We start from the raw sequence: 60,948 nt of genomic DNA on the forward strand, positions 1-60,948 counted from the left end.
ACAAATAAAGTTTACCATTGGAATTGCTTTGGGCATTATTCCGTGAACAATGTTTGGCATTGAAATCACCAATTACGAAGAATTTTGATTTGTTGCGATTCAGAATTTGAAGATCAGCTTTCAACAAATTCTTTTGCTGCCCATTGCATTGAAAAGGCAAGTAGGCTGCAATGAAGGAAAATTGACCAAAATTTGTTTCAACAGAAACTCCCAAGGTTTCAAAAACTTTGGTTTCGAACGAAGAAAATAATTTATGTTTGATACGTCTATTGATGACAATGGCGACCCCACCACAGGCGCTGTCAAGACGATCATTTCTGTAGATAAAATAATTTGGATCTCTTTTAATGAAGAGAGTCCTGGTTTTAAATAAGTTTCTGTTATAATGGCAATATGCACATTATGAACTGTTAGGAAGTTGAATAATTCATCTTCCTTACCCTTTAGAGAGCGGGCATTCCAATTTAGAACTTTCACACAATTATTTGGATCCATTGAAATGGAGTCCGATAACAATTTTTTGTGTGTACTTTATACCAACCTGAACAGCTTCAGGAATGGTATTTGCTTTGAACATTGCATCAATCATGTGATGCAATTGTTCAGTTAAAAAATCAAAATCGGAAGCAGTCATGCTACCTGAATCGGCAACATGACCGTTATTTTCCGTTGGGACATGGGTATAAACCTCATTTTAAGAAGAGACATTTTGTCTACCAGCAGCGATGTTTGCATACGTGGGTACATTCGAAAAATTGGAATTAACTGAAGTGCTTGCTACCCGTTGACGAGCGGCAAAATTTGTTTGTGAATTGTGGTGGGTATGAATTGCTCGACCGGTAACCGGTTTCGAAATTTGAGCGTTTGAAAAATTTCTACCCGTTGAATCTGGGATCCGATTGGAATTTCCCGTCATCAATTTTGCACGGGAATTCAAAACTTTTTTGCGTGAAGGGCATTCCCAGAAATTGGATTTATGATTGCCCCCACAATTTGCGCACTTAAATTTATTGGAATCTTCTCTCACAAGACATGCGTCCTTGGCGTGAGAGGTTCCACCACAAATCATGCATTTAGCATCCATGTGACAATGTTTGGTTCCATGACCCCACTTTTGGCACTTACGGCACTGGGTGGGGTTTTGGAAATTTCCCCCAGGCCTGCGGAAATGTTCCCATGTAACACGGACATGGGACATAATACAGGCCTTTTCCAAACTTTTCATATTATTTAGTTCACTTTTGTTAAAATGAACTAAATAAAATTCTTGAGAAATGCCCCTCGGGGAAGTACCAGGGTGGGATTTCTTTTTCATCTTAATTACTTGGACTGGTGAAAATCCAAGTAATTGAGAAATTTCTATTTTAATCTCATCCAGTGATTTATCATCACTGGGGAGACCTTTCAAGACGACTTTGAACAATCGCTCAGTTTTGTCGTCGTATGTGAAGAATTTATGGCGCTTCTCAGTTAAATACTGAAGAAGACGTTTGCGATCGTCAAAGGATCCCGGCAAAACGCGGCAGTCACCCTTCCTAGCAATCTGAAATGAAACCTTGATCCCCTGAAGGTTACTCAAGATTTCATTCCGGAAGCCAGAAAACTCGGCAACAGATACCACAATTGGCGGAATCCTTTGCTTTTTCGCATGAATCGAATCACCTGGGCTAGAGGTAGATTCGATTTGCTCAATTTCATCATTAACCTTAGTAAGATGTTGGGGTCAATATGACCCAAAACGAAACTTCAAAGTAGAATAACTTTTTACCTGATAATCCGATCGTTCTGAAATTTCTTGACTTTTAATATTTTGTGGAAATGAAGCATCTGACATGAAAAAAGTATTTTAAGGTGCAACAGGAACGACCCCACAAAAAAAGTTACGAATAAGATGTTGGGGTCATATTGACCCAGAAATGTAAATGCTTATAAAACAGTCAAATTATAACCGAATTGCAAAGTTTATATACCGTTCTGAACGTAAACTCATCAATTTTGTGGCTATGTGGTGATATGCTGGTTCTGGAGACAATGGCCACCGGGAAACGACTTCCACGGGGACCTTGTCGGTCATATAAGGGGAGCATAAAAATCGCTTCATATATGCCATTCGATCGCAAATTCTTCATATATTCTTTTAAAACGGTAATGTATGGTCCATGAGAGGGCTTCCGACGAAAGTGGCCACTCCTGGTACATGCAAGGTGCCCCCGGGGAACCCGCAGGAGGGGACATTTCCGTTTTAGCACCAAAATATGCCGTGCGGCGGCTCTGTCGTCATGGTTTTCCACAAAATAGATGATAATGCGCTTGAAATCGATAAAAGACCACATTGGCCACTCCTGGTACATGCAAGGTGCCCCCGAGGAACCCGCAGGAGGGGACATTTCCGCTTTAGCACCATTGTCATGATTCTCCACCAAATAGATGATATTGCGCTTGAAATCGATAAATGACCACATTGGCCACTCCTGGTGCATGCAAGGCGCCCCGGGGAACCCGCAGGAGGAACTATTTCCGTTTTAGCACCAAAATATGCCGTGCGGCGGCTCTTTTGTCATGATTTTCCACCAAACAGATGGTTATGCGCTTGAAATCGATAAATGACCACATTGGCCACTCCTGGTACATGCAAGGTGCCCCCGGGGAACCCGCAGGAGGGGACATTCCCGTTTTAGCACCAAAATATGCCGTGCAGCGGCTCTTTTGTCATGATTCTCCACCAAATAGATGATATTGCGCTTGAAATCGATAAAAGACCACATTGGCCACTCCTGGTACATGCAAGGTGCCCCCGGGGAACCCGCAGGAGGGGACATTTCCGTTTTAGAACCAAAATATGCCGTGCGGCGGCTCTTTTGTCATGATTTTCCACCAAACAGATGGTTTGGTTATGCGCTTGAAATCGATAAATGACCACATTGGCCACTTCTGGTACAAGCAAGGTGCCCCCGGGTATTCCGTATGAGAGGACATTTCCGTTTTAGCACCAAAATATGCCGTACGGCGTCTTTTTCGTCATGATTTTCCACAAAATAGATGATTATGCGCTTGAAATCGATAAGTGACCACATTTGCAACGCCTGGAACCTATGAGGGGGCCCCAGGGTTCCCGTAGAAGGGGACATTTCCATTTTTACACCAATATAAGCCGTGCGGCGGCTCTTTTGGTGTTTTCCCATCGAACAGATGGACGTGCGCTCGAAATCGATAAGTGACCACATTGGCTACATTTGAAATCTATGAGGCTCCCTCGGAGAACACGTAAAAGATGGCATTTCCATTTTTACACCAACATATGTCATGCGGCGGCTCTTTCGTCGTGATTTTCCTCCAAATAGGTGCCCTCGAAATCGATTATTGACATATTGTCCACCCTTAGAACCTATGAGGTGCCCCCGGGAGCCCGTAGAAGAGTACATTTCCATTTTAACACCAAAATATGCCGTGCGGTGGCTCTTTCTTTGTTATTTTCTACCAAACAGATGGTCATGTGCTTGGAGTTGATTAGTGATATTGTCTGCTCTTGGAACCTTTGAGATGCCCTGCGAACCCGTAGGAGAGGACATTTTCAGGGTTATATCAAATGTACTGTGCCGCTTGCGGCAGCTCTATCGTTGTCTACCCTGGCCACAAGTCTTCAAAAAGTTGCTTATGCGCTTGAAATTGTTCTTCATTTGAAATTGAGTATACTGAGTCAAATTAAAAAATAGTTTCTGGGCTACTGTGATGATTCCTTCGAACAGCTCTCCAAGGATTTTCTATTTCGCATCTCGGTCCCTTCAATATCGACTCATAGAAGTTTGAGGTTTTCACTGATCGCCGTGGACAATGATAAGAAAACGCAACATTTTGATAAAAAAATCTCTTTTTCTGTGAGAATCCTGCGGGTACCTTGTAGGTTGTAGATATTAAGTTCAGAATGAATGACCTATTTGATAGAAAAAAAACAAGATTAATCTACCTAGTGGTGATGGTGCCTTTATCGTTCGTTCAAAAGGGTTGAGAAATATATAAGAAAAGTCTAATATAACACTAATAGGTAGATAGCTCTTATTTTTCATATTTGTTTATTTGCATTCTAAAACTTTCTGCTGAACGCAACTTATTGCAAGCCAATCGGATGAGCATAAGTGCCAGAAAAGTGATTTTCCCATGTAGCTGCTGAAATTAGTATTTTGGCCATAAATTCGAAGCCCATAGTCCGATCTGGCCAATTTTCAATAGGAAACAATAGGGCAGGATTTTCGTCGAATGCTATTTACTGCGAGCAATTTTGTTGAGGAAAAGTTCCTCAAAAGTGAGTTAGATTTTGTGTGCACAGACACTTTCAATGAATTCTTCAAGGCACACCACAATTACCGAAATTGGGCCTGAGGTTCCCCCGGGTTGATATTAGATTTCAAGAGCATTACCAACTATTTGATGGAAAATTATAGTGAAAGAGCCGCTGCACGGCATGTCTTCAAGGGCCGATGTCCACGTAAAGTTTTTTCACGCTGCTTGCACGCCGCGTTCACGCAAGGTACCCAGCATCAAATGGAGTAATGCACACGTAAACGTGTGCACGACTACATTTGATGCCGGATACCTTGCGTGGACGCGGCGTGCACGCAGCTTGAAAAAACACGCTACGTGGGCATCGGCCCTAAGTAAGAGTAAGAGTAAGAACGGAAATGTCCTCTCCTATGAGCTCCACGGCGGTACTTATTAGGTTCCAAAATGGAAAATGTGGTCACTTATTCATTTCGGTATAAAAACGGAAATGTCACCATCTACGGGTTCCCCGTGGGCATCTAATTGGTTCCAAGAGTGGCCAATGTGGTCACTTATCGATTTCAAGCGCATAATCATCTATTTTGTGGAAAATCATGACGAAAGAGCCGCCGCACGACATATTTCGGTGTTAAACGGAAATGTCATCTTTTACGTGTTCTCCGAGGGAGCCTCATAGGTTTCAAATGTAGCCAATGTGGTTCATGAGTGGCCAATGTGATCACTTTTTGATTTCGAGCGAATAACCATCTCTTTGGTGGGAAAACACACCGAAAGAGTCGCCGCTCGGCATATTTCGGGTTCCCTGGGGGCCCCCGGTAGACTCCAAGAGCGGCCAATGTGGTCAATTATCGATTTCAAGCGCATAATCATCTATTTTGTGGAAAATCATGACGAAAGAGCTGCCGCACGGCATATTTTGGTGTTAAAACGGAAATGTCCTCTTTTACGGATTCCCCGAGGGCACCTCATAGGCTTATCGATTTCGAGCGCATAATCATCTATTTTGTGGAAAATCATGATGAAAGAGCCGCAGCACCACACATTTTGGTGCCAGAACGGAAATGTCCTCTCCTACGGGTTCCCCGGGGGCACCTTGCATATACAAGGAGTGGCCAATGTGATCATTTATCGATTTCAAGCGCATGACCATCTGTTTGGTGGAAAATCATGATAAAAGAGCCGCCACACGATATATTTTGGTGCTAAAACGGAAATGTCCCCTTTTACGGGTTCCACGGGGGCACCTCATAAACTCCAAGAGTGGCCAATGTGGTCACTTAGCGATTTCAAGCGCATTATCATATATTTTGTGGAAAATCATGACGACAGAGCCGCCGCACGGTATATTTTGGTGCTAAAACGGAAATGTCCCTTCCTGCGGGTTCCCCGGGGGAACCTTGCATGTACCAGGAGTGGCCAATGTGGTCACTTATCGATTTCAAGTGCATAACCATCTGTTTGGTGGAAAATCATGACGAAAGAGCCGCCGTTCGGCATATTTTGGTGCTAAAACGGAAATGTCCCCTCCTGTGGGTTCCCCGGGGGCACCTTGCATGTACCAGGAGTGGCCACTTTCATCGGAAGCCCTCTCATGGACCATACATTACCGTTTTAAGAGAATCTATTAAAAATTAGCGATCGAATGGCATATATGGAGCGATTTTTATGTTCCCCTTATATGACCGACAAGGTCCCCGTGGAAGTCGTTTTCCGGTGGCCATTGTCTTCAGAACCAGCATATCACCACATAGCCACAAAATTGATGAGTTTATCTTTCGAACGATATATAAACTTTGCAATTCGGTTATAATTTGACTGTTTTATAAGCATTTACATTTCTGGGTCAATATGACCCCAACATCTTATTCGTAAGTTTTTTCTAATATCCGAAGAAGGTTAATCAAATCGAACTGATTGCTCAGTTCGATAGGAGAAGAAACAATGTCTACATTAGATTTAGAAGGAATATCCTTCTACTTTTTCCGCGCTTGGGCAGGACGGTCTTGAAACCTTGTTTCTTTGAAGGAAGTGGAGAATTCAGAGACTCCCCCTTCCTCTTGTTTTTGTTAATACTCATTGCTGAGCGTGGAGACGTGACCTTCTATGAGGTTTTTTCCCAGAACGGTGTCCCTGCAGGATTACCACCGCTTGTCGGAATTTTACTTCCGCAAACGGGTCCAACGTAAAACGAAGGCACGGGTCCTTGCAAAGATCGTAACGGGATCTTCTTCTTCTTCTTCTTATTGGCATTTCATCCCTACACTGGGACAGAGCCGCCTCGCAGCTTAGTGTTCATTAAGCACTTCCACAGTTATTAACTGCGAGGTTTCTAAGCCAGGTTACCATTTTTGCATTCGTATATCATGAGGCTAACACGATGATACTTTTATGCCCAGGGAAGTCGAGACAATTTCCAATCCGAAAATTGCCTAGACCGGCACCGGGAATCGAACCCAGCCACCCTCAGCATGGTCTTGCTTTGTAGTCGCGCGTCTTACCACACGGCTAAGGAGGGCCCCTATCGTAACGGGATCAGTGGGTACAAATAGCGCTGAGAAGCACTGTTGAAATTAAATAGCTTCGGGTAGTATTAAAAACTTCCTTCCGCAAAGAGAGAAAGAACCGCACAGCACGAAAGCACGATGCGGTCTGGAAACTGTGGACCGATCATATCTGGTAAAACAAACGCATCTAGTTTCGCGTTTTCCCAGGTATCATCACCGTGCACACCGTAACAGATCACGCTTGTTCCTCTCGGACTAACGATCTGCGCCGCGGTGGGTTGATGTGTTAAGGCCAATGAAACATTAAACTTAATAATTATGTTGGCGCCCAGGTCCGATTCGGATACCTTCATGGGTCTTCACCATTGAGCCGAACGAGGCTGAAACACGAATGATACTGAGAAACTTGGAATGCTAAGGGAATTTACCAAATTTACAGGCAGTAATTTTTCAAGATAAAATCTCTATTGTTTTTATTTGTTTGAAATTTTTAAAGTAATTTGCATATTTTGGAGCTGGCACGCATTGTCCAAAACGATATGAAGCTTTTCAATTTTTATATTTCATACTGATTACAATAATAGGGTTGATGCCATTCAACTTCATCTAATAGCACCTATGTTCACCCCATTGAAAACAAATCAGTGAAAACGAATTTGATTATTTGTTTCTTATTTTTGTGACTTTTTTCAGCAATGGGCACGCATGTTTGCCAAACGTAGAGTGCGTCGCTTTTCGCGAATAAATTTTATCAAATTTTCTATCCACCTTAATTTTTGCAACTTCTTAAATTCCACCTATTTTTTTGCTGATTTATTCGAGGGCCAACACAAGGTTTGAATAATTACAAATGCAAGAAATAGCCAAGAACAAACCGTGTAATAAGCCACCCCAATGTATTTCTTTCTTTCACAAAATGAGATAAATATATGTGCATTGAGATGGAAACGGAAGCGGTTCCCCTATATAGAATAAAAGAGGTCCAGTAATAGATCACAAAACTTTCCCACAAGATAAGGGTCTCGCTCCTAAGATACTGTTTTCAACAACATCGATCATAAATAATATCTAAATTACAGTTGAAGCCGTTTTTCGTGATGAAATCATAGCAAGGGTTAATGATTTGTTTGTTTTCGCGTAATTGTTTTCTTCATACCTTTATTGGGACGGGTGGATCAGTTCATTGCAAGATGAGACCCCGATTATCACATTGAAAGTCTTGTGAATACTTTGGAAAGGGTACAACTTCAGTTGGTTTTCTAGAATGGATCATTTTGATTCTCACGTACGAAAAAGCCATTTTAAAAGATAACAAGTTAATGCAGCAGACGTTGTCGTGCATAGTAGGCGGAAAAGTATGTCGCGAACGGACTTCATACTCAATTATTTCCAATAACGATACGATTCTTTTATATAAATGCATGTAAAGTAGGGTACTTTACGTCATCGGGCAAAATGCGTCGGACTAACTTACGATGAAGGATGTGCTTTTTCCATTTGCATTACAATATATTTTGGATGTGTGACTCCTGTAGGCATATAATCGAAAACGGACGATTAAAACAGCATTCAAGTGAACCAACTAATAATCAATTGGCAACACAAGATCAGGTCGTTCAATTGAAGACGGCAGTGGAACGCATAAGTGGAATGATGGAATCCTTGATGTCGAATTCATCGAACACTGCAAGATTAGACAACCCCAAGCCTTCGTCTTCATGCTTTGTCCGCCATTGCATGAGTATGTACCTTGTGTGGCAAGTACAATGGAAACATCATGCCCAGGTAGTCGAGAATGTTTCCCACCCGAAAACATCCTAGGCCGGACCGAGAATCGAACTCGCCATTTCTGGATTGGCAACCCTACGCCTTTGCTTGCAAGACGACTGGATACTGCATTTTCCGTTTCTAGTGATCAGGAATGGAGGGCTTCCAAACCGTTTTGGCATACAATTTCCAGCCATTAGACACCAATTCTAACCTCGTACACCTACCCTGCTATTAGGTCAACCACCGTTCCCAGCGATTGCTTACTGGTCCGTGGTTCAACTTCGTCCAGTGGATCGTCTGTTCAAGCGTATCTATTACCAGAATGTGCGTGGGTTCCGTACTAAAGTGGACTCTTTTTTTCTGGCTGCTATCGAATGCGACTGCGACGTTATCGTTTTAACAGAGACTTGGCAAGGCGAACGAATCTTTAGTTTACAGTAATTGGGCTCCAAGTTTGCTGTTTATCGTACAGATCGTAATTCAATCAGCAGTACCAAATCTCGAAGGAGAGGTGTTTTGATAGCAGTGTCATCACGTTCCAACATTAACGAGTTTGTACGTAAGCCCTCAGTCCGCTCTGTCTGCCAGTAGCCCCGTATTGGTCGATGGTTTCTTCACAGACAGTCTGTGGTTTCTTGTTAAATGGGTAAACTCAGCTTAATGGAATTTCTAACAAAAATGATCGATTTCTAGATCTCGTCCTCGCCAACGATGCAGCTAAATCAACTTGCACTGTCAGGGTGTCGACTCAAGTTTGAGAATAAAATTCCATGACTTTCCAGACGATTTCTCTAAAATTTACTGGTATGAAACATGTGTTTTCAATTCCTAGAAGCAGATGAAAATTCCTACCAGTTTGAATCCTTCAAGTATTATCGTGGACGTTAAGAAACCTTCATTGGTTCTCAAGTGAATTCTTATTCACACTCTGTGGGGTTTGTGGGCTTCCAAAAATAGTCACGGACTGCTAGCAATCCTCCAGATATTCAAGAATTCAATCCCTACAAGCTCCCATAAATCCATTTAGCACTTGTTACGGTTTATTTCATCTTTCTTGTAAGTGACAAATGTTTGAGTGGATTTGTGTATGTTCCATTCCTGAATGTTCTGTGTTTGGCCCTGAAGATAGGCAATTAAAATTATAAATAGAGAAATTCCCAGACACAGACTTTATATTGCTGGTTCCACATGGCACCAATTAATTCGAGGTGCCCAAATAGGATCTGAATCCTACACCAAATCAAGCTATGAATACAGCAACTAAATTGCTGTAGACAAAAAGCAATGCACTAATCAAACACATATGACGACATGTGACAATGACGTTTCCCGTGAAGTGAAAATACGTATTGCTGTTGCGAATAGGGCCTTTTACTTATTACGTAACCAGCTTAGGTCCCGCAACATTCAGACGAAAGCGAAATTTGTTCTATACAAAACTCTGATTCGGGGTTTTCGAGCGAAAAGTGCTGCGTAAAATACTCGGAGGGATACTAGAAAATGGTGTGTGGCGCAGACGCATGAATCATGGGCTGTATCAAGTATACAAAGAAGAAAATATTGTGTATCGTATAAAATACGGCAGACTTCAGTGGGCTGGTTACTTAGTGCAAATGTCGGAAGAAAGAATAGCGAAAAGAATATTTAACAGAGAACCAGATAGGGGCCGGCGACTTCGTAGAAGGCCACGAGCACGCTGGCTACACGCGGTGGAATCGGACCTGGGACCCTGAACGTTCGGGGAAACTGGAGGAACATCGCCCAAAACCGACGATTATGGAGATCTACAATACGCCAGGCATAGGTGTATCGACGCTGTAGCCAACTAGGTATACAGGTAGGTAATACAAACGCAGCTGATCCCAAGACGAAACGATTAGTGAAAAAATTTTGCAAATCGGTCCATCCGTTCGTGAGTTATATTGCCTCAAAGCAAATGCAAACTCATTTTTATATAGAAATAGAAAAGAAGAAGAAGAAGGTGGGGATAACAAAGTGATATAAAATTTAAAAAATGAAGGATTTCATAGATTTTCCAAACATTAAAGATTCATCATGGAATGCGGGACGTTTTCCGGGACGCCTAACAATGCGGGACAAGTAGGCTGAATCTGGGACTGTCCCGCATAATTCGGGACGTCTGGTCACTTTAATCTATCAGCTAGCCAGTTTGTGCCGAATTATTTAATCTTTTATCGTTTATGCAGCTTTCATATAGTCATAAAACAGCTCTGCCTGAATTAGCAACCTAGCTTATTAGTTGGCAACTCCCCATATTACGGTGAGTAACATTCACATTGAAAACGTATTCGCTCTTGTTATAGCACTAACAATAGAGCGTAATGGCGCTCTAAATGAACTAACGAAGCTTTTAGGGAACATCTGTATCTTTGAAGATTGCACAACGTTAAACCTTATACTGCTTCTTTAAATAGCTTATCAGTACGGAAACTCAAAACCGCAATGTTTACATTTGATTTTTGTTGCAGGAGCTGTGTATGAGCTATTGATTTCTGTTATGCAGCTTCGAAGGTATTCACCTGCTCTTATAGCAACTGACAAAGCGCTGTCATTGATGCTACCAGATAGTGTAAGAAAACAAGCCAATTAGAAGCAATTTTTCTGCTGGCGGTTACTGTTAACGATTAGCAGCGGATGCTACTTTATGCAGGTCGAGAAAATGTTGCCTAAAAACAATTTCAGCGATTGATGATGGATAAAAGTTAGCCAACAGAACATGCTGATAGATGTTTGAATAATAGTTGAAATAATGCTGAAAGTATAATATTTAAGCTTATGTGCAGGGTTTGCAGAAATTGCTCTCAATAGATAACGAACAACGTATTTTATCGGCAAAACCAAAAACAAGCCATGAAAACAGAACTATCGCACTAGTATTCAAGTTGTAAAAAAAACTGATTCGGGCGCCCACCGAGGGGGTTTGATAAAACGCTTTGTTCTCGCTCATTTTATGTTGGGGCCATATTTGTTTCGCACAGCTGTGTAAAACAAATTGAAATACATCATCAGACCCGGTGCCCCCGCAATTGGAGCTTATTAAAAGAAATTTATCATAGGTTGTAGCCCCCCATTGTAGGGACCCTCCTTAGCCATGCGGCAAGACCATGCTGAGGGTGGCTGGGTTCGATTCCCGGTGCCGGTCTAGACGGTTTCGGTTTGGAAATTTTCTCGACTTCCGTGGGCATAAAGTATCATTATGTTAGCCTCATGGTATACGAATGCAAAAATGGTAACTTGGCTTAGAAACCTCGCAGTTAATAACTGTGGAAGTGCTTAAGGTTCAAATGTCATACAGCAAATCGACTTCTTTTTCTTGCTGTTCGCTTCTTTTTTTTGCGGAGAGCCTACTCATTCGCTCAGATCTGATTTTGAACAAAGTACACAAACATTTCATAAGGTATCAAACTCTATATATTTCCACAAAATATTAACGTCCTTTCCAATACCTGTACAGCACATAGATTATGGCGATATGCATAAACAACCTCAAAAATGCATCTGAGATTGATTTGATGTGCATCCTTCTCCTAATTACACAATTTTCTACATGCATTTTACATGAATGTAAAATTATGATGCAGTTGACTACCTTCTCAAATGTTCGTCAAGATTCAATGGATTGTTTACATGACCATATGATCGGTCTTCTCTCTGTGTACATGAAAAGTGATGCCGTTTTAGCAGAACTACATTATCAACAATTGAATTATGAAAAAATAAATAACCTGCGTTGCTTATGAATGCTTGCGTTTTCACAGTTCTAGCTCACATCCAATATTTAGTGTCAATATATAGCATGAAAAGCAACATTTTCATAGATTATTGCTTGATGTTTACGTAAATCTTCCAGAAAACAAGCATAATATATAGAACAAATCAACACGCAACACTGAACGATGATTTTCGAGTATCTGCAAAGTATAAGAGAGCGTGAGAGTAAATCGACGGTTTCCCCTCCTGGAAAAATATTTTTTCAACACTGCAATATTTTCTGCAAAATGCAGTTTTTTCAAATAATATTACGAAATTCATTCAAATGAAGCATCCCACGGATGTATTGAAGTCACCACTATGTGTTGATGTAGTTTTAACACGAGAATGCTTCCCCGATTCAGCTGGGGAATGCATTTTCTCCTCGGTGGGCGGATTTTTTCCTGGGGGTGGTACAAGCACGTGGCTGGTTTTCTTGTCAATGACTGGATTACGGTAATTTGGGCCTTAATGAACACTAAGCTGCGAGGCGGCTCTGTCCCAGTGTGGGGATGTAATGCCAATAAGAAGAAGAAGAAGAAGAAGTCCCCCGAATCAGTTCATTATCGTAACAGCTACCCGAAAACGTCTCTCACGAAATGCTACCTATCGAGAGTGTATACAGACATGATAAGTGAGAGATTTTCTCATTCTCCTTTGGATTCAAACCCTGCTTATGTGCTAAAAGCAGCATGTAGGACTCTTTCTAACATTTATACAGCACGAAACTGAAAATAGCCTTATGCTACGTTTTGACAGGGCAAGTGAATTGAACAACTCAGTTGAATTCAATTGACTTGCCAAAAGTTGAACATGTTCAACTTTCTTTTCGTTCAAGTGAATTGAATTAAGGTGTTTACACGTTCAGTTCGCGTTCGGTTCAAGCGACTTGCTCAATTCACTTGCCTTGTCTAAACGTAGCATTAGTAAAACAATATATGGGGTGATGCACATCCATAATTTTCTTTGTTGTTCACATATGTCAAAGTGACGGTGATAACAGAGCAGCAGCCAGTGAAACAGGAGATCAGAACTTTAAATCTAGGTAGCAACAAAATTGGTATTTCAGTTTTCCAAAAAAAAACATTAAATAAACTCCGAAATTACTCTTCTCTCAAATAATATTTAATCAAATTACATTCTGTGGCTGTATAAAACTTATTTACCAGATTCAAAAAATCTGAATAAGCGCCATTGAAGCGAATTTATATTACTGAATGGTTTAGTAAAGATTGAGAAAAAATGTGTAACATGCTGTAAAGTAGTTGTGTAGGCACGTCAAAAATAGTTGGTGGTGGCCAGATTTGCTGGTGAAAGAAATTTTTCAGCTGTTGTGATTGCCAGAAACAGATTCTTAAGCTTCAAGACGTATGAGTGAGGCAAGAGATGTCGATAAAATGCGTATGATGTTCCTTCTCATTTCAACACACAGTCTCAAGGTCTGTATCATTTCGAGAACTAAATTTAAAACCCAACTTAAATCACAAAAGATATTTTAGTTACTAGATAAAGATTGTCGCTACTGTTCCCTTTGTTCTGCTGTCCGAAACATGTGTGGTACATACCTGTCAAATCGTATGGATTTTCCTTCTTTGACATTTAGCTCCCCTATCCTCGCCAGCAAAAGATGTTCCGGACAGCGACGACAGCGACAATCTTTATCTAGTAACTAAAATATCTTTTTAAATCACCGAATAGTGATACTGCCTTTCTCGCATTTAGCCAAGACACCAACCTTATATGGTGCTTATATGGTTCGATGTACCATTTTCTTTATAACTTCTAAACGCAACGGCCGATCGTTATCAAATTCAATAGTGATCAACTTTGCCCCCTGTCGAATAAAACTTGTTGCTAGAAAATCGGACATTTGCTCAGCTCGCTAAGCTGAGTCGATTGGTATATAACACTGTGGGTCTCCGAGGCTTCTATAAAAAGTTCGTTTTCGTAGTGAAATGATCCTTTCGGTACAACTTTGTTGTATGAGAAAGGCAAAAATGGTCGTGGTTCAGCCAAACCGCACCAAACGGCTTTTTGACTGACTTGTGATATTTTGTTCGCAAATGGAAAATGGAAAGTAGGTATTCCATGTCAATTCATGCATTCATTTTTGGAGGATATCCTTAGTTATGGCGTTGAACGATGTCCGATGCGGATTGTGATTAAACAAATCTGTTACACGAAAACTTTGCAAAAAATTGGAAAAATATTCATTGGCTCTTGGTGTGATTTGGCAGTTTGGTAGTTTGGTAGTTTGCTAATCTAGTTTAATGTGACCAGATATATTTTGTGCCAGCGCGGGACAAAATTTTGTAAATCCTTGTTTTTATTCAAAAATGTGCTTAAGTCAAAACTTAAAAAAAACCCCTCTTGGACTCGCTTGGCCCTGGATCAATCATACAATCCCACCTCTGTTGCGAATGAATCTGTTCAACGTTTTACAACGGTGCGAGTTCCTGATAGTTAAACTTATTTGTATTGTTTGCATGATTCATTTAGCTAACATTCAAAGTGATCGTATTATTCGTTTTATGCAATTAGGCAGAGTGCTCAAATTTGCTTAAAATCACTTCATCTTACTCAGGTTTTTTATTATTCCCCGCAAACTGACAGACGATTTATCATAAATTTTTCCATAAGCTTGAAACAAAAAAAAGATCCGAGCTACATAAAATTCGTCGAACTTGCTCAGATTTCAAGTGAAGTTTTTCACTGAAACAATAACAATATACGAACACGATGTGAGTTGAAATTGTTGAGCTAGGGATCCTACATTCAGAGATCTTGAGCCACTCGAGCATTGAGTACTGTCAGAATCTGTGCCAAAGGAGCATTGTTATTTTTCTTATTATTTCTAGTTGTTGACTTCTACTGTAGTGTTGATTTTCGAGATTTGTCGGCTATGCAGTCTGATTTATTATAACATACCTATTTTTAAATTTTGTCCAGCGTTTCGACATCGGGGTCAATGTCTTCTTCCAGGAGAAAAAAATGATCGCTTTTTGTGAAGTATGGTAGGCGTTCCATTACAAAGAGCAAACATTTTTTTTACCTGAAGAAGACATCGCACTCGATGCCGAAACGTTGGACCAAATTTAAAAAAATGTTCTTATAGATCAGTCTGTATAGCCGAAAAATCTCGAAAATTTATTATTTCTGTGAATTTTGAAATGATTTCAGTTCTTCACTTTAAAAGCATTGTTATTGTTGCAGATTGAGTAAAATATTCCTCAATAGCACGTTCAAATCTTCCATTTCACTTATTATAGTTCTTTTAATGTGTCCATGAGGATTTGACTAGGATCACTAGAATACACCAAAGCAGGCTTGTCGAAATTCCTCAAACTCGCTAGAGTTTGGGACGAAATAAAATTGGAAACCAACAAACACGTGTTTTAAGTAAGTGCTTGTGCTGCCGCTCAGCGTTGCACTATCACAGTTATAATTTTGTAGGAGACGGAAAGATACAAATGACGTTGATGACAATATGAGAAACCCTTGACGAAACCTCTTGTCGTTGTCAAATTATATTTCTTACATCTTAAATAAAATTATCATTAGTAACAAACAGAGTAAGGAAGAGCTAAACAATTTTGTTTAGCTCTTCCTTAAGCCCCAAACGCAATACAACGGAACGGTAACGGATACGGAAAATTTGACATTTAGCCCATATATTTTCTGTCAAATTTTCCGTTTCTGTTGCCATTCCGTTGTATTGCGTTTGGGGCTTCACTCTGTTTGTTACTTATGATAATTTTATTTAGGGTGTAAGAAATATAATTTGGACGCAGAAAAAAGGTTTAAACAACATGCGAGTGTGGCCGTGGCGTGAACGTCATCAAGCCTCCGGAGCGATGCTTTGTATGAGACGAAAATCGAAAATCATTAATCAAGATAATAAATTTTCAAAATCTTATAAGTTCTTGAAGAACGTTTACTAAATTACTGCTATTTATTAAATATTTCTTTATTTCGCGAGACATTGTCTTGAAATAAGTGAAACGCGGGACATTTCGCGACTCTTTTCAGCGCGGGACAAATGGCGAAAATGCGGGACTGTCCCGCGAAACGCGGGACGTCTGGTCACCTTAATCTAGTTCATCTAGTTAGTATTTATGCACTTGGAATCAGCAGATAAATTCACGAACACACGTTGATCGGTTGGACTGGAACCAGCAATCTTCGTTGACATTTAGTTCCCATCCATACAATCTTCCACCTCCAGTTTATAACATCTACTACATAAGCATAATCATCCATCTTGTCAAAGTATACCCAAAATATGAACCTATCCTAAACACAGTAGTCACCCTATACGTTCTCTTTACATAATTACAAATCCACAGCAAACCTCCCGTTTGCAGCAGAACGGTATGTAATGTGCTTATGGTTAACGAAGTTAATATGGCCACTTATGAAATGCAATACCTTGGTTGGCTGTCTGCGCGCTCTGTGGGCAATGCAGCAGAAATCCATTCGTATAAAAGAGGGAGGATTTCCGCTGCATTTCTAATGGCAGCGACAAATTAGAGCGTCGTTCTTTATTGGATGCCGCGACTGCAGCGTCAAAAGCTAAGGATTATTTTCAAGTAAGAGGATATTGTCACAGAGAAAAGGCATTGAAAGTAGAACAGCTTTGTAAGAGTTAAAAAAAATGTTTTTGATGTACATTACAACATTTTTTGCAAAGCAAATTGATGATTTAAAGGTTTTAAAATTTAAACAAAAGTATTAGATGCAACTTGTAACAGTTTGTCTAAGTCTAAGCAGTGTTGTCCTACACTATATAATTTTGCTTTTTGAATTTACTCCACCTAAACGGTTTTTTGGTCCTAATTCAGTAAGCCCAACTAATACAGGAATATTTGAATGTTCTAAATGTCATGTCAAACTATCAAAAAAATGCTCGCCAGAGCCACTGTCTAAGCAATCACCGCTTGAATCAGATCGGGTACTTAGCAACGATATGCCCGCGTTTTACAATACCATTGCATTTTTTTTTTTAGTTAAAGTTGATTGTCTGTTCTCTGTGATATTATGTACATGAAATTTATTCGTTCTCGGTGTACACTTATCTAATAAAAGACATGAACGGGAACCTTCTTACGATCCAATATGAAGCGAATCAGAGGTGGCGGTAGCACTGCAAAGAACACCTGAATACGGAGGCGTGGCAGACAACGAGGCATGGTGACTTTACGAGAGGCCAACATTTTCGGTTTTCATATTGACAGCGCACGGAATGCGAGATAAGTGTAGATCAGTACGAATTGAGAGGCGAGTAATAAAAAGTGAGAATTCAGAACTGATAAGTGCTAAATCAGTTCTTTCTTCTTTCCTCTCTCTTCCTTATTTTTTCTTTCTAGATACTTCTTCGTTCTTCCTTTTTCTTGATTCAAAATTCCTTTTTCATTTGTCCTGCTTCCTTTTTTCTTCTCCCTTATTTTTTCTATCTTCTTTCCTGCTTTCTTCTTTTTTTTTCTTCATTCCTTCTTATTTCTTCCCCTTGCATCTTACTTCTTTCTTTTACCGCCTTTCGTTTTCCCTCTTTCTTATACATTGTTATTGAAACGTTCTATTTTGGTTCGATCCTATCAAATGTCTTACCTTGTACATATTCGGGCCAATGACCAAGCACCGTTGTTTGCAACAGTAGGGAGAAGATGATCCAAATTCAATCCCAAAATTACAAAAATCCTGTGATATTCACTAAACAAGGGTCTTTTTCTTTCCAAATATTAATGCAAGAGGTTGTGTTATATTCTTAAATTATATATTAGGGCGCTGTTTCGCTATAGACAATACAATAAATCAAATAAAGTTTACATACTCTAGAACAGTAGTAATAAATTACCTTTCAAACTTAAAAGTCTACGCTTGATGTCGCTTTGTAAATAATTATTGCTTTACAGTATTATTTTAAGGTTTCCCTAAATAGCGGAATGTAACACTTGTCATGGAAAACATGCATCATCCTCCAGGCCGCAGCTTGTATGCCGATAACTTTCATGGAGCGACAAATAAATGACAATCAGATCATAACCAAACCCATTCAAGCAAGATAAAAATAAAACAAATCGACACAATCTCTGCTCTTATCCGGATTCTCGTTGAGTACAATTTACAATTTAAAATGTGTATACATCCGGTTGTTTCGAATTTTGCATTTTATTTTTGTTTTTGTTTCGCAAATGCATGTTTTATGGCTTCCCAGTATACATTTTTTTTCCTCCCATCTTCCTGTTTTCCACGTTACACGACGGTCACAACTTAATTCAATTTTCACAATACGAGCGTTCGCCTATCTACAAAATTAATTACAATTACATACAGTTGATTGTTGTAACATAATCCGTTCGAATGTGACTGCCTTTTTTTATTCCCATCCGATCTCAATTCTTGTTCGTTGCTGTAATATTTATCGAAAGCGGATGCAAATAAAAAAATGTCACACCACATCACATATTCACGAAACTGGTATATTCACATTTTGTTGCCGTTTCCATGTACCTCGTCCCTTCCGCATAGTGGCACGTGCCAACGGCCAATGGCGGGGAACTACAAAACCGTTCATTTAGGTGCATGTCATTGTTTTTATTTCTGTTACTCATTACAATTACAATATAAAGAACTTTTTTAAAACATTACACATTTGTATGATATCACAGTCTGGTTAGTAACGTGTCTACTTTAGTCGATTGACGAAATAAACCTAACGAAATAATTAGTACAGATCAATCAAGGACTTTCTTCCTATAATGATGCTAGGTGGCAACTATAATAATAGTGTCTAAATTACGAGTGTGTAACCAAAAAGCAGACATTATTCGAGGATTTTCATTCTTAGGGCTTAAAGGATTATTGAATTATTGAGAGAAAACTGGAACAACGGGTAAAAGTGGCAAACTTCCGAAAATGGTGCAAACAGGAATAGGTGCAGTTAACAACCTGTATATTCGCGACCAATTGGTCAAATTCGACATTGAGACGTTCTAATAGGTGAGGTTAGCCTTTTCTTCATCATAATTCTAATATAATTGTTGATGTTTATGTATGGCGCGCGACTGAGCAATTGTTGGTTTATAATAAGGTACTGTGGTGTGAGTTGAAAGCTGTTGGACAGATTTCGCTTAATTCTTCAGAAGGACCAAAATAAGAATGAGAGAATACTCTTTGAGTGATTCTTTCTGATTCCATACATTACTTTTTGATAGTTTTAATACTATGCAGAGAGCACCTTAAATCGTTTCATCCTCATCATAAAAGCAATTAGAAGCTTTTGCCTATTGAAGTCGTGCGCAATTAGACTTTTACGCGTCGACCAATCCTTTGAAAAAATCAGCGAAAAATGTTCAACTTTATTTGACAATAATTACATGGCCTAACTCTACTTTTTTGTACACCTCATCAAAGATCGAATAATATCGAAAATTGTAAAAAAAAATATCAATTTTATTGCATGAACCTCAGTATTTTGACTCACACAGCAGTACTTTACCTTGAATATTTTAACCTAGTGACCCTAATCGACATAATTTAATAAAAATATGGGACAAATTAATAATCTTTTGCAAGGTCAAAATTTCATAAATTACGCATCATAAATTTCGAATAATAATGCAAAATCAAATTGGTTTCTTGACAAAATAGATCACATCATACGATTGCAAATGAATATCAGCTTGAGAAGACAAAACTATACTGCGTAACTTTGGCACAGAATTGCTATCGGGTAGATTCTCCATGACGAAAGGAATAGATCAATTTTTAACGAACAGTATTCGTTTGTTCGTCTATCAATACAAATGTTATGTACTTTTCTGAATTCGAATAAAATAATAATCAGAATCTGGGGCCTTCCTTAGTCGTGCGGTGAAATGCGCGGCTTCAAAGCAAGACCACGCTGAAGGTGACTGGGTTCAATTTTCGGCTCGGTCTAGGAAATTTTCGGGTTGGAAATTGTCTCGACTTCCTTGGGCATAAAAGTATCATCGTGTTAGCCTCATGATATACGAATGCAAAAATGGTAACCTGGCTTAGAAACCTCGCAGTTAATAACTGTGGAAGTGCTTAATGAACACTAAGCTGCGAGGCGGCTCTGTCCCAGTGTGGGGATTTAATGCCAATAAGAAGAAGAAGAAATTTTATCGACTTCCCTGGGTGTAAAAGTATCATCGTGTTGACCTCATGATATACAGATGCAACAATGGTAACTTCTTAGAAACCTTGCACTTAATAACTGTGCAAGTGCTTAATGAACACTAAGCTGCGAGGTGGCAATGTCCCAGTGCACTATGGGGAATTCTCATACAAATGGGTGGCCTAAAATATTTTTTCAATGAAAACTGTTTCTATGCAACATATTTTATGTGCAGGAATATTTAAGAACCTTTTTTTAGCCCTTAAAAGGCCATCGTTTCAAAAAATGTCACCCGCGAAAAAACTTTTTTTTAAATTTTTTTCTGTTTTTTTTTTTTGTTTTTTTTTTCAATACAGCATGCATAAAATAGCAAACAATCATATTTCTAGTAATAATGTTGTTCATTTTCTAATCATAACGAGGTATAGAGAATAAAAACCACGATTTTCAAGAAAACTTAGATTGCAGCGTTCTCGTAAACGCGCAAATATGCGCAAGCAAATCACTCACTAGAAGGTGGTACTAGGGTTATATTTCAATTCCCCCTTTAAAGATCAGGGGACATTTGGGGACATTAGGTTTGCGGGACCAATTTATAGCAAAGAATTATGATAATTAAAGTTTTTCTTCTACAACTTTTTGATATTAACCCTTATGCGGCCAACAAAAAAAACACACGTGGATGGCCGACAGGGTACCCGTGTTCCCATGAATTGATATTCTCATAACTTCAACAATTTTCAACCGATTTGGACAATTTTGACAGTTTTGGAAACAGAAACTCTTATACTTTTTGCCCATTGTCAAGGTTTACAGCTAATGTCCATAGTTATACAAGAAATCTTTGAAGTAAGGCTTAAGAGTCTACACGTGTAACCAAAGGCCATTCAACCAGTTTCAAATATGCTACAAGCTCTTTGCGCTTCTTAGAATTGAAGGTGTTCACAGTATATGCTTTGGGTAATGCAAAAATCCCTGAAATGAGGTCTTAGTCATCCGAGGAATCTCTGGAGTAATGCCTAAAGATCTACTTGCACAACCAAAGGCCAATTATGCAAATTCAAATACGGTACATGCTCTTTGTGGTACTTAGCATAGAATGCGTTCACAGTATCCATCCAAGAAATCTCTGGAGTAAATCCTTAAGGTCTACACTCGTAACCATGTGTCTATGGGCTTGTCACAAAAGTGGTACATGCTCTTTGCGCATCTTGAAATCAAATGTGATCACTACATATGTTCTTTGCTATCGAAGAAATCTCTCGGATAAGTCCTCTGGCGCCTTCATTGCATATTTTCATGGTCATCCAAGAAAACCCTGGAAAAGGCCTTCAGGTCTACACGCGTAACCAGAGATCTTTTAGATTGTTTCAAAAGTGGTGTATGCCCTTTGTGGTACATAGAAAAAAGCGCTTTCATTGCATATGTTTATGGTCATCCAACAAAATACTTGAAAAGGCCTTAAGACCTACACGCGTAACCAAAGATCTTTCAGATTTTTTCAAAACTGGTACATGCCCTTTGTGGTACATAGAATAGATTGCGTCCAATGCATAGGTTCATGGTCATCCAAGAAAACCCTGGAATAGGCCTTTAAATCTGCATGGGTACCCAGAGATCTTTTGGCTTGTTTCAAAAGTGGTACATGCCCTTTGTGGTACATAGAAAAGAATACGTCCATTGCATATGTTTATGGCCTTCCAAGACAATGCTAGAATAGACCTCAGGATCTTCACACGTAATCAGATACCTTTCGGATTGTTTCATAAGTGGCATATGCCCTTTGTGGTACATAGAATATACCGCTTTCATTGCATATGTTCATGGGTAACCAAGAGAACACTTGAACAATCCTCAAGAACTTCACGCGTAACCAGAGTTCTTTCGGCCTATTTGAATAGTTATATATGCCTTTTATGGTACATAGAATAGAATGCACCCATTTCAAATGTTCATGGTCATCCAAGAAAACCCTGAAGTAAGGCATTAGGATCTACACCAGAGATATATCAGTCTGTTTTAAATTTGGTACATGCCTTTGGGGTCCATGAATAAAATGGGTTCATGGCATATGCTAATTGTCATCCTAGAAATTTATGGAGTAAGACTTCTAGACTTACACGAATATCTAGAGAATATCTAGAGGGTCACTCCTTACGGAATCCAAGTTTCAAAGTGCTCGCGTTTTCGGGGGCACACCACTCGATACGGAAGCAACGCACAACTGTCATTTTTATTATTTCACGCATGCTGCGACGCAGCAAAGCTAAATCAACAAAAATGACCGTTGTGCGCCACCTCCGTATCGATTGGTGTGCCCCCGAAAACGCGAGCACTTTGAAACTTGGATTCCGTGAGGAGTGTCCTTAATCTAATTTTAATATGGTACATGATCTTTGCGATATTAGCCCGTTTTTTCCCTCACGTTCTCGGCGTGAAGTTGTATCGTTCCAATTTATTTACATTTTGCATTTCCAAAGAATAGACAACTTCATATTAGTGATATGAATGAAGTTTGTATACTACCTAGAACCAACAACCACAAGACAACAATAACTACTTGGAATGCTAATATATCAAGATGAGGTTTCACATCTTGTTTATTCTTCAATAACTGCCCAGAGCTAATGACAACAACTTGAACTACTTGAAATGCAAACATATACCAATAGCCTTCCGTTCGTGGGTTGATCTGCAGATCATTCCTATATGGAGTTCATAGACTACCTAGTACCATGGCAAAAACAAAAACTACAGCAGACGTTCGATAATTGCAAGTCATTTAACTGCAATGCTTTTTAACTGCAATTCGATAGTTGCAACAATTTTACAGTTATCGGACCGCTAAACTTCAAACCGATGTCAGACTCAATGACAGCTGCATTGCGCTGCACATTTAGATGCACTTTTATTGCATCTGACGTCGATTGACAACCGTTTGACGTCTAGAGTGCGTTGCAGTTATCGAACGGCATTCGATAACTGAAAAGTAAACTATAAATAAAAAATATAATATATAATAATACAAAAATAATATAAAAAATAATAAAAATAAGTAAAATATATAATAAATAAATAATAAAAAAAGTAAAATTTTGCCTAACTCGATTTTATCACGTTTTCGACTCAATTTGCCGCAAACAATAAAGATTTTCATGAAACAACTTTCACTGCCTGTAGCTTATTATGAATCATTTATGAGTACCTGTTAATAAGTTTGTAAGTCTCTTCGACAAAAAATACGGATTCCATTCACGTATTTTGCCTTGCCTTCCTAACGGAGCCCACGACAATGAAAATAACTACTTAAAATACAAGCATATACCAAGAAGGGTTCTCACAACCTGTTTATTTTCAAATAACTCCCTCCATTAAGGAGGTTGATCCATCGACCTTGACTCTATTTCATAGACTACCTGGAGCTCAAAACAACAACAAGAACTACTTGGAATACAAACATATACCAAGATGGGGTCACAAAACTTGTTTATTCTTCGATAACTGCCTCCATTACGAAGATTGATCTACAGAACTTCGGTGAGGTTTGATCCCACGAAACCAGTACGCTAGACAGGTGTTTTCCCTACTAAGCTACGAAGGACCTTCGTCGTCCTCCGCAGCTTAGCGGGTACTGATGAAACCAAATTCACAGCTCCAGGCATGTAGCCGAACTCTCGCAATACATTCTCAGAACTAACTCTCTCATATATGTTTTTGTACAATGCCAACCAAGTAGGATGAGTATTTAGTATTATCTGGCTCCTACACACTTGCTTCATCACCAACGGCGCTCGATGAAGTAGGGTTGTGTGAGATTGTGCCAGTTGGTCGTCAGATCCCAACCCGACCACATAAGCGAAGAGAGATCGCCTTTCGAGTTCAGTACATTCAAAGTTAATTGCCTATGTTCCGGGTATTGAACCACCCGGAGTGGAAATTAATTACTTTGCCTGAAACTCGATTATGCATATGCACAACATGTGATAGATTAAGTTCGGAAAAGGTATTGGAGGATAACCGCTACCTTCCGTCCTTCCCAGTTGTTCTTCAATAACTGCATCCGTTACGGAGGTTGATCCACCGACCTTGACTCTATGGAGTTCGTAGACTACCTAGAGCCCACGAAAACAACAAGAACTACTTGGAATACGGATATATACCAAGAAAGGGTCACGCTACTTGTTTATTCTTCGATAACTGCCTCCATTACGGAGATTGATCCGAAGATCTTGACTGTATGGAGTTCGTAGACTACCTGGAACTCACGACAACAACAAGAACTACATGAAATACAAACATATACCAAGAAGGGGTCACACAACTTGTTTATTCTTCAATAACTGCCTCCATTACGGAGGATGATCCACCGACCTTGAATTTATGGAGTTCGTAGACTACATGGAGCCAACGACAACAACAAGAACTACTTGGAATACAAACATATATCAAGAAGGGGTCACAAAACTTGTTTATTCTTCAAACGCTGCCTCCGTTACCGAGGTCGATCCCCAAACCTTGACTCTATGGAGTTCGTAGACTACTTGGAGTCCTCGACAACAACAAGAACTACTTGGAATACACACATATACCAAGAAGGGGTCACGCAACTTGTTTATTCTTCGATAAACGCCTCCATTACGGAGATTGTTCCGAAGACCTTGACTGTATGGAGTTCGTAGACTACCTGGAACTCACTACAACAACAAGAACTACATGAAAAACAAACATATGTTAAGAAGGGGTCACAACACATGTTTATTTTTCAATAACTGCCTCCATTACGGAGGTTGATCTACCGACCTTGAATCTATGAAGTTCGTAGACTACCTAGAGCCCACGACAACAACCAGAACTACTTGGAATACAAACATATGCCAAGAAGGGGTCACACAACTTGTTTATTATTCGATAACTGCCTCCATTACGGAGATTGATTCGAAGACCTTGACTGTGTGGAGTTCGTAGACTACCTGGAACTCACGACAACAACAGGAACTACTTAGAATACAAACATATACCAAGAAGGGGTCATGCAACTTGTTTATTCTTCGTTAACTGCCTCCATTACGGAGATTGATCCGAAGACCTTGACTGTATGGAGTTCGTAGACTACCTGGAACTCACGACAACAACAAGAACTACTTGGAATGCAAACATGTTTTAAGAAAAGGTCATTGGATGACCCGGAACATATACTGTGAAAGCATTATATGCTAAGCACCATGAAGAGCATGTACCGTTTTTGAATTTACACGATAGACCTTTGGTTACGTTAGCAGACCATAAAATCTTATTCCAGGGATTTTTTGGATGACTTAGGCCTTACTCCATGGGTTTTTGGAGACCTAGAATATATACTGTGAACACCGACTATTCTAAGAAGCGCAATAAGCATGTAATATATTTGAAACTGGCTGATAGTCCTTCGGTTACGTGTGTAGACTCTTAAGCCTAACGTCAAAGATTTCTTGCATAACCAAGGACAAAAGCTGTAAACCTTGACAATGGGTAAAAAGTATATGAGTTTCTGTTTCCAAAACTGTCAAAAATATCTAAATCGGTTGAAAATTGTTAAAGTTATGAATATATCAATTTATGGGAACACGGGTACCCTGTCGGCCATCCACGTGGTAAAAAAAATCGGATGCGGAATCGTCCCTCCTCACTGTATCAACGTGATTTTCTCACAGATGCTACATTTTATGGAGTTCTTAGATGTCACCGAGTTTCAGCTTTCAGCTATATAAATTCATTGAAATATCACCACTTGAATTTGAAAAAGGAACACGGGTACCCCGTCGGCCGCATAAGGGTTAAACTTCGCTTGCAAGACAAACCAGTCTATCAGAAAGCTAAAGTTGCAAGCTTCGAAATGGTATATAAAACCTTATATTTGGAGAAAAAATGACTTCATAACATACAAATCAAAATGGTAATGATTTTTTATTTTTATCAGCTTTTTTCACTTCACCAGCCCATATCTTTTGACTGAATAAACACAGCGCTTCAATATTTTCCGATTCTCTTATTTAGGGTATATACTTTCATATGATATATAAATTAGACAAATTGGAGTAAATTGTTCGATTAATGGCCACCCTTTTCCCCATAGTGCAGTGGGGGATATAATGTCAATAAGAAGAAAAAGAAGAATAATCAGAAGCTGCTTTCAAAATTAAATTCAAGGTCTCATCATATATGTTGGAGACAACTGGCAACCTTGCGAGAATTTCCACCTGCACACTTAATCACGGCTTTCCTGTTCGGTAATTTTTTTAACAGTGTTCGAACCGTAAAACGTAAAAAATACCGAAAACTCGGTAATTCGACAGAATATTACCGATGTCAGCGTTATTTTTATAGAATTACTGAATTCAGTAATTATTTATACTGACTTTACTGTAAGAAGTGAATGTTTACTAATGTTTACTGAATAGTTTTAAACATCGAGTTATATTTTTGTTCAATTAATAACATATTTAGTAATATTTTTGTTAAAACTAGTAGAGATTTTGTTACTATTTCTGTTATTTTAACTACCAACTGTACGTGTTTTATAACAACCGCTGTTATAAAAAACTGATGTAACAGAATAACAAGTTCTGATATGATTCTGTTAATATCTTCTGGTCGAGAACATCATGGAGCTCTGGTCCAAGGAATCAATACACCTGGCCAAAATGACCTGCAGAGCTGACATCCGCGACAGCACCAGCAAGTTCACCCACCAGCATCAATGCAGCAACAGCAAGCTCCTCCTGGAGCTCATCAGCAGCCTGTGCTGATAAGTCCCCCACAGCAGACTTGTATGGACGCCATCATTGTGCAAATATTGCAAAAGCTCCAACAGCAACAAGCCGTTAACAATCATCTTCTACAGCAGCAAGGGTACACGCAACAGCAAGAAACTCTATTCAGAAATGCTATGTCGGCATTCCAAGTGACTGTTCCTCCCAATCCGGAAGTGATTCTGGACTCATTAGCAGGAAACATCCGGGAGTTCCAGTACGATCCGGAAAACCACATTACGTTTGTTGCGTAGTACGCCAGATACGAGGACCTTTTTGCGAAAGACGCAGAAAAGATCGATGACGAAGCAAAAGTGAGATTATTACTTCGACGGCTGGGGACAAATGAGCATTATAGATTTATCAGCTACATTCTACCAAGTGCACCGAAGGATTTCACGTTCTGTGACACAGTGTTGAAGCTCAAAGGACTATTCCGCACGAAGGAATCAACATCACCAAGGCCCGACGGAAGATTATGTCTCTTTTGCATGTCGGGTAAACAAAATGTGTGTTTAGTTCTGTGAGGATGGGATGTATTAGAAAACACGTAATTCACTTCCAGCTTGCATTGATGACAGATATGCAAATATCATTCGTATAACGGTTCGGTTGCCAACATTGACCAGTGAATAGCAGGAAAAGATATTTTAGTTACTAGATAAAGATTGTCGCTGTCGTCGCTGTCCGGAACATCTTTTGCTTGCGAGGATAGGGGAGCTAAATGTCAAAAAAGGAAAATCCATACGATTTGACAGCTTGGTACCCAACATGTTCCGGACAGCAGAACAAAGGGAACTTTAGCGAATACACCAACGGATAACTCGTTCGGCGGAATTTGGCCACACATTTGGCGATCCTGTCAGGCTGTTCCTGGTTGGCAATAATTGTTTTGTAAGTATCCTTTGGGCGTGATTGGGACATTTTATTTCTTCGGTTTAATTGTGATGTCGGATTAAATTATTTGGTCATCGGTTGCGACTTGTAATGTCGAAGACGCTCTGGAAGAACGTCGGATTGAATGATGAGGTCATCGGTTTCGACTTGTGATGTCGAAAACGCTCTGGAAGAGCGTCGGATTGAATAATTTGTTAATCGGTTTCGACTGCTAATGTCGAAGACGCTCTGGAAGAGCGTCGGATTGGTTGATGTTTCCATTGGTTTCGATTTGTGATGTCGAAGACGCTCTGAAGGGCGTCGGATTGAATGATTTGCTCATCGGTTTCGACTTGGGATATCAAAGACGCTTTGAAAGAGCGTCGGATTGAATAATTTACTCAACGGGTTGGACATGCATGCCATAATTTGTACGACGAAAGGGCAGCCTCAACAAATGGCTGTAACGGAGCATGCGTGGCTGGACGTTCAGGTCTATTTTGTTCCAACATAGTTCCACAGTCGATTCGTCCCTATCAAATGCCCTCGGGTATCGGCGATCATAATGGCTTTGTCGACATCTCTCCTTGAGCGAAATAGCTCTAAGTTGATCAACTGACATCGGGTTTCGTAACTCGGTAGGCGAAACAGATCCAGCCAAGGTAGCCTACGAAACGCTTATCGAAGGAAACGGCGAACAGAATCGATTCTCTCAGCACCGTTGTTGTAAGACGGACTCCAGGCAACAGAAGAGTACTATAGAGTTGAGCGCACCAGGGAGCAATAGAGAGCTTTTAAACAGTACATGTCGGTGAAATTCTTCGCAACTCTGAAGATGAATCCCATAGTTCTGGATGCGACGATAAATGAGATGTGTTGCTTGAATACTAGTTGCGAGTCTAGGATCACGCCGAGGTCCTTCACATGGCTCACTCGCTCTATTTCTGTATCAAGAAGGCTGTAGTTCCAAACCATGAGCTGTTTTTTTTCTTCGTAAAAACGTTTTGACAGAACACTTGGCCGGGTTTACCACCATTCGGTTTAGAAAGCACCAATCCACGAAGCGATCTAGTTTAAGTTGCAAGAACTGACAATTGACGATGCTATGTCTTTCCAAAAAGATGTTAAGGTCATCTGCGTAAGACAACCGAGGGCATTTGATAACGAGGTATTCATCGTTGAAAAAGATCAGGAAGATCAGTGGTCCTAAATGACTTCCTTGTGGTATACCGGATGCATGAAAACTTTTAAAGGTGCATTCCTCAATAGCTACGGTCAGATGGCGGTCAAAAAGATATGAATAAAACCAGTTCAGCAGACTGCCGCTGACTCCGAATAGGTGCAGTTGCAATGGCTAATGAATGATTAGTCAGTATAAATAACATCCGTTTGAGCCAGTTATGTTAGACTGTTTGTGACGTAGGACGTAAGGCACAGTAAATTGGTGGAAGTTGAGCGACCGACAGTAAATCCGTGCTGATCATCACTAAGAAGTGGATTACAGCTCTGTGCTTACAGTGTGAAAGCAGTGGTTCCATAATGACGAGTTCGAACAGCTTCGAGACGGCACACAATGACGTAATCCCTCGATACTTTCTCTTTTTGGTGAGAGAAGAAGGGGAATGTGAGGATGAGATGTATTAGAAAATATGTAATCCACTTCCAGCGTGCATTGATGACAGATATGCAAACATCATTCGTATAACGGTTTGGTTGCCAACATTGACCAGTGAATAGCAGGCCATGACTTTGCCTCTTTCCTCGTCGGGCAACGAACGGAGTTGCACGCTCGATAAGACAGCACTTTAGCGATCACACCGACGGATAGCTCGTTCGGCGGAATTTGACCACACAAGTTCGATAGCTCCGAAGAGCATTTCAAATGCCTTATATTCGTGTGCGGCTTAAAATCAGAATGTGATTCGGAGGTACGAATTAGGCTGTTGACAAAAATTAAAGACAACCATTACGTGACACTGGAAGCGCTTATGGAAGAATGTCAACGGATAATCAACCTCAGAAGCGACACAGCGATGATTGAAGTTCCTGCCGGTCAGGTTCAAGCCATCAAAGGAAACAAACAGTTCCGAAAGCATTTCAAGAAACGATCCAGATAACAGAAGCCATATGCAACGGAACATGAACGCAAAATCCCAACAACCCATTGCTGGAACTGTGGAGCGATGCAGTTTTCGAAGCACTGCGCGTTCAAAAATCATAGATGTAACGACTGTAAGCAACCGGGTCACAAAGAAAGGTACTGTGCGAGTGCCAAGCGGTCTACGAAAGCATCAAAACATTAGTCAAGCTGGATCTCTACCAAAACCGTCATTGCATCGGTCAGCAGCGTCGAGTGCAAGCGTCGTTACGTGTGGGTGAAAATGAACGGTATCCCAGTACGTTTGCAGCTTGACACAGCATCGGATATAATCATCGTGTCCCCGCAACTATGGCAATTTATCGGTCAGCCATCAGGTGACCCAGTGAGTCAGACTGCCAAGTCAACATCAGGCGAGCAACTGCATCTACAATGTGAATTCGTCTGCGACATCGAAATCAACAGTGGACGAATCTACGTGTCAAAGCATCCATTGAATCTGCTTGGCATCGATAAACTTCACTACAGAAGACGTACCCAAAACTATTCAGCGAAACATTGGGGCTCTGCTCCAAACCCAAAATTCAACTTTCGCTGAAAGAACTATGTAGGCCCGTTTTCCGTCCAAGGGGGCCGGTATCGTACGCTATGTTGCCAGTAGTGGATGAAGTGCTTGATCGTTTAGAGCACGTTAGAGGGCTGCTCTAATAGCTGTAGTGCGCAAGGCCACCGGAAAAGTTAGGATGTGTAGCGACTATTCGACTGGTTTGAACGATCGCTTTCAGTCTCACCAGTACCCTCTACCGCTACCTCAAGACATCATTGTCCAACTGCATTGGTGTTCAGTCAAATTGACTTATCCGACCGACGCTTTCCTTCAAATGGAAGTGGATGAAAACAGTCGTCATTTGCTCACCATCAATACTCATCACGGCTTATATCAGTATAACAGACTGCCTCCTGGCGTTGGTTGGTCTTCCATGTACCGCAGGCTACCTGAACGACGTAGTAGTGGGTGGCTGGAGTACGCTCTTTTCTAGGAGCCATAAATTATTAGGGGAAATTTGTACCTAACATGCGAGCTCTCAGATTCCCGTTAAATCAGCTCCTCAAAAATACAACAACATTTGTGTGGACAAGTGAATGCCAGCAAGTCTTCAATAAATTCAAAGAAATGCTGTCGTCAGGCTTACTTCTTACGCACTATGATCCTAGACAGGAAATTATCATCTCAGCGGATGCGCCATCTATCGAAATAGATGCAACGATCAGCCACAAGTATTCCAATGGTCACGTCAAAGTGATCCAACACGCATCTCGGGCGCTCACCCCGGTTGAACAGTGTTACTCACAAATCAACCAGGAATACAGCGAATGTAGGCAATCGCACGTAGTTTCGTGTATTGGCCTGGAATGGACGATGAGATTGTGAGCTTCGTCAAGGCTTGTCGTCAATGTGCATTAGCAGCACGATCGTCACCGAAAGCAGAACCAGAGTCGTGGCGGCCTACAACAGCTCTGTGGCAGCGAGCTCACGCTGATTACGCGGGCCCTCTTAATGGCGAGTGCTATTTTATAGTTATCGATGCGCACACCAAGTGGCCCGAGATTTTTCCGACACGCCAGGTTCGTGTTTGATGCTGAACTGCCATCTGTTTCTGACGAGCAGAACTGGTAATCGTGCAAATAGGGCTCATAATGGATCATTGCTTTACGTGCAAAATAGAGTTTCGGCCTGAGGATATTGTCGTGTCCTGCGAAGGATTTTGTACGGATCGGCACCACTTTCATGCGAAATGCGTCGGATTAACATATGATGAAGGGTGCGCCTGTCTACACTCGAACGTATTTTGGATGTGCGATTCCTGCTCACGTTCAATTGTGAATGGTCATATCAGAAAGTGTTCACCTGAAAAAGAAGTCAACGAGATGGCTACGAAGGATGACGTACAACATTTGAAAGCCGAGGTAGCACGCATCAGTACTATTGTTACTCAACTGGTATCCAATTCTACCTATACTGCATCATCGAACCGTTCAACGCTACAGCAACAAATTTCGCCTCTGTCTCCTATAGCATCTTCATCGCTCACTTCATCAAGAAAAAAAACCGCAACTCAACCTTGCTCATCTTTTCATCTCCAACATAGCGAATGATGTATCGGAAGAAGAAATTAAGTGTATGGTTTGCAATGCAATCGGAGCTGAAAACGTCATAACTGTGACTCGTTTGGTACCACCCTGGAGAAATGTTTCCTCGCTCGACTACGTTTCTTTCAAAGTTGTTGTGGATGCACAGTATCGTCAAAACGCATTCATAACTACGAATTGGCCAACCGGTGTGAGATGTCGAGAATTCAGAAACCACTCTAATCCTGTTTGGAGGCCCAGTAATAGGACAATTTAGTTTGAATTTGTAATTAGTTCTTAATGCCCATGTGTTTACGTTGTGTATATTTGAAATTCTGATGTATCTAATGTAGTTATGTTTTCAATATCTATTATTTTGTTACTATTATTTTATAAGCAGTAGTCTGTACGACTTTGTCGAAGACGGAATAAATAAATAAATAAATAACGTGTCACTACCAATCTCATGCGCACGTTGTTCGCCAACAAAGGTATGCCGGAATGTCTGGTGACCGTCAATGGCACGCAATTCAAGCTCCATTTTACCCGCAATCGAACGGCCAAGCTGAACAATTTGTGAATACCTTCAAGAGAGCCGTAAAGACAATTCAGTAGAGAGAATATTCGATTAGACAAGCTTTGGACATTTTTCTCCTGACATATCGATCCACACCAAATCCAAATGTATCAGGCGGGAAGACACTGGCAGAGGCGAGGTACAATCAATCGCTGCGAACATCCTTAGACCTTCTGCGGCCAACATCAAAACCAGAACCGTCTGCAAACCATCGAAGGATTCTGTGTACACAAAAGTTCACGCTAACAACAAATGGTCGCGGCTTGCTGTGGTGCTACTATAGAGGATAGGCACAGTTATGTACAACATCTGTGTGGACAATACGAAACTGATCAGGTCACACGTCAACCAGCTCAAAGAACGGGACAAGAACCAAGGAGCAGACGAGTGGGACCTGCCTTTACCAATTCCAGCGGCACCTTTGCCCGCTCACTTGTCAGAAGCTTCAAACTTCGAACAATCACACTCCACATTGGTTCCACCATTAACCTCTCCATCAGCGAATCAACATCCAACACCGACGTCATCTTCATCATCACCATCCACGGCATTTTATTCAGCCTTCGATGGTAAGCTATCGGCTCTACTACCTCGACGTTCTTCACGGACCAGAAGACCGCCGCAATGGTTTCAAGCGTACCGTAGGTACTAGGAGGGAGATGTTGGAGACAACTGGCAACCTTGCGAGAATTTCCACCTGGGCTTTCCGTTGACAGCTGCGTTTGTCATCCGGTTGACGTCATCGAGTCAACACGTTTTAAGAAGTAAATAAAGTTTTTATTATTTGTACCGTGATCATCACTCGTTATTTCGGGTAATGAACACCCTCGTCACATTCGTAATGCAGTCAACATGATAAACATTATAAGAATTGGAACATCCTAAAAATGATTTAGTCTATTTACGTTACAAACGTGTAGAAGCAGTGATTAACCAACCTATGGAAGCGGTTGAAACCGTATATCGCCATGGGATATTGAACATAGCTACGATTGAACACAGTGTTGTATGCTAAAAAATGGATAAAAAACATTTAAGAGAACTATAGAGAGATATATGAATGTTAAGAGATGGGTTCGACGGGTTCGAGTTTGGAAAATTAGAATAATATCGAGTTCAGGTCGGGTTCGAGTTTGTAAGATGAAAAAAATTTCAGGTCCGGGTACGATTTTAATTCTTAAATGCGCAATATTGTTGTAAAACAGGTAGTAGGGGTAGGCCTATTTTCCGGGTATTAGACCAACCTACTTGGACATTAAGGTGATTATACAACAAAGCCACAAATCGTCATCTTGGAAACCTCGTGCTTTTTGCCGAAATTTTCCAAGAGTTTGACCAACATTGACTCCACCTCTTGTTTATTCAAACATCCATCAAGTTTGACCAACAGCGGCACGAACAATCAATTTATTCGAACAACAATATCACACACGAACGACCGAAGCGCCAACTTGAGCATCAACCATCAAAAAATATATGGGGGTTTGTACAACTTCACTACAAATGCTCAAACATGTTCGGTGAACCTTGACTCCACTTCCGACAACTCAAACCAAAATCAAACCGTTTTAATTTTTTCAAACCGAGCCGCCAACTGTCAAATGGTTGTTCGATCAACTTCACACACGTTCAAACAAAGCAGCAACCGAAGCGTTTTCTTGGGGCGGAGTCAATGTTCGTCAAACTGCTTGACTGGTGTGTACGTTGCATAACACGCATGAGGGATGCAACAATGGCAGATCATTTATTCAATTATGCTGAGCAATCGACTTAAATTTCAGAACTGAACAAACATTATTACGCTTAAATTGGCCGTTTGAAAATGGGAGTAGAAAAACATGTGGTGAATTTGAAACTCACCACGGAATCAATTGTATAATCACCCTAAACGAACGAAATTCTAAATGAGCTTCCTAAAGAAATTACTGAAAAGAATGTATTAGCTTTAAAGGAACATCCGACGGAACTTATAAAGGGAAATCCGTAAAGACATTCGGAAAGAATACCTAGAGGAGAAACTCCTAAATGGATTCCAGAGGATTTTATAAACAAATCGCTGGAGGAACATCCTAAACTATGAAATCAATTTCCTGGAGGCTTTCCTGGAGGCTTTTTCACTTACCCCATTTACCCCACTGTACCTTAAGAAATCGAATATTTTAGACCAAAAATTAAAAAATTAGAATTTTTTTTCCAAAAAATCTTTTGGATGAAATTCCATCGCAGAAAAAAACCTAAACCGTCGAAATATTGCTGATGATATTGTAGATGTGATCTATTTTGTCAAGCCTACGATCAAACAAGATTATTAGAAACTGGTCGAATTATTAAGCACGATGACTAAACTGTTCAAGATTCAACTAGGTACAAGCTCAAATTGCTGCCGCCTTAATCTCCCCTCGTTTGGTTTTCACAATTGAGTGGCTCTTTTTCTCCTTCTGGGCGTCCCCTTTGTGCACACCCATCGATTTCTCGCTATGTCCCGTCGATCTACCTCTCATCGAAGAACTGCTGGCCCCGGTGGTCTCACTTTCGTTCGACAATTTGCGAGTTTCCAACAGTCTGGCGTTCAACTTTCGGATACTCTCCGGCGAGAGTATGCCCATGCGGTTGTTGGCCATCCGTGACCGACTTTGAGAGCCACTGGTGCCACTGGTTGGCGAGGGGGACTCGGTTCGAGAATTGCTACCACTGCCGCTACGAGACGGCGACGATAAGGCCACATATTTTTCGACCGGCTTTTCCAAGTGCTGGTGCCTCGAGTATCTCGGCGAGCCACTTTCCGTCGGTCGAAAAGTGCGATTCTTATTTAAACTAACTATACAACTACTAGTGCTAGTGGCGCCACCTGCAATCGGCGGCTTTCTATTTGTGGGCGGCTTTTCTACTGTTACTGCTGGCGATTTAGTCTTACTGCTAGTAATAGTACTAGTGCTACTTGTACATATGGCATACGAGGTCGGCACGAAGGCCGTTGTAGTTGGTGTCTTTTTGGCTTTGTAGACAAACACTTGGGGAAGATTTTTGTCCGAAAATATATTTCTTGAGGCTTTGAGCTTACTGATGGCATAGCTGTTACCGGTCGAGGTCGGAGCACTTTCGACAAAACTAGACTGCGGTTTCAGATCAGAAGTAGGAGAAACTTTCTGCTTAGAAGCGAACATTGGCTTTTCTTGAGTTACCGATTTTGGTGGCTTTATTTGATCACCTGAGTCGCTGCGTTTCATTGGCGGAGGAACTGGAGAACTATTATTACGTCGCTCAAATATTGGCGTATCACTAACCCGGAAAAGTTTCGATGTATATTTATTGGTTTTCAGTGGACTTTTAGACCTTGCCTTATCAGGTGAACTGTTCCTACCTCCTAGAATTGTTGCGAGGGGGTTTATTTTGCTGAAAACCCTATTGCTGCTTTTTGTATCTTTAGTTTCAGCGACTACCTCTACTTTAACGTTTTCTTTTTCTGACTGCTTTTCTAAAGTATCTTTTCTACACATGCTCAACTGAGTTCTAAGATCATCTAAAGCAGTTCTGTGTGATGCTTTCGACGATTCTGGCAGTACTGGCGAATTTTGGTTCACAACTTCAGACGAAACCTTCACCATCGGTACTGACCAAATATCTTTCGGATCCCTCACCTTACCAACGTCTTCACTCTCAATATTAAGTAACGAATTACCATTTGCACAACTTCCATTCAAATCAATATAATTCAAACTTGTGTCACAACTTGAGTCAAAATCTGAGCAACCTTCTAAGTCTTTTACGTTATTCAAAGTTAAATTGCCATTATTCATTTGAATTATGAAACCTTTCTCCCCGTAACGTTTTGTTTTTGGTGACTCATCGTACCTTCTGGCCAGTTGAGGGTTCTTCTCCAAGGTATCCTTAACCGAATTCAGAACGTCCTCCGTCGACGGAGGTTGTTTTAAAGCGTTCGGATCAATTTGTATCAGACTGGTTGGCTCCGAAACGCTCGAGTCCGCATTAACTACTAAATCCATGCTACTCAACTTCAGACCAAGGTTACTCGAGTCCAACGATTTTCGCTGGTTCTCTCTATTAAGTATCATCCGCTGCCTACGTCGAGCCCTTATACTATCCCGAATACGGTCACCATTTGGGGAAAAATCCTTGCTCAAATGAGGCGACCTTGGTATTTCTGTTTCCCCCACAATAAAAGTGCTTACATTTACGCTACTGCTAGTGCTATCGCTATTGGAAATGTTATTGTTATTGTTTTCCGCGTTGTCTTTCGTTTCCGCTGCTCCCTTGGGAGCCTTCGCACAGTCTACCATATCAACACCGCCCGCGCCACGATCATCGGATTTTATCGTCTTTTCACAATTTTCTTTCTCCTCTATCATCATACCTTCGTTTATCCTCTTGCGACTTAGCGACGGTTTAACACCCGAGGCAGGAGGCGTTGATAGTCCGTCCGGAGTTGTACACATGCTGGAATCATTGCTCCTCAGGCCCTTGAAGTGATTAATATCTGTAACGACATTCATGGGAAGAGGTTTGCCCAAAAGAGCATTTCGAGCCATGCTCTCGAACCACACTTCCAGAATATCGAATGGAGGCCTGTTGATGGGAACAAATGAATATAAACAAAAATTACTTAAGAATAGAATACAATGGAGTCTCTTTTTATGCGGTTGAGTTACATTAAGCCTTTGGAGTTATCGAAATATTGAGTTGATCCCACGCGAAAATCCACGAAAAATCAAGTTGAAGTTATACAAATGAAAAATTAAAAATCCACGAATGTGCCTGAAATATTGTCTTACCTTTTATCAGGGTTTAAATCACAGCATAAGAAAGCAATTTTATAGAACGATTCTGGGCATTGCTCGCAGAACTTGTCCTTGAAAACCGCCTGATTCAGTCCGAAATCCGAAGTCCTCGGTAAGAAATCCGGGTCCGCTTGCACTCGTCCAATGATCTCGCAAAGCATGATGCCAAACGAGAAAATATCCACCTTTTCGTCGTATTTGTTCCCACGCATCATTTCCGGTGCCATCCAGTAAGGGTTTCCTACCACAGTGTATCGCTGCCGCCGAGGCCGGCCACGACGACCAATAGTTCCCGTCCCATTTGAGGGAGAACATTTTTCGAAAGCAGTACTAAACGGTTGCTTTATAATTCGCGCCAAACCAAAATCGGCCACTATCACTGTTTTGTCTTCCCGAACGAGGCAATTGAGCGAGTTCAGGTCCCGATGTATAATGTTCATGGAATGTAGGTAACTCATACCGCATGAGATATCGCGCGCGAAACTGATTCGAAGCTCCCACGGCAGGGGCAACCCAGAGTCATGAATCAGTTCTTTCAAAGAACCACCCGGAATGAATTCCGTCACTAAGTGTAGCTTCTTATCTTTGTACAACACTCCGATAAAGCGCAACACATTGTTGTGCGATAGAGATCGAAGCACGGCTACTTCTTTCAGAAAATTGTTCTGCGCTTCCTCATCTACTCGGTAGAGTTCTTTCAATACCATCACTTCCTGTGTCACCCGATGAGTAACCTTGAAAACTTGACCGAAGAAGCCTTTGCCCAGCAGTTCACCCTGCACCAGGTCAGATGCACGAAAGATGCGAGCAGCCTTCTGCTCAACTCGAAACGATTTCGTACGGGACAGATCGTAAAAATCCCCAGTGTGATGATGCTGTTGGTACTCGTCCAACAGCTTGGACATACTGGAACTTCTCTCCTTCTCCTTGAGGCTGTTCGACGCTGCAAAAAATGAGAATTATAATTTGTCTTTTACTCTATCCATACACAAAAAAGAAACCTAAGACACATTTCTATCTGAACTTTTTAACTTCATCTCGGTAGAGCTCTTAAAGGCATCGGTACATTGGTAGAAATTTGTAATTTAAATTTTAGTAATTCTACACATTCTGCGCATAGTTTCAAACCATCCATGAAAAAGGGCGTGGTAGCTAAAAAGTTTCAACCGATTACCGCATTCCTGGACTGACTCAAAAATCGTTGCATGGTAATATACGAAAAAGCGAAACGGAAATAACTAGCTTGACAGTTTAACAAAGAGCAACGTGAGTGTACCTCGGGTTTCCCTTATTTGAAAGAAAACAATGTTTTTAAACTTTGATTCCTATGACATACCATTATTGCAGTTCACGTCCTTCAATCGTTTTTGTAGCTTCCGTGAAGTTCCACTTATATAACCTTCGTCCTTCTTCTTGAAAATTCGTTCCTTGTCGTACTTATTTGGCGAGGGTGAGCGTTCCTTGAGCACTTCGGATCCAGCTACGGTGAGACCAGCACTGTTGCAGTTACTGTCCATCGGAGGGACGTAATGTTCATGCTTGTCGGCACCATTCTCATCCAAACGACACCGATCGGCAACTTCCGGATCGTGTTCCACCGTCAGCTGAAGCACCTTGCCAGAGTTCTGGATCAATTTTTCGACGTTTTCCAAAGGGGCATCCCGAACCGGTGTCCCGTTTACTTCCAGAATTTTGTCTCCGATGTGAAGTGACATCAAGTCTGATGTTAGGTCGATTCTAAACAAAATAGAAAATATTCATAATTAGCTGAGAACGAAAACTAAGAAAACTTATACAGAATTTAAAAGCTGAAGCAATTAGTTAAACTTTTTTTTTTTATTATTTACCTACAATGTAGCACCCCGCAACAAGCGTCTAGGGCAGTTGATACACATGAGAAAATGTATTTTCCAAGCTGCCCATAGAAAGTGCAGAACACCCTAGGAAATTGTTAGTGAAAGTTAGGCGGTTAGTAATTGAAGCAAGGTTTTGTTTAAACAAATGAACTTGAAGACAAAAAAAATGTGAATACTTACTCTGATATTCGAACTCCTTTGCATCCCACGGCGGAATGCGACGGAATGCCGAAAAGATGATCGTCAGCGGACAGTCGTATGCCGTCCTTCCTAGCATTGGACCAGGGAATTTCTACGAGGCGAATGGAGTGTGGAGTTTTCTTTGACGAACCGTCGGTTTCATGTGTAACGGCACTGTCCAGGATTTGACGCTCCACCTTTGTGGTATTATTCGTCCGTTTTTTGTAGCATTGGCCACTGTAAAGAAATGAGAACATATCGATAAGAATTGCCACACTGACACTGACATGAGAGCGCACTGTGGTGAGTGCAATGGGACGCACCCATCCATCTGGTGTTAGTAGATGGATGAGGAACCCAAGCATGCACAATATGGAGCGAATCACGTCTGTCCAAAAACAGCGGATGTCACTGAAACCTACAGGGATAAATTAGGGATCTATTAGGAATCAAGAAAATTGCCAGCCTTATCCCTTCCAGGACGACTTTTTTACGTCGATTCAACGTACTCATTTGGGGATTTCACTGGATCCTGCCAAAACTAGTATAGAAAGAACTGAAAACATATTGAAATATTTTCTTCGGACGTCCTAGGCCGCCCAAACTGTTCTGGAGTACATATCCATATTTTTTTTTTCTACAATACGTATTCTAGGTTTCTTGCACTGAGATACGGATTACCTTACAACAGTTTCACTGGGCATTGAACAAGTTTTGTACAATAATGACAACAAGAAAAATTAACGAATAAGGAAAAAATACAAAACAACCTTAGGAATTACTTATTAAGAGGAAAATAGAGAAGAAAAAACTTAATACTATATCACAGTGTTCACGCGGTCAATTCTTGCAGTAGAGGGTTTGCAGATGAGAAGCAGCTCGTGCGAAATTTCGGCATCAGTCTCAGAAACCAATCTTCTATCATTTCGATTTCTGCAAGTTGGTGGACTTCCTCTGTTGGGTGAAAAGGTTCCAGGTTCAGCATCATCTTGAGAAGCCGGTTTTGCTTCACTTGGATTTTCTTCCGATGGGTACGAGCACAATCATACCACGCAGGAAATCCATACGTGATCATGGGCCAAAAAACAGTTTTGTACAGCAATATTTTAGCCACCGGATCCAATCGTGAACGGCGACACACGACCGGGTATAGTGGTCTGGTTAGCTTATCGCACTTTTTGATGCATACCGAAACATGTTTTCCGAAGTTTAGCTTCTGATCCAATGTTACTCCAAGATATCCCACATTTGGTGACCAGGGAATGTCAAGGCCCATACAGCTGACCTGTTTGTGTGGCAAGTTTCTAGCACTTCTTCTGCGGGTGAAGAAGATTGCCTGTGTCTTAAGCGGATTAACTTTCATCTTCCATTTCTGATGGTACTGTTGAATTCTTTCTTGCGCTTGTTGGAGCTTGTCCACGACTACCTTAGCATCACGATGGGAGGAAAGAAACCCGGTATCATCAGCGAAAGAGTAGTACTGGACACCGTTAATTCTGGTGAGATCGGCAGTGAAGATATTGTACAGCGTTGGGCTCAATACCGAACCTTGGGGAACCCCGTAGGGGACATTCAAGGGGTCAGAGAAGCAACCGTTCACTCTGACTTGAAATGTTCGATTTCTCAAGAAGCTACGCACCAGTTTCAAAATGTATTTTGGAAAATTACCAAGGAGCATTTTGTGCAAAATTGCGTCTTGCCACACCGAATCGTACGCTTTCTCGACATCTAGTAAGATTAATCCTGAAGATTTTCCTTGCTGGAAATTACTCCTCACCTCTTTCACCAAACGGACGATTTGATGACTTGTAGAGTGACCTTTGCGGAACCCAAACTGATCATGCGGGATGATGTGAGTTGTTTCCAGGTGTTTTTCGATGCGCATCAGGATTATGCGCTCAAAGATTTTACTGATCGTCGGTAGAAGACTGATTGGCCTGTAGTTTGAAGGTGAGGTAGCATCTTTGTTTGGTTTAGGTAATGCGACAACTATTGCATGTTTCCACTTGGATGGAAAATAGCATAGTTTCAAACAGGCTGAAAGAATTTTGGCGACAAACACAAGACCTTTCTTGGGGAGGTGCTTCAGTAAATGATTTCTTATGCTGTCGTGCCCCGGAGCTTTCTTTGTTTTTAGATTGCGGATGATTTTGCTAATGTCTTTTGGTCGCACCAACCAGGGGTGGTCGAGTTCAAGCAAGGGCTGGTCTATTTGATCAATGGATCTCATAACAGCTTCATGCGTAATCCTATCATCGGGCATTTGGTTATTTTGCTTTTTCAGCTGGTGTGGCAAAAAGAGTGTCTCCGCTACGTAAAGGGGGGCTGTACTTACATTTATTTTTGAGAGCTTTGGTGATACGCCAAATGGAATTACTCCTACGGTCCATAGTTTGCAATGTTTCAGCAATTTTTTTGTATTTGGCTGTAGCACACTGATCACGAATCCGGTTGTTCAGCGATGAAACTATATGTTTAAATATTGGATCTCTAGTCCTGATCCACTGGCGACGTCGACGGTTTCTTAGCTGTATTAAGAGTTTTGTTTCTTCTGGAACACTGGCCACTTCGTATGTTCGAGGTGTAACTTCCGGAACGGCAATTGATTCGGCTTCGATTAAAACGGCATTGAAGTGGTCGATGGCTGCATCAATCCCAGCTTCGTCATGGATGTCTGCTACCAACGGATCGGTTAAGTTTAACCTGTCGTTCATTACCCTTTGGAAAGCAACCCAGTTTGCGCGGGTGTAACATCGCATGTTGGTCTCGATATGCTCGGGGGTGCTAGCAGGCTTGATTTCGAACGTTACTGGAAGGTGATCTGAAGACAGTTCGTTCAAGGACACGGGTTTTGTCATGTCGATCAAATTGTTTGACAACACAAGATCGAGTGTTGATGGGTGACTCCGACCAGACGGAACGAATGTAGGAGTATCAGGGAAGTTGATATGAAAGCCCATACGATTTGCTTCCTGACATAGAATGTTGCCAGCTTTATTGTTATTTGCACAGTTCCAATGGCGATGTCTAGCGTTGAAGTCTCCAACCAAAAAGTAAGGTTCAGTGCGATCGGACAGGGAACGGATATCGCGACGTAATAGTGACCAGTCGGAGCAGCGCCGACTTCCAGGAAAATATGCAGCAACAATGTGTATTTGACTATTTGTTGTAGGAATAGAGATGCCCGTGGCTTCAATTACTTTTGTGGATAGGTTGAGTTGGTCGTATCTTAAGCCCTTTCGGACAGCGATTAAACACCTCTTCCTCTTGCGATGTCATCATTGGTGGGGCGATCGAATCGGATGCAGTGGAACTTTGGATGCAGAAAAGACAGGATTCGGTGACGATTGCTATATCAATATTATTTCGCTCAGCGAAATCGAAGAACTCCACTTGTTTGCTGAGAATATATCTTCCATTCCAATTCATCAAGCGTAGAGTGGGAATGCTTGACATTATAGACATGTTTCATTATAAGCTCTGAGAGCTAGAAATTGTTCCATTTTTGTGCGGCAACCCTCCAGTCGTTGGAATAGATCTTTGGCTAGGCACATAAACTCGGCAACGCTGAATAGATTTGGGTTGTCCCCCGTATTATTTATCTCTGTGTTTGTGTTTCGAAGAACATCAGAATAGGAGTTGGCATGAACAGTGGTTGGTTTTGCTCTTGGATTTTGCGCAGTACCTCTGGAAAAAGTGGCACCCGATTGTCCGTTCTGCAAAGGCGAACGAAAAGTTGATGTGAGTGGTTTTTTGGTAGCACGATTACGAATGTCTTCAACTCCTTTGAGGTAATTTTTGCGAGCAGGACAGTCACGGAAATTGGCCGTGTGATTGCCGGATTTCACTTCGTAGCGCAAGTTTTTCTGCGTTATTGAGGTCCTTCAGATCGGCCTTTGCCGGGAGTTTGCAGTTTGTTGAGAAGTGTTTTTCACCGCATTTGACACATAAGGGCGTCACATAGCAATGAGTCATACCGTGACCAAACTGTTGACAGCGGTGGCATTGGACAGCATCATTTGCTCTTCTGGTGAAAAATCTCCATTTCACTACGGTGTTGAACAAACCTGTGATCTTCTGTAGCTCTGGAAACTTTACAGATCCTTTTTCGAAGAACAGCAAATAGAGCACACTTTCCTCAGGGCCAAGTCTCTTGCGTGAAAAGGTTTTGGAATACCTTGAACATCCCGTATTCATGAAAATTGGGTTCTTCACTACGCACATATGCTTATTGAATCAGATCGTGTACATACCAACGATGAATACATTGTAAAAGCCTTTGTTGATCTGGTGGATACCATGGACAGAACTGAAGAACCTTGAGCATCTCGTATTCAAGAAATTTGGATTTTTCATGATGCACATATTTTTATTGAACCGGATATTTTTATTACCGACGATGAAGACATTGTAAATTCTTGGTTGATCAGATAGATAACGTGGACTGAACTCGAGAACATTTTGGAGTACCTTAACATATCGTAATCAAGAAAATTGGGTGATGCACATATCCTCATTGAACCGAATTGGGTATACACCGACGATGAGGACTTTGCAAAAAGTCTTAGTTGATCTGGTAAATATCTTGGGCTGAACTCGAGAGCGTTTTGGAGTACTCTGAGCAATTTTAATTCAAGGAAATTAAGATTTTCATTATGCACATGTTTTTATTGAATCGGCTTGGGTATATATCAACGATGAGGACATTGCAAAAGCTTTGGTAGATCTGGTAGATACCGTGGCCTGATCTTGAAAACGTTTGGAGAACCTTGAGCAACTCGTATTCATGAAAATTGATCTCTGACTACACATGATTGATTGTTCAGAATCATCAAACAATGCGGTATAGCATTGTTCATTGTTCATTTGCATGCTCTAAGAGGCGAAATCTTCCTAAAGTTTAAGATATCTGGGGTTTCAGAGTTTAGTCACACTTGACCTCCGATATTCTTCATATAAAGCCAACATCCTGATGAAAAACTTTGCTGAAGAAATTGGGGACCTAGCTCTCTTCTGTGATTTTACACATCCAATCTAAAATGCTGGGCATATATGACCCATCCGTCCCGAAAGGGTTATACGGTATACTTAAACGTGCTTATACCATTTCACTCTGTGGGCAGCAGGGACTATGTCCAAGGGCTTAACGACCACTCCCCACGGCCTCTGCGATTTAGAAGTCCTCCCTAGGACGTGGTGGGACTTAGCAGCGGGCTCTAAACCTATACAAAACGCTGCATGTGTCCTCAAGCAGGTCCTATCAAAGCGACCGTGTGCCGCTCAAAGCACACAGGAGCCCAAGTGGTGCCAATTGGCACATCAGGATCAATGCCAGCGAGATCCTGATTATGGCATTCTGGCCGCGTGTTAAGGGACCTTGTCTTGGATATCGTAATATTATGAAAGCGATGGCTGGCAGTCTGACATTTTACTCTCTTATTAGAGCCGGGAGACATTCACTCGAAACGGCGAGTGGGCTAATGGCTAGGCTGTCTTCCGTCCCCTAAAACCGTGGAGCCTTGTAGCACGCTGTCCAATCTTACCACCAAGCTTTACCTGCTGGGAGGCTCAGATGCCCTTTCCTGACTTGTGCTTATCTGGCTCTGAACACGTAAGTGTCAACCCTTGAATGGCCTCCATGCAAACAGAACCTTCGGATGCTGCGCCAGGCTGTTCGAGTAGCAAGACAAGAACAGGATGCGTTTATCAGGCGGGTAGTGGGAAGAGAGTAGGCCTACAAAGGTGCTCAAACCGATGCCTTCTCCTTCCTTGAACGAGCGACCATGGCCCAAGAGGCGATTGATTTCGCCCTGACGGCCAAGGAAGAAAAGACTGCACCTAACCCGAAACGGCTCAGGCAACAATCAGAGCAAAGCCAAACGACGTGCGACCACAAAGGCCAAGCGTCGTTTGGACGGAGTAAATCGGGGTGCAAAGGAGCCAGAATGGCGTCGACCGAGAAAGTGACTTCTCGGTCCAAAAAGGCGAAAGGCACCAACCAGGCGCAAGTAGACGGGCCGCAAGAGGGTACCAGCCAGCCTGTGCCATCGGCACAAGAGACAGAAAATCCCTGGCAGCTGGTCAGTCGGGCAAAGCGGAAGTCGGCATCTCGACTCGCAAAAAAGCTAAGGACAGAGGTGAGGGCTTGTTGGTGAAAACTGATAAGGCAAAGTACGCTGAAGTTCTTAAATCGATGCGGGCGGTCGAAAAGCTTTCGGCGCTGGGTCAGGACCTGCAAAGCGTCAAACGCACCAAGATCGGTGAAATAATCTTGGTTCTGAGACGCGGAGCGCAGGCTAGTGGGACTGACTACAGGAAGCCGGCCCAAGAGGTCTTGGGTGACGACGCCGACGTGAGGTAGTGACCCTCCAGTGCAAGCAACTGGACGAAGTCACGTACACGGACGACGTCGTCTCTGCCGTCAGAGGCCAGTGCGGTACAGAGGTCGACAAGAACTCTGTACATCTAAGAGGCGGTCTCTTTGGTATGCAGGTAGCCTACCTTATGTTACCGGTTGCGGAAGCCAAAAAGGTAATGGAGCGAGGAAAGTTCAAGATCGGCTGATTTGTATGCCTAGTGAGCAAACTCCAGCCGCCTTCAGTGGACAGGTGCTATCGGTGCTTAGAGTTGGGACACAAGTCCTACAACTGTAAGGGCCCAGACCGTAGCAACCTGTGTCGTCGTTGTGGAGAGGAAGGGCACAAGGCGCAGAAATGTGATAAAGCAGCAAAGTGCCTCATCTGCACCGGCAAAAATCAAGCCTGTAATCACGTTATGGGTGGATCTTCGTATCCCATCGGAGAGACAAACAAGAAAAAGCCGTGCACAGCTGAATTTTAATCACTGTGCAACTGCCCGTCTGCTGCCACAGCAGTCGGTCTCGCCTTCCTGTCCGATCTGTGCAACGTCCCTGTCGATAACGGCAACTGGGTGGCGGAAGGGTCTAGGATGGCGAATATTTGCACGACGGGACGGTAAACGATCCAAGAGGTGGTACACTCTGCTGAGGGTGTCGCGATAACCAAGATCAATGGTGTGTTCTATTGTAGCTGCTATGCCCCACTGCTATGCCCCACCCCACTGCGAGTTAGGGGACCTGCCTAGGATGTGGTGGGGTTTGACAGTGGGCTCTGTTAAACTTCTACAAAAAGCTGCATGTATCCGTAAGCAGGTCCTATCAAAGCGACCGTGCGCCGCTCAAAGCACACTAGCCCAACCCAGTGGCATCGACAACGGCAAGGTCAACGGACACGAGCGGAAATCGAGATATACAACGAACCTAGGGCTGACAGTTGTGTCATTCCACTCCTTGAGTAAAGCCGGGTGACACCGTCTTGAAATGGCGGGTGGGCTAATGCCACAGCTGCCTTCCGTCCCGTAAAACCGTGGCAGGCCTTGGGGCACGCCGTCCCAATCCAGCCGTCTGGCTTAACCAACCAGATGGGAGTAGGACCAGTTGATTCCTTCCTGGCTTACGCCGATCCGGCTCTGAACACCGAGGTGTCAACCCCGCATGGCCTCACTGCATCTGCAAAGATAACCATGGGATCAAGAAGGCGACTATTCCAGTTGGGTTCGAGGGCAGCCCTAAGGGGACCCAACAAACATGAATTAAGCTATAGTAAACAATCAAGCATCGGCAGTCACCCCCTTCGCAAGGAAAGGTTTGGAGAGATCTCCACCCAACGCGACGGGAGCGAGAGAAATAGGGACGAAGAACCCGAGCAGCGAAGTAGTCGTCGTGGAGCGATAACGATACGCCAATAGTCGATAAGCAGCAGCACAATGCAGTGGAGATAGGGTCGAGTGGCATCCTGCCGAGCTTGACCGTCGTCATGGTGCAACTCGATGACATTATCGACTTCACCAATGAACGGGGCAATATGTCGAGGGAGCTGAAGCTGAAATTGCTTAAGCTTCGCAATTTGGTTCTTGCTGCCAAGCAAGAACAGGAAGTGCTTGCGGCCAGGCTGGAAGGCTGTGGTAAAGCGGAGAAGAGTGCACAGACTGCTCCCTTCTCCTTCCATAGTACCACAACCATGGCACAGGAGGCGTTAGATTTTGCCCTCAGAGACAGAGCGGTAGAGAGGAGAACAGATAAGCGAGCCAGGGACTCGCCTGGCATTAAGCGCTTTAAACAGAACGCAAAAAGGCGTCGGGAGAGCGCAAATCAGAAGAGCGGGCCCACGGAAGTTGCAAACAGGGGAGAACGGCGTAAGAAGAAAGCGAGGACGAAACGAGCCAGTCGGCCACCGGAGGAGGGAAGCCAACCTGACCAAGACAACCTGCGGTCGGACGGTCCCTGGCAAACGGTAGTAAATAAACCGAAGGTGAAAGCGGCAATCACGCGCCCGGCGAGAGCCAGACAGAAGGGTGAAGCACTTCTCATTAAAACAGAGAAAGAGCGCTACGCCGACGTGCTCAAGGCGATGCGCAGCGCCGAGAAACTGGCGGACCTTGGTAAAGAGGTTTGTAGCATAAGGCGGACGAGAGCGGGCGAGATGATCCTTGTCTTAAGGAAGGGCTCACAGGCGAATGGTACCTCATATGGAGCGCTAGCCCAGGAAGTCCTAGGCGAGAGCGTAGAAGTGAGGGCTCTACACGACGAAGTGACTCTCCAATGCAAGCAGCTGGACGAGGTCACGACATCGGAAGAGATCGCCTCGGCCATCAAGGACCAAGGTGGAGTGGTGGTAGCAAATGCGTCCATCCGTCTGCGAAGAGGACCGCAGGGGACGCAGATTGCCACGGTGAAGTTACCGGCCATCGACGCTAACAAGGTGATCAAAGTTGGTAAGCTGAAAGTTGGCTGGTCAGTATGTCCAGTCAGCCTCTACCAACCACCGGTAGTCGACAAGTGCTTCCGCTGCCTCGAACCGGGACACAAATCGTGGGCGTGCAAAGGGCCGGATAGGAGTAACCTATGTAGGCGATGCGGCGAAGAAGGCCATAAGGCGCACACGTGCGAGAAAGCACCATCGTGTACGCTATGCGCGAGCAGGAAGCAGGAACATAACCACGCTATGGGTGGACCTGCGTGCCCGTTGAGTGGTTATACGAGGAAGCCGTGCAAGTAACGCAGCTCAACCTCAACCATTGTGCGGCCGCCCAGCAGTTGCTGTGGCAGTCGGTAGTAGAAGCGAGAACGGACGTCGCTATCTTGTCGGACCCGTACCGCATCCCCGCGGATAATGGGAACTGGGTAGCGGATAGATCCAAATCAGCGGCGATTTGTACGACGGGAAGATACCCGATCCAGGAAGTGCTGAACACAAGAGCGGAGGGTACTGTTATAGCGAAAATAAATGGAGTGTACTACTGCAGCTGCTACGCCCCACCAAGGTGGCCGATAGAACAATTCACCGAGATGGTCGATCGGCTAACATCAGACCTAGTGGGTAGCAAGCCAGTAGTAATTGCAGGAGACTTCAATGCGTGGGCGATAGAGTGGGGAAGTCGCTTTACTAACCGGAGAGGGCAAACGCTGCTAGAGGCTTTCGCCAAGCTGGATGTCGTGCTGTGCAACGAAGGCTCCAAAAGTACCTTCCAGCGAAACGGAGGAGGGAGGAACGCATCGAGCAATTCAAAGCAGCGAGACTGGCTCTAAACAAGGCCATCAAAGAAAGCAAGAAAGCCTGCTTCGACAGACTGTGCCAGAGCGCCAACTCGAACCCATGGGGAGACGCCTATCGGGTGGTGATGGCCAAAACAAGAGGAGCACTGGCTCCTCCCGAGCGATGTCCAACGAGGCTGAAGACTATAATCGAGGCACTATTCCCGCACCACGGCCCAACCCACTGGCCGCCAGCAGCGAGGGTAGCAAATGATGAAGCGGTGGAGAGGGTGACGGTAGAAGAGATATTGACGGTGGCAAAGTCCCTCGACCCGAGTAAAGCACCTGGTCCGGACGGGATCCCGAATATGGCATTGAAGGCAGCCATAACGACTAACCCGAACATGTTTAGGTTGGCCATGCAGAAGTGTCTGGACGAGAGGACATTCCCGGATATATGGAAGAGACAGCGTTTGGTCCTGTTACCGAAACCTGGCAAGCCACCAGGAGACCCCTCAGCGTACAGACCAATCTGTCTTATAGACACGGTAGGGAAGCTACTGGAGAAGTTGATCCTGAACAGACTGTCGCCGTACGTCGAGGAGGTAGGAGGATTATCGAGCGAGCAATTCGGCTTTCGGAGAGGAAGGTCTACTCTGGGTGCCATTAAATCGGTGGTTGACACTGCAAAGGTCGCCATCGAATGCAAGCGGCGCGGTATACGTTACTGCGCAGTAATAACACTCGACGTGCGGAATGCATTCAACAGTGCGTGCTGGATTGAGATCACGAACTCGTTGCTTCGGCTGGGAGTACCGATAGGGCTGTAGATGATTCTGGGAAGCTACTTCCAGAATCGAGTATTGATCTACGAATCAGACGAGGGCTTGGTTAGCGCCCCCATCACGGCAGGCGTCCCGCAGGGATCAATTTTGGGTCCATTACTGTGGAACGTGATGTACGATGGCGTGCTGCGGTTGAAGCTCCCGCCAGGAGTCAAGTTAGTGGGATTCGCCGATGACGTAACCATGACCGTGTACGGAGAATCCGTCGAAGAGGTCGAATTGACTGCAGCCTATTCGATCAGCCTAGTGGAGGAATGGTTGCGCAGCAAGAAGCTACAGTTGGCGCATCATAAAACGGAGATGATAGTCGTTAACAATCGGAAATCGGTTCAGGAGGCGACAATTAGAGTCGGCGGCTGCGACATCTTCACCAAGAGATCTCTTAAACAGTTGGGGTGATGCTCGACGATAAGTTGAGCTTTAAAGTCATGTCGACTACGCCTGCCAGCGCGCGTCGACGGCGATAGCGGCACTATCGAGGATGATGGCGAACAACTCTAGGGTGTGCTCCAGCAAGCGCAAGCTGCTGGCAAGCGTGGCGGTTTCAATACTACGATACGGAGGACCAGCTTGGGTGTCAGCGTTGAGCGTAAACTGCAACGCGCGAAAGCTGGAGAGTACTCATAGGCTAATGTGCCTGAGAGTTATCAGCGCATATCGCACCGTATCTCGCGAAGCGGCATGTGTACTCGCGGGCATGATGCCTATCAAACTGGTGGTAGAGGAAGACGAGGAGTGCTACGCCCTCAGGGGCACCGATAACGCTCGAAGGAATATAAAGGCAGCAACGGTAGCCAAATGGCAGAGAGAGTGGGACAACTCGCCTAAGGGAAGGTGGACCCATCGCTTAGTCCCAAGTGTGTCGGCATGGATTAGCAGACCTCATGGGGAGCTAAACTTTGGCTTGACCCAGTTCTTAACAGGCCATGGATGCTTCAAGTGGTACCTACACAGGTTTGGTCACGCGGCTTCTCCCACCTGTCCGCAATGCCCAGACGTGACAGAAACGGCTGAACACATCCTGTTCACATGTCCTCGGTTCGAAACGGAGAGGAGTGCGATGTTGGGGGCATGCGGAACGGACACCAACACCGATAACATCGTCATAAAAATGTGCCAGAACCCAGAACAGTGGAGAGCGGTTGCAAGAGCGACGTCCAGGATAGCCGACATCCTGCAACGAAGTTGGCGCATAGAGCAGCAGCAGGCAGCCGTTACGGATAGCGGACCATGAGTCGTGGAAGTCGTGAATATATATGTCGATAATGGATGGGAACGACAGCGTCGCAACTGTATTCAGCTTGCGGCGAGCGCGTAGCCGCAGAACGTGGCGAAACGGCCGGGTTCGGAGGAGCTCCCGCTTTCGGGGAACTTCTCGTCGGAGTAGGTTAGATCCGCCGTCGGGGACTATCCGAGTCGTTCGCGATCGCGACCGAGGCGGGAGCTAAATGGCTCAATGAATAAGGTGAGAGCTGAATGGCTCAAGGCAAATGAAACTCGGTTATCGGAGTAGGCTAGGTCCACCGCCGGGGATCAGCTGAGTAGACCGTGGCGTGCGAATGTACCGGCTTCGGGTCGTCGGGGCACCATTGAACTGGAAGTTATCTCCACCCGGAATCTTTGGATTGACCTCGGCACTCGCCCGGTCACCCGTTGAGACGGGTCGTCGGTTACGGGGTAGCTTCCGACGTCGGGGAACTCCCTGTCGGAGTAGGATTGATCCACCGCCGGGGACTATCCGAGTAGTCCGCGACCAAGATGAGAGCTGAATGGCTCATCGGTTAAGCAAGAAGCTGAAAGGCGCAGTTCATGGGAAATCGGTTAATCGGAGTAGGCTAGGTCCACCGCCGGGGACCAGTTGAGTAGATCGTGCCGCGTGAATGCACCTGCTTCGGGTCGTCAGGGCACCACTGAACCGGAAGCTATCTCCACCCGGAATCTTTGGCCTGACCTCGGCACTCGTCCGGTCACCCGTTGAAGTGAGAATGTGCGTAGGACTTGAGCGGATCTATGAACATGCATACCAGGTGAATGTGTAGTGTTGGTAATGTAACAGCCATCCACGAATGCGGGTCGTCGGTATCGGGGGAGCTTCCGCCGCCGGGGGACTCCCCGTCGGAGTAGGGTAGATCCGCCGCCGGGGGACTATCTGAGTAGCTTGCGAGCACGTTGAGAGCTAAATGGCTCTAAAAATAAAAAGGAAAGTAGATGCGTTGCTGAATGGCACAAGGAAAAAAAAAAAGTAAAGGGCTTAAGGGCCCACGCTTTTGTGTGCTTGCACCAATAAGGGAGCCAAAGGGCTCAGACGTATGACAAAACATCGAAGAGAGGCACTGTGAAAGGTGTTGTTTTGGGAGGAGTACTTTTAGTACTGCTTTTCCCCACAGAAGTAATACTGAAAGGTAGTCCCGGGGGGAATTGTGCATTAGAAGAGAGGGTAACTCAAGTAACCTTCTGTTGCTTGGGTGGGTTTAGTGGGTCCGGCGGTCTGGCCTTCTGCCAACTGCGCCAACCCCACTCCCTGAGTGATAATTTCAGGTGTCTGTATGCAGATTTGCCTTCATCCCTCTATAAAAAAAAAAAAAAAAAAAAGTGGGTCGTAAGCCGGTCGTCATAGCAGGAGATTTTAACGCTTGCGGATGCGTTGGTAGCTGTCCTATCACGCGCGTGCGACGCCACCATGCCGAGAAATGGCAGACGCCCGGTATATTGGTGGTGTCTTGAGATTGCGGTCCTTCGATCAACCTGCCTCAAGCCTATACGAAGGATGCAACTTGCCCGCACCGAGGATGAAAGAGCGGACCGCCGTGAAGTGTTTCGAGCTGCGAAACTGGCCTTTAACAAGGCCATCAAGAGCAGTAAAAGAGCGTGTTTCGACAACCTATGCGAAGGAGCCAACGGGAATCCGTGGGGTGACACCTATAGGATAGTGATGGCCAAGACCAAAGGGAGCTCTTCACCCCCCGAACGGTCCCCGGATAGGTTGGCGAGGATTGTCGAGGTACTCTTCCCGTCCCGAGCCACAAATCCCTGGCATCCTGCACCGCAATAAGGCAATATGGGTGCGGCCGAAATGGTGGCTCCATCGGAGCATCGTCCAGGTCTCGTGTCCTTAGAGGACTACCGATTTAATGAGCGTTTTGTAGATTATCACTTTGGTACGGCAGCGAACTCTATTTGATCGGAGCGTCTTGCGGAGTCCAAAGTATGTACGATTTCCAGCCACTATGCGTCTCCGAATTTCTCTGCTCTTCCTCTGCCCAAGTACACAAATTCTTCTAGCACATCGATTTCGTCACCACCGATGCAAATTCGCGGTGGGTGGCTCACATTGTCTTCTCTTGAACCTCTTCCTATCATGTACTTCGTCTTCGTACAGAGTAAGTTATGCCTGAAGTATTGCGCATATAAATTTTTGGTATTATTTTTTGGTGTTTTACCTCTTATGCAAGGATATCTATTCTGGGCGTATCTTTTCTGAACGAGAGCTCTGAGGGTAACCAGTTACCTGTGGAAGCTGGAGAGCACGTACCGCTTGATGTGTCTCAGAGTGATGTCTGCCTACCGCACGATATCACACGACGCAGCCTGCATGATTGCGAGCATGATGCCAGTCGGGCTGGTCATCCGGGAAGACGAGGAGTATTTCGAGCTACGTGGCACCAGAGGAGCTCGCGAACGCATAAGGGTGACTTCGATTGCCAGATAGCAGCGCGGGTGGGATAACTCAATGGTAGGTGGACCCACCGGCTGATACCTAACATAACGAGCTGGGTGGGGAGACCCCATGGTTCACTACCATCTGACACAATTCCTGTCACGCCATGTCTGTTTCCGGCAGTACCTCCACAGGTTTGGGCACGCAGAGAACCCCGTCTGCCCTGACTACCCAGGTGGTGATGAAACTGCAGAGCTCATACTATTAGTATGTCCTCGTTTCGACGTCGTAAAAAGAGCTATGCTAGACGTTCGCTTTCGGGATGCAACCCCGGATACCCTTATCCAGAGGATGTGCCAAGCGGTGGAGAATTGGAACGCTGTTTCGAATGCAACCACTCAAATTGCCTGCAGCTTGAAGAGAATCTGGCGCGCCGAGCTGCAGTCGACAAGCATGACTAACTTGTGATTGGTTAGTTAGAGCGAAAACAGGCTGAGCGCGGGGAAGTGAATGAGAGGTTTGCACATGTCGAGGTAAGAGTGTCGCAGCGGGTGGCAACCGCAGTCGCCACCACGAGGCATGGCAGAAGAGTTAGCGCATAGGTGTGAGTATGGACTGCACATGCCGAGGTTGGAGGGTCGTAGCGTAGAACTGTTGTTACCTATCGCTATTGACACCTCGAGGCATGGCAGAGGCATCTAGGTCTGCTTCACGTGCAGGGCCGGATTTAATTCTTAATTATCAAAACCAACCTTTTTTGTACATTTTGGGGCCCCCACAACCTGTTGGCCCCGAGGTCCCCTTCCGGCTAAATCCGGCCCTGCTCACGTGGCATGTTAAAGACGAGCACCGAAGTCAGCCTCGCATGGAATGTCAGAAGTGAGAACCTAAGTAAGTCCCACATGGTGTTTCAGAGCGTGTGTCAGTAGGAGTGGGAGGATGTGGTAGAGTGAGACCCCAAATAACTTTCAGATTGGTGTGCGATGCTAAAGCGTGAATCAGGTGGTAGGGTGAGCATCCAAGTTTAGTCTCACATCGTGCGTAATTGGTGAGCACCCAAGTTAGACTCATTTGGTGCGTCAGAAAGAGTGTCATGGTGTGTCAGAGGGTATGTTAGAGAGAGCACCCAAGTAAGCCTCATACGGGATGAGTGCCTGTGTGAGCGTGAATGAGCAAGTACATTAAGTACTGCCTATCCCCCAGAAGTAATGCTGGTAGGCAGTTCTTGGGGTAATACCCTGGATTAGTAGAGAGGGTAACTCAAGTAACCTTTCGTTGCTTGGGTGGGTTTAGTGGGTCCGGCGTTCCGTCAACCCCACTCCCTGAGTGATAATTTCAGGTGTCTGTTCGCAGATTTGCCTTCTATAAAAAAAATACCATTTCACTCTCCGACTTCATCAGTTTAGCATAACATCTCTACAGGCGCCACACTTTCTGTCCTGTCCAGCAGATTTCCTGCAGCGCTACGACGTCGAAGTTGTGGGGATGTAATTCATCGTAGATTATCCAATCGCAACCTACGAAGCCTAGCGACTAGCAGTTCCATGTTCGAAGCTTCCAATCGTGATCCTTTATCCGTCGCCTAGGTCGTTGCCGATTGTATCGAGTCGTATTATCTTCTATATCGTTCGTAATGGTTGTTTTTAAAGGCGGTGTCGTCGGAGGGCCGTCGTGTCAGGCCTGTTCAGCGTCCCACCTAACACCAGGACTTGGGTATGGGCAGCTTTTTATAGAAATTTAACAGAGCCCACTGTCAAACCTCACCACATCCTAGGCAGGCACAACAACTCGCAGATGGCATTTGAAATTGTCGCATCAGTTAGGTCGATTAGACAATGGGATATTTTCAGCATCAAGTGATTTTGTCTATCAGTTCATTGTTTCAATTCCACTAATAACGAACGGTGTTAAAGCGCTAGTTGCAGTAACTTATACTAAATAATAACAAAATGTCAATCATTTAGTTAAAATTATTGCGACCAGTGCTGTAACTCCCTTATTAGTGGAAATCAAGCGCAGCCAAGGCAATCCGTTTCCCTAGTCGGTCCACAGCACTGTTTTAGTGATCCGGAGAGAGAAAGAATGGTTTTACTTAACCTCGCCCCAAGTTCTGCGGCCATCTCACGGGACATTGTTCTGCAATGCTAAATGCTTGCATTCGCCGTCATACAAATTGCTTATCTAATACGGAACCACCGTACTAGAAGACAGTGGCTCAAAACAGATGATCTACTTGACCATAGGCGTATGAGTTCTCTGCCTAGTGCAATTACGCCGCTATACACAATAATGAACTTCCAGTTAAACAAACCCGACTATTAAAAATAATACCACAGACTCAAATTTGTAAAAAAAAACAGTTCAACGACGATTTGCGATTTGGCCAACGAAACATTGTACAGAACAAAAATGTATCTTGTATAGTGTTAATTGTATAAATTAATTTCGCTTCGATTAACGATTTACGCTTTTGGAACGAAATAATTTTCCTGCAAGAATAAAACGACGCAATATGGATGAAAGCGCGATGCTTTCTTGTAGAATCGCTAACGAGTTCGTTCTCGTATGAGCATTCAATGATCAAAATTACCCATTGGACATTATATCAACACAGCCCATACATTTGCATTCAATGTCATTGAATGAAATTAAATGAATTGTGAAAATGAAAGTAAATAATTTGGCGATGATGAATACAACTTGATACCAGAGTAATAAATTTACTCACGCATTACAGACCTAAAATGTGTCTCACATTGTTTCTACAAACACATACAGTCTTTAAAGGCTTGAAGTGCAAAAATGCAACAGAAGATTAGAAGAATTAGATATTAAACTCTGATGATAACACACCATAGCAATTTACGCTACACATATTCATACTACTATCTGAGAGTAGTAAACATTTGGTTGAAGCTAAAGCAGACCAAAATATTTATAGGAGAAAATGTTTGGCCCATCTTACTGTACCATACCATGGAGCGTAAATAAGAAAATCCAATTAGTTACCCTAATCAAATTGCCTAAACTAATCCTATGTAGATATGTAAAACATAGTTTGAACCTTACCAGAATAACTTGGATCGTTCCACCAGTGCATACGCTTCTCTGTCGCCGATAAACACCTTGCACGAGTCACAGCAAAAACACTCCGGATGAAACTTGTGATCTCCAGCAACCATAACCGGACCGGAAATTATCTACAAAGAATGTTTAATCATTTGAGTGCACTCCAACAAACATATTACTGCAAACAAGAAACTCACCTGACCGCACTGTTGGCAACATTCGCCGTACTTTGTCCAGTAGTCATCCCTGCAGAACAGCAGACCTTCTTTCTCGAAATACCAGCTCGATAGATGACTATCGCACACCGAGCACCTGCGAATTGACGAATGACGCATTCGATTAACAAAGTCCGATAAGACACAGAACATAAATCGAAAAAAAAAATCGCCATACAGAACACACAGAGTCTTAATTCGATTAGAGAGCGTGTCCAATGGGAAAATACATTCAAAATTCGGTTCCTGTTTACGTTTCGCTGCTTTATTTCGTGCATCATGCGGTCATACTATTGCATCGTCTTTTTATTTTGTCCAAGTATGGCTACCGAATTTCTACATACCTACTGTCCAATGAGTAATATTCAGTGGAGAGTAGACTAGTGTCTGCATTACCTGAAGCAGTCGGCGTGCCATCTCTGCCCGAGGGCACCGATGTATTCGTCTTTTTCTATGGCATTGTAGCAGCCCGCACACGATAAATCACTTTTTCCTGCGATTGAGAAAAGAACAAACAGAAACACAAATCAGCATGTTTTGTCATAAATCAATAAAAAATGATATGTGCGAAGAAGCAACCTTCGAGGTAACAGAGGCTCTCAATCGCTGACGGAACAGATAAATTTGAATAAAATTCCTTTCAAAAGGCATAACAACAGTGCAAAAAAACATGGGCCCAAATGGCAATTGAAACAATTTAAACATTTAATATTTACCATTTCAAGATGATAAGTACTATGAGAAGTGACTTTCGACACAAATGACTGTGAGATTCCCTTATCAAAGAACTTAGTTTAAGGACCTACTCAATTAATAACTGTGGAAATATTTGATGAATGCTGATCTACGATGCGACAATGTTCCAGTTGGGGATGTAATGCCAACTAATAAAATAGAGTTTGTAAAGAACAGTATGATATATGTTTATCCAAAACGAATGTAATTATAAGCTTGATCAGATATTTTTACTAAATCCCAAAAATGTTTGACACTTCTTGAAGATTGAGAAACACTGTTCACCAGAGTAAAAAACCAGGTTGGAATTTCAAAACAAAACAATCATGCACTGGTGTTCTTCGAATGCTCGATTGATAGCGTACTTCGCTCTAGTTGAGCTTCCAAGTGAAAAGATAAATATAGTCAAAAATTTGAAGAACGTTAATGTTCTTGTTTATTCAGACAGGTATCTGCATATCGGCCCACACATAGGAGCTAGATCCTATAGCGCACTACACAGCGATCAATAGGACCGGCAGTCATCGATCGAGCACGTTTCGATTAGAACTTTCCGAAAATGATTTGCAATACAAGCAACTCGGTACTTGTGCCAGCTAGAACCGAATTGAAATCAATTCTTTTATTGGCACGGCTTCTTGAAAATGTCAAGGTCAATCGAGGATGAAAAGCGAATTTCCATTTTGTTCATGGCAATTGTAGACTGGTGGTAGCCGTTTTCACTCGAAGTCGTAGAGCCGTTTCAAAGTCACTGCCGCCATGCAGTCGCATTCCAATAGTGTGCTCTACCTATCAACAGTGGCTGCAGCTAGGGGGTTGATTGATGATTACGCATAGACATTTTTATCTTAGTCTCACCTTTAGTTAAACTAAGCAAATTTTGATGTAAGGTATTTGCCTATGATATTCGATTCAACAATTTGATGTATATAGATTTTACATTATTTCAACTCGAATTAGTGAAAATCGATTACTTTGGGAAGGGAGATTACAACGAATTGGTCAACTAATTCAATAAAAAAGTTTATATTGAGTAAAATTTTGGCCTTATTATGCGAGCAAGGCAAAGAAGAAAAATTCAAAAAATGTAAATTATAAATTCTATCATTTAAAATGCTCCTCCTATCGCAGATACCTGAAGCTGCCTCCAGTCATTTTTTCGTAATGACTGGCTTTATTTGATTTCCCATTCCGGCCCTTTGCTTTCAAACGAATGCAGTGATAAAAGGTACTCGGTTTGGTTATCCAACATATACACAACAGCACGACTCAGCGAGTACACTGGCGGTGACTCAGCCACCGCATTGGAGAAGGAAGGCAGCAATAATTTCAAAACATAGCGCATAGAATGTAGGGTGCCCCAAACCTCATATTATTTTTGATGGAAGATTTACAGTTGGGAAATTTGGGACCTTTTTTAATTGTGTCGGTTAACATTTTGCTTTTAGGTTCAAGGGAAAAACACTATGATACTTTAATATCTTAATCCCGAAGTGATCGACAACCGGTTTATTATAATAATAACGCTTTGGGAGGATTATATTGAACAATTTAAAATTATTGCACGTTATTATACTAAATTTTACAACATCAATAGTTCTTCAGTTCATATCTTACAGGTTTCGATGCGGTATCATACATCGTTTTATTAATTTATATAAAAAATACCAAAATTTCCTTGTTTTCAAATGTGACATACACATTATACTATGAATATCAAATCTTGTGAACAAGTTACACAAAATAATAACAGTCTTTACACAGATAAAACATCTACATTAAAAATGTAGCGATGTATTTTTTTCTGTGTATCGGAGTGATAACTCGACAAACAATTTGGTGGACAAATGACAAATAATGAAACAACATGAACCATGGACCAAGCTCAAGGAGGACTTCCAAGCAATTGGAGGATTCGAAAGATGCGTGCTTGGGACGATCTTCAGCGGTGTGTAGCGACGAGAAATGAGCCACAAGCTCGCCCAAGAGCGGAGAACTCAGTATCCAGAAGGTGGCAAAGTCACGACTAAATATCTACAAATGGAAGCTAAGCATCAGAATGACAAACAAAACAAACGTGAACAAATACAGTTACGTGGTTTTGAGGGGCTCTGATCAGTCCATCAAACCCAAATCGGGTACTGTCTCAAACTGAATAGGCATCACATCGTCCCCAACAGTAAATTGTTTTGGAACACCCTAATCTACTCATAAAAATAATGTTCATCGCATACACCAACACCAACAACGCAACGGGAAGACGGCCATTCTCGGAACAAATTCTTTTCCCTCGATTGAATTATTTGCTTCCGAATTTGCCGCATTCCAGCCACTGACCGCAACCAAAAACTCGATATTATTGAAGATCCATTAAAATCGACACTACTTCGGGCACATCACAATTAGAATTTGCCACATTCTGGCAAAACTTTTTTTTTTTCATCCACTTTGCATACAAAATCAGCTCTCCCACGCAATGGTCTTCATCTGTGAATTTCCCCTCGAATTTCACTTATTTTCCACCGTTTTTCGCACATCATTCACTTTCACTACCGTTTTCACCCATTTAATGGCACAATTCCGACGAAATCGTCCGTCAATATTTACCTTTCTGTCCATTTTTATCCATAGTTGCATCTTTTTTTTCTCTTGCGCTTCAACACTGATGAGAGGACTGCTGCTGCGACGCTAATAAAATTTTTGATTCGATAATCAACCAATCCGGGCGTCCGCTTGACCAACAGTACCCCCGCGCGGACCGCGTCCACCCGCACGCATCCAAAAGCGAAGCGATCCGTCAAATGGTATAGCATTTTTCGAAGAAAATAAACAAGAGATTAGGTCAACTGGACAAAGTACTTATAATATGAGGCACTAATAGATCTTGCTGGCGTCTAAATCTAAAATCTTATGAATTTTTTGTTCAGTTTCTTTCAAGCTTTCAAAATCCACGCAACAATCTATAGAAATTGTAGCAACCTGATGTATACAATCCTCATCCTCAGTAGAGTACTACCCCTCAAAAAATTTGTTTGCGTTAAGCTGTCATTTTGACACTTTGCGTTTATGTGTATCCGTTAGGACTTCTGCAAGCGGGAGAAGAACTTCC

The 60,948-nt window shown here is 42.8% G+C and overlaps 1 protein-coding gene across 3 annotated transcripts; it reads right to left on the reverse strand.

Annotated features, from left to right (window-relative positions):
* Nucleotides 1–26,142: 26,142 nt before the first annotated feature.
* LOC134219483 (LIM domain kinase 1) lies at nucleotides 26,143–60,582 on the reverse strand. 3 transcript variants are annotated; one of them, XR_009981578.1, is made up of 10 exons: nucleotides 60,447–60,582; nucleotides 57,501–57,597; nucleotides 57,087–57,201; nucleotides 56,890–57,020; nucleotides 39,765–40,001; nucleotides 39,576–39,668; nucleotides 39,065–39,465; nucleotides 37,723–38,671; nucleotides 33,415–37,516; nucleotides 26,143–26,699 (listed from the first exon to the last, which is right to left on the reverse strand). XR_009981578.1 is itself a non-coding variant. In XM_062698225.1 (9 exons), exons 1-9 carry the CDS (start codon nucleotides 60,466–60,468, stop codon nucleotides 35,305–35,307), a joined length of 4,257 nt encoding a protein of 1,418 aa, XP_062554209.1. In that variant the 5' UTR covers nucleotides 60,469–60,582; the 3' UTR covers nucleotides 33,235–35,304. The 3 variants fall into 3 exon arrangements, 2 of the variants coding, with proteins under 2 accessions (XP_062554209.1, XP_062554211.1); XM_062698225.1 differs by lacking the exon at nucleotides 26,143–26,699 and having other exon boundaries at nucleotides 33,235–37,516; XM_062698227.1 differs by lacking the exons at nucleotides 26,143–26,699; nucleotides 39,576–39,668 and having other exon boundaries at nucleotides 33,235–37,516.
* Between the last annotated feature and the right edge of the window lie 366 nt (nucleotides 60,583–60,948).

The sequence above is a fragment of the Armigeres subalbatus genome, chromosome 3, assembly GCF_024139115.2.
Source record: "Armigeres subalbatus isolate Guangzhou_Male chromosome 3, GZ_Asu_2, whole genome shotgun sequence".
Classification (NCBI taxonomy): domain Eukaryota; kingdom Metazoa; phylum Arthropoda; class Insecta; order Diptera; family Culicidae; genus Armigeres; species Armigeres subalbatus.

What these genes read in the sequence shown, in the direction of transcription:
- LOC134219483 (XM_062698225.1), bottom strand. Translation starts at nt 60,468, where the DNA reads ATGGATAAAAATGGACAGAAAG. An exon ending in GGATAAAAATGGACAGAAAG is followed by an intron (nt 57,598 to 60,446) that starts GTAAATATTGAC and finishes TCTCAATCGCAG; the next exon opens with GAAAAAGTGATTTATCGTGT. An exon ending in AAAGGAGTTCGAATATCAGA is followed by an intron (nt 39,669 to 39,764) that starts GTAAGTATTCAC and finishes ACAATTTCCTAG; the next exon opens with GGTGTTCTGCACTTTCTATG.